Source organism: Nicotiana tabacum, chromosome 11 (genome assembly GCF_000715075.1).
Source record: "Nicotiana tabacum cultivar K326 chromosome 11, ASM71507v2, whole genome shotgun sequence".
Lineage (NCBI taxonomy): Eukaryota > Viridiplantae > Streptophyta > Magnoliopsida > Solanales > Solanaceae > Nicotiana > Nicotiana tabacum.
Window position 1 is genome coordinate 140,873,780 of NC_134090.1, and position 72,089 is coordinate 140,945,868.

Genomic DNA, 72,089 nt, shown 5'->3' on the forward strand with positions numbered 1-72,089 from the left:
AATTCAAATAAAATAATTTTTCCGTTGCTTGCAATTTTGTGGATTGTCGTGGTGTTTTTTGTTATTGTTTGCATTTTCTGTGCACGTTTATTTGTTAATTTAATGAAAATACAAAAAGTATGTCGCCTTTGCATCTAGGATTTAATTTTGAAATTAGGATTAGCCAAGTAAATATTTGTTTTACAAAAAAATGAAAAAAATCATAAAATAACGTACTTCGCATTTTGGTGTTTAATGTCAAAATTGTGTGATTTTCTTTTAATTTGGTATTTAGTTATTGGTGATAATAACTACTTAGAGTTAATTAATATTTATAGGATAATTTGTCCAAGGTTAAATTTAAGCTTGTATTTTATTTTAATTAGAAAGAAAATTGAAAAGAAAAAGAAATTAAGAAGAGGAAAATCTGGTTTGGTTCTCTGTTTGGTTCTCGTTGACGCCTAATCGTTCTGTTCTTTTCTTTGGGACCTGCATAACAGTGTGTAGAGGAGTGTAGAGTGTTTGAACTAAGTTTGGGATATCTATTTGTCTGAAAGAATTCAAATCACAACTGTGTTTGAAATTAATTAGGAAGCCTTTAAGATAGCCTAAGAATTGTTTAATGAAAAGGTGTATCTCACCTACTTAAGAAGTTGCTAGCACATGGTAGGATCAGTCTAGGGATTAAGTTAATAAAAAGGGGATCAGCAATGCAAAGGACACCCTGTTCAATACTTTTAAGAGTTGGAAAGAAAGACAACATGGGAGGAACATTTCAAAAGGGTGAAATAATATAATTGTAAAGGAAAAGAGGAGCTGGAAAGGGAGAGAGACTGGAAGTTTAAAAGGAAGAAGAAAAAAAGAAGGGGGGGGAGAGCGGTATACACTTGATATACACTCTGGATACACTAGATATACAGGGGCAGAATTCATTTTGGAGAGAGTAAAAAAGATAGAACCAAATTTTCCGAAATATTTAGAGCGGAAGAACACCAGAGAGAGTTCAAATCTAGAAAGAGAAAACAAAGAGAGATTTCCGAACTATTTTTCTTCTCTATTTTTACTGGTTTTCTCCGTGTTGCTGGAATTTCTGGATTGAGGTGTTGAAGCTACTGTGTTGGGCTTTCTGCTGCTGTATTTTGCTGTTTGTTGTTGCTGATTGCTTACCCCATTTTTCTGTTCTATATACCAGGTACATGTCCTGAAACTCGATGTATGTAAATATCCAGTTGAAAATGAATGAAGTGGAGGCCTATTGTTGTTGAAGTGGAGGCCTATTGTTGATTTACTGCTTTCATTATACTGTAATAACCGTACTGATGGACTGTTAATTATAAGTTTGTGCATTTGAACCGTTAAGTGGTTAGATATTTAGAAATGCATATGAGTTTAGTTGAGTATTCGTTGTAATAATTCCATGCTGGACTAACAGAATAGTTTCTATTAGTTTAGTTAATTTCCGGTTTTCCTAGATCTGTATAATGATATTTTCAAGCTGTGATTAATTAGGTTGTAGACTGTTAAAGTAGTGTGATACTTCTTCTGATCATAGGATCTTTATATTTAGTAGTGATGATGTGAGTTAATCTATAATTCTGAGTTTGAGTGGTTGTGTGTCGGTTCGAAATCAGAAAGTTAAAAGTAGATATGAGATATGTAATTCGTAAGGTTAATTTAGGCAATCCATTTTCGTCCAGCATCCTTAATTCTCGAGTTTCAATTCTCATATGTGGTCACGTTAGTGTTTAATCAAAGTTCATGAGTCAGCATTTTAATAAAAATAAGTCATAGTAGGGAATTTGAAATTTGAACTAGTATGCACCATGTTTGAAATTGTGATCATAGGCAGTTTATGTGGGTCATGAAATTTGAAATCAGTTGCTTTCCAACTCATGTTTAATATTGCATTGAATTTATTTTACTGGCTAGTTAATTTTAGTAGTAGATTTATCAGATTTGTGTTCTTAATTAAATTGAAATTCCATTTAGTGTAAAAGACAGGGCTTAACAGGCTAGTCCCTAAACGTTTGGGCCTCACGATAATTGATGCACGGCCCAGGCCAGTTTTGGCCCCTTTCTCATTTAGGCCTGGGCCAAGGTCTGTTTTGGTCTGTGCATTTATTTGCTTCGGATTTGCATGTTGACCGGATTTGGAATTAAAGGAGAGAATTTGGGAAAGAAATAGCAGTGTAGAGGGTTAAGAGAGTGAATCACATGTTTAAAGAAAAATCAGTGTCCAAATAGCGCTGAAACTCTACCGAATTTTTGAAGAAAAAAAAAGAAAAAAAGTGAAAACTAATTAAAAATGAGAAAGGAGTTTTGTTTTCGAAAATAGTTCGTTTTATTTAACAGAACTACGCACGGTCCGATTCATGCGGGGACATGATACGTAGGCAATCTCTATAGGATTCGACCACCACTAAAAAGAAAAGGGGGAAATGAAAAATAAATAAAGGAGGATAGAATAAAGGAAGCTTAAAATAAGGGGCACAATTATGAGAGGCCGGAATGACGCACGCAACCGAAGCAAATGCATGATAGAAAATGGTTAATTGCCTAGGTGCATTGCATCCCAACGTATAATTGCATATGTGTTAAACTCTAAAAACTAACAAGTTTGTTGTTTTCCAGAGAATTCAAGCAGTTAGTTTATTTTAGAGGATACTGGCACATTATCATTACCAAACCAGATCAAAGGGACCAATACCAGAAAACATGTATATCCCGGATGTCGACACTAGTGTTGAGGTAGAGGAGTTGGACGTCAATAAAATGAAAGAGGAGATGCTCAAGCTTAAGCAACAGATGGCCGAAATGTACCAGGCCTGGTCCAAAGGGCAATCACCGCCGTCTTACCCAGCCAACCCGGCTTTTACCCCACCATTAGCTCAGTCTCAGGATCATCCCGCCACCAATCCAGGTTTTCCCATTTATCAACACTACCATGGCACTACTTCTCATATGTCACAAGCTCCGCCACCAAAATCAATTCCATACCCTCCTCCGCCAGTCACCCCTGTCTTTGTGGCATCTCCATCAGCTGCACTCCATAGATCCCCGAGTGAACCTGTGTTCCAAACTCACCCATATGATCCACGTTCTGATCTCCCGAGAGAAGCTGAGAGACCAGCCAAAAATTCCGAACATGAGGAGATGTTCAGAAAAATGAAAAGCATAGAATAATCCTTCAGGGATATGAGAGGTCTAGGAGGTCAGGTAAGCGTGGCTTATAAAGACCTGTGTTTATTCCCAAATGTACAACTACCGGCAGGGTTCAAAATGCCCAAATTTGACTTGTACAATGGACACAGTGATCCGGTGGCTCATTTGAGAGGTTTTTGCAGTAAGATGAGGGGAGCCGGAGGAAAGGATGAATTACTAATGGCTTACTTCAGTCAGAGTTTGAGCGGAGCAGCATTGGAGTGGTACACCCGCCAAGATCACGGAAGATGGTACACATGGGATGATCTGGCACAAGCATTCGCTTGTCACGTTCAGTATAATCTTGAGATCATTCCAGACCGACTATCTTTGACCAAACTAGAGAAGAAGCACAGTGAAAGCTTTAGGGAATTTGGTTTCCGGTGGAGGGAGCAAGCAGCAAGGGTAGATCCCCCAATGAAAGAGAGCGAGATGGTTGATTACTTTTTGCAGGCTTTGGAGCCAACTTACTTTGGTCATTTGGTGTCCGCAATTGGCAAGTCTTTTAATGAGGTTGTAAAAATGGGAGACATGGTCGAGGAGGGGCTTAAGTCCAACAAAATCATGAGTTATTCAGCGATTAAGGCAACCACTCAGGCCATTCAAAGCGGCACTGGGGTGTACTTGGGAAGAAGAAGAAAGAAGATGTCACGACTGTTGAGTCCGGAGCCTGGTTCGGACCTATAGGCCCGTCACCCTACTATAGACAACCATGACCCTACCACCAAAATTACCCCCACACTCCATATATCCCTCCACAACATTACTACCCACCGCCAGATCCCCATTTTTCCGTCCATCATGCACAAACCTATACCCAAACTCCGGCACACGCACAATGGCGTGCGCCGGCTCCACAAAATCCATACTCAGCTCCACAAAATCCATACCCAGATACACAAAACACATATCCACCCCCAAGAGCCTACAGAAATCCCCCCGGAACGGGTTTCCGACCAAACCAAGCCTTCAAGAATGAGAGGTTACAGAAGCAAAAGACTTTCACTCCACTGGGGGAATCATATGCCAATCTTTTCCACAGATTGAGGCAGTTGGGCATGCTGAATCCAATTGAGCCTAAAATGCCAAATCCTCCTCCTCAAAATCTTGACCACTCGGTGAGTTGTGAGTACTGTTCAGGAGCCTCGGGGCATGATACAGAGAAGTGTTGGAAACTAAAAACAGTTGTGCAAGAGCTTATTGATACTAATCGGATCGAGGTTCAGGCCCCAGAAGCACCAAATATCAATCAGAATCCACTGCCAGCTCACCATGAGACCCATATGATTGAGTTGATACACAAAGGAGAGGATCCCAAGAAGCCCTCGCAGATGGTAATGATGGTCCGTTCCAGTGAAAACAGCTCAAAGGAAAAGGTAACTAGTGAGAAATCAATGGTCCAGTTGAAAGGGGTAGACAATAAGCCAGTTATGGTAACCGAGAAAGGGTCGTCAAGCATTGTTGCAATGAAACCCGAGAAAGCTAAAGTGGTAGTACCAGGGGTTGCAAGTAAACCTGTTGTGGTCGTAAAGGGGGCTCGCACAGAGCCTGTTATTGTAAAACCAGTAACTCAGCTTCCAGTGATCAACAACAAAGTTGTTCCTTGGAATTATGAACGGGTGACCGTGATTTACAAAGGGAAAGAAATCAAAGAAGTTTGTGAAGCACAAGGTTTGACTCGCTTAGGAAGGTGTTTTACTCCAGAGGAATTAAGGAAAGCTAAAGATGATCCAACGCCAATGAAGAAAGCTGTAACTAAAGAAGAGGCAGAGGAATTTTTGAGGAAAATGAAAGTGCATGACTATTCTGTTGTAGAGCAGTTGAGGAAAACGCCCGCTCAGATCTCATTGCTCTCATTGCTAATCCATTCAGATGAGCACCGCCGATCATTGATGAAAATCCTGAATGAGGCCCATGTTCCCGACAAGATCTCGGTAAACCATCTGGAAAAGATAGCCAGCAAGATTTTTGAAGTAAACAGAGTCACTTTTTCCAATGATGAATTGCCCATAGAGGGTACTGAGCACAACAAAGCCCTTTACCTGACAGTAAAATGTGAGGATTCTGTGGTTACCCAGGTATTGGTTGACAATGGTTCAAGTGCGAACATCTGTCCTCTCTCCATTCTAAGCAAGCTGAAAGTAGAAGATGAGAGGATCCATAAGAACAGTATCTGTGTGCGAGGATTTGATGGCGAAGGCAAAAACTCAGTCGGGGACATAATGTTGGAGATAACTATAGGTCTAGTAGAATTCACAATGGAATTCCAAGTGCTGGATATAGTTGTTTCCTACAATTTGCTATTAGGACGACCATGGATCTACGCCGCTAAAGCAGTACCATCAACACTCCATCAGATGGTTAAATTTGAATGGGACAGACAGGAAATAGTTGTGCACGACAAAGATAATTTGTGCGCTCATAACAACACCATTATGCCATTCATTGAAGTGGAAGATGACAAGGGACCATGGGTCTACCAAGTTTCCGACGCAATGTCAGTCGAGAAAGTTCCAGAAGGGAAGTGTATCCCAAATCCGAAGATAACCGCCGCACCAGTCATGGTAGCGTATGAAATGTTGAAGAATGGTTTTGTACCAGGAAAGGGTTTGGGATCAGCTCTGCAAGGCATCATACAGCCTGTGTCTCTCCCCGAAAACTTAGGAACATTTGGTCTAGGATTCAAGCCCACAGCCGCAGATATAAAAAGAGCCAGGAAATTGAAACAGAGGACATGGGTCCTTCCAAAGCCGGTCCCACGTCTTTCCAGATCATTTGTCAAGTCCGGTACAAGGAGTCTCCCAGTGACAGCAATTCCCAGTTCTGTGATTGATCCGGACAAGGAGTTAATTGAAAGATTTGAGAAGTCGTTCGATAGTGTGAACATGGTGGAAATTGGAGAAGGTTCTAGCAACGCGGAAGTGCAATTTGTCGAGCCAACAACAAAGCTTAATAATTGGAAGGCTACTCCTCTCCCTACTCGGAAGGAGTCTTGGTAGTTTGCTTTGATTTTCCTTTAAGTTTGTACAGATTATTCCAGGGTTGTAATCCGGATTTCATTTTTCAGTCTGTTTGAGTGTGCAAACCTTGTTATCTTTTATAATTCAATAAAATACAATTTCCTTTTCTTTATCATTCCTGATGGTTTTCCTTTTTGTTTTGTTTTCTATATAGTTCTTTTTACGCTGGTTCTAATGACATGGTATGCATAAGGAATCCTCAGCCCAGTCTTAAAAATAAATCTGATTCCGAAATATTAGTTCAAGAATTAGATTGTGATTACGAATAAGAATACGATGATGAGGATGAAGCTTTCGCAGAGATTAGTAAGGAGTTAATTCACTTCGAAGAAAAATCCAAACCCAACCTGAATGACATAGAAGCTGTCAATTTAGGGGACACAGACAATGTCCGAGAGAATAAAATAAGTGTCCACCTCGAGCCAAAAATCCGGGAGGAGTTAATCAAAGCACTCATCGAATACAAAGATGTTTTTGCATGGTTATATGACGACATGTCAGGTTTAAGCACTGATTTAGTGGTCCACAGATTGCCCACTAATCTGGCATTCCCTCCCGTCAAGCAAAAGTTGAGGAAATTCAAAACTGATATGAGTGTGAAGATTAAAGAAGAAGTTACCAAGCAGTTGGATGCAAAGGTTATTCAGGTCACTCGGTATCCTGTTTGGTTGGCTAATGTCGTGTCTGTGCCGAAGAAGGATGGCAAGATCAGAGTCTGCGTCGATTACCGCAATCTCAACAAAGCAAGTTCGAAGGATAACTTCCCATTACCCAATATCCACATTCTGATTGACAATTGTTCCAAGCGCGAGATTGGATCTTTTGTGGATTGCTATACCGGGTATCATTAGATTCTAATGGGCGAAGAAGATGCGGAAAAGACAGCCTTCATCACGCCATGTGGAACTTATTGCTATCGGGTAATGCCATTTGGGTTGAAGAATGTTGGGGCAACTTATATGAGAGCAATGACTACTATGTTTCATGATATGATACACAAGGAGATTGAGGTATATGTAGATGATGTGATCATAAAATCAAAACATCAGGCCGACCACGTCGGAGATTTGAGGAAATTCTTCCAGAGGCTTCGCAGGTACAACCTCAAGCTTAACCCCGCCAAGTGTGCATTCGGTGTTCCATCCGAAAAACTGTTGGGATTCATAGTCAGTCGGCGAGGCATCGAGTTGGACCCATCGAAGATCAAAGCCATACAATAATTGCCACCTCCGAGGAACAAGACTGAAGTGATGAGTCTGTTAGGAAGGTTGAACTACATCAGCAGGTTTATTGCTCAACTCACGACAACTTGTGAGCCTATTTTCAAGTTATTGAAGAAGGACGCTGCGATCAAGTGGATTGATGAGTGCCAAAAAGCATTCAACGAGATAAAGGGATACTTCTCTAACCCGCTTGTGCTGGTACCACCAGAACCAGGGAGACCGTTGATTCTTTACTTGTTGTCTTGGAAAATTCATTTGGCTGTGTACTGGGGCAGCATGATGTCACCGGCAGGAAAGAACAAGCCATCTACTATCTTAGCAAGAAGTTCACAGCTTATGAGGTTAAGTACACTCACCTGGAAAGGACATGTTGCGCCCTAACTTGGGTGGCACAGAAATTGAAACATTATTTGTCATCCTACACTACTTACCTCATTTCACGCTTGGATCCATTGAAGTATATCTTTCAAAAGCCTATGCCGACAGGAAGACTGGCGAAGTGGCAGATTTTGCTCATAGAGTTTGACATAATCTATGTGACTCGAACTGCAATGAAAGCCCAAGCATTGGCCGATCATTTGGCCGAAAACCCGATCGATGAAGAGTATGAGCCACTGAGGACTTATTTTCCTGATGAAGAGGTAATGCATATTGACAAGCTAGAACAGGCCGAAAAATCAGGTTGGAAACTTTTCTTCGATGAGGCTTCTAACATGAAAGGAGTGGGGATAGGAGTCGTGCTTATTTCTGAAACAGGGCATCACTATCCTGTTACAGCTCAACTTCGTTTCTATTGTACCAACAATATGGTTGAGTATGAAGCATGCATTTTGGGTTTAACGCTAGCTGCAGACATGGATGTCCAAGAAGTCTTGGTCTTGGGAGACTCGGATCTTCTGGTACACCAAATTCAAGGAGAATGGGAAACACGAGATTTGAAGCTCATACCATACCGACAATATTTGCATGATCTTTGTCAACGGTTTCGATCAGTGGAGTTTAGGCATATTCCCAGGGTCCATAATGAGGTCGCCGATGCATTGGCTACCCTAGCGTCAATGCTGCACCATCCGAACAAAGCCTATATCGATCCTTTGCATATTCAAGTACGAGATCAGCATGCTTACTGCAACATGATTGAAGAAGAACTTGATGGCGAACCATGGTTCCATGATATCTAGGAGTACATCAGAATGGGGATATATCCAGTGCAAGCCACGGGGGATCAGAAGAGAACAATTCGACGGTTGGCAAGTGGATTCTTCTTAAGTGGAGAAGTTTTGTATAAAAGAACACCAAGCCTTGGATTGTTAAGATGCATAGATGCTAGACAAGCTACGGCTATCATGTCTGAAGTACATTCAGGAGTTTGTGAACCACATATGAGCAGGTATGTGCTGGCAAAGAAAATTCTCCGAGCAGGTTATTATTGGCTCACCATGGAGCGAGATTGTATCAATTTTGTGTGCAAATGTCATCAATGCCAGATACACGGAGATTTGATTCATTCTCCACCATCGGAATTGCACACGATGTCGGCACCATGGCCCTTCGTTGCTTGGGGCATAGATATCATTGGACCAATTGAGCCAGCAGCATCCAACGGGCATAGATTCATTCTGGTAGCCATTGATTATTTCACCAAGTGGGTTGAGGCCAAAACTTTCAAATCGGTGACCAAGAAAGCAGTGGTCGATTTTGTTCACTCAAGTATCATCTGTCGATTCGGAATCCCAAAGGTGATCATCACGGATAATAGTGCTAATCTTAACAGTAAATTGATGGAAGAGGTATGCCAACAGTTTAAGATTACACATCGCAATTATACCCCATATCGTCCCAAGGCGAATGGAGCAGTTGAGGCAGCCAACAAAAACATAAAGAAGATACTTCAGAAAATGGTAGAAGGTTCCAAGCAATGGCATGAAAAATTACCATTTGCATTGCTGGGTTATCGCACTACTGTCCGTACTTCAGTAGGTACAACTCCTTATTTGTTGGTATATGGAACTGAAGCAGTGATACCTACGGAAGTTGAAACCCCGTCCCTTCGGATTGTCGCTGAAGCTGAAATTGATGATAATGAGTGGGTCAAGACCCGTTTGGAGCAGTTGAATTTGATTGATGAAAAAAGATTAGCAGCAGTGTGTCATGACCAGTTATATCAAAAGAGAATGGCAAGAGCATACAACAAAAAGGTACGTCCACGGAAGTTTGAAGTGGGCCAGCAGGTGCTGAAACGTATCCTTCCACACCAGGCTAAAGCGAAAGGCAAGTTCGCCCCAAATTGGCAAGGGCCATTCGTTGTGACCAGAGTATTGTCCAATGGAGCTTTATGTTTAATAGATATCGAAGGAAAATGCATAGACATGGCTATCAATTCTGATGCAGTAAAAAGATATTATGTATGATTTCTTTGTTATAACTGTTGATTGTTTGTATTTGGCATTATTTCGAAGATTGGAATGATGAAGGCAATTTGTTCTGCTGTCTAAACACTTCACCCTTTGTTCCCCCTTTTGAGCCTTATTTATTTCTTTCATACCCCTCTTTTGGAATCAATAACAAAAAAGAGAGAAAAAGAAAGAAAAGAAAAGAGAAAAGAAAAGAAGTAAAAAGTATAACAACAAGGAAATTCAAGGGTGAACTACGTTTGACTTGATTCATGTTAAGGATATGTAGGCAGCTTCCCGGCTCGGTCATAGTAAAATAAAATATCAAAAGATCCCCAAGCAAGAAACTGGGGCAGAAATTGTACTTGTAATAAGAAATGTGATTCCAAGAGTTGTAATTTTAAACTCGTGTCAAAATTGTTTTGAACCTTTGATACCCTTTCTTTCTAACCCCATCCAAAAGCCCACATTACGGTACAAAGAAAGACCTTCCGATCAGTCTTCGAGAGATGCCAAGTCGAGCAATGTAAATAGAATTCATATCAGGGGCAACACTCCAGTTCAAGTAAGAAAAAACAAATCAAAAAAAAAGAGTCTTATTGGTGAAAACCCTCATGGGCACCATGAGGCAACGAAAGCTGAAAGAAAATAAAAATGAGAGAGTCTTATTGGTGAAAACCTTCGTGGGCACCATGAGGCGACGAAAGCTGAGAGAAAAAAAAAATGAGAGAGGTTTGTCGGTGAAAACCCTTCAGGGCACTGCAAGTCGAATAAGGTCCGTAAGTTGGCGGAAAGTAAAATTGGGTTGTGGAAATCTTGGAGAACAAAGTAAAACAATTGGAAAGGAGATTAGTTAAATAGACTGGGCTGATTAATCCAAATACATACTATGATCATTGGTGCCGGTGATTCCGCTCAGATAAGTCCCTTTTTCCTATCTCTAACAGTCATCCAAATTTGGATTCTTTTCTTTATTCTTAAAATCCTCGCATTTCATTGCTGTTAATTTTACTTCTCTAAAGCTCTTCCAAGTTTAGCCTTGTAAGAAGGAATTTCAAAGCTTACTACCAGTTTCGGAATTGCACAAAGCAAAATGCAGCTAGAACATGCCAAAGACGAAAAATGGGACCTATGGTGTAAGCAAAAGTTAAAACTGTGGCATGGTTCAGTAATGTCGTGGGAGATGTATGGCTTCAGGCAGAAAGATCAGAAGGGGAGAATAGAAGTTGGCGATCTTGCAGTTAAGGATCAGTCAGAAGGTCAAAACAATCTTTTCGATCAGTTCAAGGCGGTTGGACGAAGCAAAGAATGGCAAAGAGAAAACCGCCTCCAGCAAGAATGCCACGATGAACCACCACGTTTTTAAACTGATGAAATTTTCTTTGATTTGAAACAGAGGCAAAAATGGCATTTTTCGGGAAATCATCCGTAGGGAGAGTAAGTACTGGGCAGATTTGATCGCGGAAATTCTCAGGACCCTCCTGGAAAATAGGACTTAGTTTAAAATTCAAAATAATCATGAGTAGCGGAATTTGGCATGAATGCACCCTAGAAGATTATAAGTGGAACTTTGAAGTTTGTATGTTTGAGATACACTTTGGACATTACCCCATGAGAACAAAGATTCTGACTTTTCTTCTTTCCCAAATTAATGATTATGATTTTCTGTTTCCTCAACGTTTTCCCTAAGCAGAAATGCCATCTTTTTCCACCTTTTCCCAATTTAGTCGGAAATTCTCAGGACCCTCCTGGAAAATGGGACCTAGTTAAAAAAAACAATCGTGAAAAAAAAGATCTAGCATAAGTGTACCCCAAAGGAACATAAGTTGATTTCAAAGTTTGCATGTTTTAGATAGGATTCAATTAGGAATTTTCAGGATCCTCCTGAACAATGGAACCTAGCTTTGAGAGTTTTCATTAAATAACGAGATTTAGCGGAAGTCACACCTTTAAAAGATATAGCTTAGATTTAAAATTGTCAAGAGTTGCCAGGACTCCCGGGATAACGGAACTTAGTTTTCAAATGCTTATTGATATTTCATAATGTGATCCATTTTACACTTACATATGTGCCCAGCTACCAAACTGGGGCAGAAAAATTTTCTTTGTTTTTGTCTATTTTGATGAAGTCAGGAGCCCGCCTGGAGAGCAGGGAGTACATTTCAAGTTTAGCAATCAGGAGCACGCCTGGAGAGCATGGGAATACATTTCAAGTTTAGCAATCAGGAGCCCTCCTGGAAAGCATGGGAACACATTCAAGTTTAGCAATCAGGAGCCCGTCTGGAAAGCATGGGAACACATTCAAGTTTAGCAATCAGGAGCCCGCCTGGAGAACATGGGAGTATAATGTAAGTTTTAGCTTTCAAATTCTTGGTTTGTCTATTTTGAAGTCAGGAGCCAGCCTGGAGAGCAGGGAATACTTTCAAGTGCAGCAGTCGGGAGCCCACCTGGAGAACAAGGGAATACCATTCAAATTTCAAGTAATCAGGAACCCGCCCGAAAAACGAAGGGAAGAAGTAATTCAAGTTCAAGCAATCAGGCATCCACCTGGAGAACAAGGAAAGGCAATGGAAGATTCAGCAATCAGGTGTCCACCTGGAGAACAAGGGAATACAATTCAAGTTCAGCAGTCAGGCACCCAAATGGAGAACGAAGGGAACAAGCAATTCAGGTTCGAGTAATCAGGAGCCCGCCTGTAGAATAGAGGATAGGCAGCAATAGTCAAAGAAAGACGTTTAAAGGTTCAGCAATCAGGTACCCGCCTGAAGGGGAGGGAAAGCATCTCAAGAGTACAATTCGAGTCAGCAACAAAGGAACAACTGAGGGAAATACAAATCAACAAGGCAACAACAGTCACAAGACCAAGTTTGAAAATAAATCATTGTAAAGCATAGATTATAGCTTAGTCTAGCTTCTTCATTTTTGTCATGGTGTAATAAGGAGGTCAGTAAGCAGTATCAGCAGCAGCAGCAGTAACAGTGAAACCACAGCTCATGGTAGTCCCAGCTACCGAAATTTCCCGAACTATATTGACTTGATTCCTTTATAGCCAAGGATATGTAGGAAACCTTTGAAGCAGAGGTTCGGTCAAATCTTTCAAAAAAATGCTTCCCACGGAGTGTTCAAACAGGCGAAAATTGCTCGTATCCGCTCACTTTATCTTTGCACAAAAACTCTTTGTGTTTTCGGGCAAAGAGGGGCAGCTGTGAGCACGTGATTTATGCCCTATGAGAATCACTCCCAAAAAATTCAAAATAAATAATTTTTCCGTTGCTTGCAATTTTGTGGATTGTCGTGGTGTTTTCTATTATTGTTTGCATTTTCTGTGCACGTTTATTTGTTAAACTAATGAAAATACAAAAAATATGTCGCCTTTGCATCTAGGATTTAATTTTGCAATTAGGATTAGCCAAGTAAATATTTGTTTTACAAAAAAAATGAAAAAAATCACAAAATAACGTACTTCGCATTTTGGTGTTTAATGTCAAAATTGTGTGATTTTCTTTTAATTTGGTATTTAGTTATTGGTGATAATAACTACTTAGAGTTAATTAATATTTATAGGATAATTTGGCCAAGGTTAAATTTAAGCTTGTATTTTATTTTAATTAGAAAGAAAATTGAAAAGAAAAAGAAATTAAGAAGAGGAAAATTTGGTTTGGTTCTCTGTTTGGTTATCGTTGACGCCTAATAGTTCTGTTCTTTTCTTTGGGACCTGCATAATAGTGTGTAGAGGAGTGTAGAGGGTTTGAACTAAGTTTGGGATATCTATTTGTCTGAAAGAATTCAAATCCCAACTGTGTTTGAAATTAATTATGAAGCCTTTAAGATAGCCTAAGAAATGTTTAATGAAAAGGTGTATCTCACCTACTTAAGAAGTTGCTAGCACATGGTAGGATCAGTCTAGGGATTAAGTTAATAAAAAGGGGATCAGCAATGCAAAGGACACCCTGTTCAATACTTTTAAGAGTTGGAAAGAAAGACAACATGGGAGCAACATTTCAAAAGGCTGAAATAATACAATTGTAAAGGAAAAGAGGAGCTGGAAAGGGAGAGAGGCTGGAAGTTTAAAAGGAAGAAGAAAAAAACAAGGGGGCGGAGAGAGCGGTATACACTCGATATACACTCTGGATACACTGGATATACAGGAGCAGAATTCATTTTGGAGAGAGTAAAAAAGATATAACCAAATTTCCCGAAATATTGAGAGCGGAAGAACACCAAAGAGAATTCAAAGCTAGAAAGAGAAAACAAAGAGAGATTTCCGAACTATTTTTCTTCTCCATTTTTACTGGTTTTCTCCGTGTTGCTGGAATTTCTGGATTGAGGTGTTGAAGCTACTGTGTTGGGCTTTCTGCTGCTGTATTTTGCTGTTTGTTGTTGCTGATTGCTTACCCCATTTTTCTGTTCTACATACCAGGTACATGTCCTGAAACTCGATGTATGTAAATATCCAGTTAAAAATGAAAGAAGTGGAGGCCTATTGTTGTTGAAGTGGAGGCCTATTGTTGATTTACTGCTTTCATTATACTGTAATAATCGTACTGATGGACTGTTAATTATAAGTTTGTGCATTTGAACCGTTAAGTGTGTGTTAGATATTTAGAAATGCATATGAGTTTAGTTGAGTATTTGTTGTAATAATTTCATGCTGGACTAACAGAATAGTTTCTATTAGTTTAGTTAAATTCCGGTTTTCCTAGATCTGTATAAATGGTATTTTCAAGCTGTGATTAATTAGGCTGTAGACTGTTAAAGTAGTGTGATACTTCTTCTGATCATGGGAGCTTTATATTTAGTAGTGATGATGTGAGTTAATCTATAATTCTGAGTTTGAGTGGTTGTGTGTGGGTTCGAAATCAAAAAGTTAAAAGTAGATATGAGATATGTAATTCGTAAGGTTAATTTAGGCAATCCATTTTCGTCCAGCATCCTTAATTCTCGAGTTTCAATTCTCATATGTGGTCACGTTAGTGTTTAATCAAAGTTCACGAGTCAGCATTTTAATAAAAATGAGTCATAGTAGGGAATTTGAAATTTGAACTAGTATGCACCATGTTTGAAATTGTGATCACAGGCAGTTTACGTGGGTCATGAAATCTGAAATCAGTTGCTTTCCAACTCATGTTTAATATTGCATTGAATTTATTTTACTGGCTAGTTAATTTTAGTAGTAGATTCATCAGATTTGTGTTCTTAATTAAATTGAAATTTCATTTAGTGTAAAAGACAGGGCTTAACAGGCTAGTCCCTAAACGTTTGGACCTCAGGATAATTGATGCACGGCCCAGGCCAGTTTTGGCCCCTTTCTCATTTAGGCATGGGCCAAGGTCTGTTTTGGCCGATTTTATGGTGTATATCTGGTTTTAAATTCCCTCTGTTGGGCTCACATCGGAGCCCAATTGTCGGATGTTGATGCAAAAATATTACTTAGTTTGCATCAGTCCAGTAACAAATTAATTAGGGTCTTTCTTTTATTTTAGAGACAAATTAAGTAGAAAACTATAGATTGCTCTAGGTTTGCACTTTAAAATAATAAAACGGGATGAGCCTTGCTAAACAAAACACATAAATTGCGGGGCTCTCGATAATTGTATATATTAAAATACTTAGATTTCGGGACGGGCCGTTTAGCGAATTTCACGGCCTTCCCCAAAATAATAACGCGTTAGTCTCTTTAGGCGCGTATTTTAATAACATTACCTGCCTAAACTCGGGTGCGCATTTATGTGACCCAAATCCAAATCCTAACGATGTTAAAGTATGTCCAAAAACCATGGGTGCATTTATGTGACGTGGTTCAAGACTTGTTTTAATGACGTTGCAGTTTTCTTTAAAAATGAATAAAAGCGGTTAAGGTTAAAATTTGCACATAGGTTCATAATTGTTAAAATCAGATAATTTAAGCCAAATATAACAGTTGAGCGACCGTGCTAGAACCACGGAACTCAGGAATGCCTAACACCTTCTCCCGGGTTAATAGAATTCCTTACTCAGATTTCTGGTTCGCGGACTGTAATACAGAGTCAATCTTTTCCTCGATTCGGGATTCAACCGGTGACTTGGGACACCATAAATCTCCCAAGTGGCGACTCTAAATCTTTAATAATAAATCCCGTTTCGATTGTCCTTTAATTGGGTAAACTCCCCTATGCCCTTGCGGGTGTAGGTAAAAAGGAGGTGTGACACTCACAGCTGCCCCTCTTTGACCGGAAACACGAAGAGTTTCGTGCAAAGATAAAGTAAGCAGATACGAGCGATTTTTTCTTGTTTGAACACTCCGTGGGAAGCATTTTTTGAAAGATTTGACCGAACCTCTGCTTCAAAGGTTTCCTACATATCCTTGGCTATAAAAGAATCAGGTCAATGTAGTTCGGGAAGTTTTGGTAGCTGGGACTATCATGAAGCTGTTGTTTTACTGTTACTGTTGTTGCTGCTGCTGATACTGCCTACTGACCTCCTTATTGCACCATGACAAAAATGAAGAAGCTAGACTAAGCTATAATCTATGCTTTACAAAGATTTATTTCCAAACTTGATCTTGTGACTGATATTGCCTCGTTGACTTGTATCTTCCTCATAAGTTCCTTTGTGGCTGACTTGAATGGTATTCTTTGAAATGCTTTCCCTTCTTCTCCAGGCGGGCACCTGATTGCTGACCCTTTAAATGTCTTCCTTTGACTATTGTTTCCTTTCCTCTGTTCTCCAGGCGGGCTCCTGGTTATTTAAAATTTGAATTGCTTCTTCCCTTCGTTCTCCAGGCGGGCTCCTGACTACTTGAAATTTGAATTGTATTCCCTTATTCTCCAGGTGGGCTCCTGATTGTTGCGACTCGAAATGTATTCTTTTGTTCTCCAGGTGGGCTCTTGATTGCTGAAACTTGAATTGTATTCCCTTGTTCTCCAGGTGGGCTCCTGATTGCTGAAACTTGAATTGTATTCCCTTGTTCTCCAGGTGGGCTCCTGATTGCTGAAACTTGAATTGTATTCCCTTGTTCTCCAGGTGGACTCCTGATTGTTGATACTTCAACTGTTGTTCCTTGTTCTCCAGGTGGACGCCTGATTTCAACAAAAATAGCCAAAACAAAAGAAAATTTTCTACCCCAGTTTGGTAGCTGGGCGCATTTGTAAGTATTAAACTGAAGCATATTACCAAATATTGATAAGAATTTGAAAGTTAGGTCCCATTATCCAGGGGGGTCCTGTCAACTCTTAACTAAACGACAATTTTAAATCTAAGCTATATCTTTTAAAGGCATGACTTCTGCTAAATTTTGTTATCTAAGCCAGTTTTAAACTATGTCACATTATCCAAGAGGGTCCTGACAACTCTTAATTAACGACAATTTAAAGGCTAAATTATATTATCCTATAACAGAACTTATGCTAAATCTTGTTATCTAATGAAAAGCTTAAAGCTAGGTCCCATTATTCAGGAGGGTCCAGAAAACTCTTAACTAAATGACAATTTTAAATCTAAGCTATATTTAAAGGCATGACTTCTGCTAAATCTTGTTATCTAAGCCAGTTTTAAACTATGTCCCGTTATTCAGGAGGGTCCTGACAACTCTTAATTAACGACAATTTAAAGGCTAAATTATATTACCCTATAACAGAACTTATGCTAAATCTTGTTATCTAATGAAAATGTTAAAGCTAGGTCCCATTATTCAGGAGGGTCCTGAAAACTCCTAATTGAATTTTATCTTAAACATGCAAACTTTGAAATCAACTTATATTCCTTGGGGTACATTTATGCTAGATTTTGCTACTTATGATTGTTTCGTTTTTAAACTGTGTCCCATTTTCCAGGAGGGTCCTGAAAATTTATACAATCAAACCTGCATGGTACTTGCTTCCCTCACAGGATGCTTCCTGAAATAAATGTCATCTTTGCCCCTGTTTCAAATCAAAGAAAATCTTTCCAGTTTAAAACGTGGTAGTTAGTTGTGGCATTCCTGCTGGGGAGAGTTTTCTCTTTGCCATGCTTTGCTTCAACAGACTGCCTTGAACTGGTCGAAAGGACTGCTTTGACCTCATGACTGATCCTTAACTGCAGGATCCCCAACTGTTGTTTTTCACTTCTGACCCTTTTATTTGAACTCGTATATATCCCATGACATTAATGAACCATTCCACTGATTCCACTTTTGCTTACACCCTATGTCTCATTTTTCATCATATTATCTCCAGCATGTCCTAGCCGTATTTTGCTTTGTGCAATTTTGAATCTTGGTAGTATTCTTTGATATTCCTTCTTATTTGTTGGAACAAGGCTAACCTTGGAAGAGCTTTAGGGGATTAAAAATTAACAGCAATGAAATGCGACGATTTTGAGAATTAAGAATAAAGAAGAAAATCCAGATTGGGATGACTGTTGGAGATAGGAAAAAGGAACTTATCTGAGTGGAGTCACTGGCACCAATGATCATGGTATGCATTTGGGATTAATCAGCCCAGTCTATTTAACCAATCTCCTTTCCAATTGTTTTACTTTGTTCTCCAAGATTTCCACAACCAATTTTACTTTCTGCCAACTTACGGACCTTGTTTGACTTGCAGTTCCCTGAAGGGTTTTTACCGACAAACCTCTCTCATTCGATTGTTCCTCAATTCCTTGTCGCCTTATGGTGCCCACGAAGGTTTTCACCGATAAGACTCTCTTATTTTTACTTTCTCTCAGCTTTCGTCGCCTCATGGTGCCTGTGAAGGTTTTCACCAATAAGACTCTCTCATTTTTACTTTCTCTCAGCTTTCGCCTCATGGTGCCCATGAGGGTTTTCACCAATAAGATTTTCTCATTTTCATTACTTTTCCTGCTTGGACCAGAGTGTTATCCTGATATGAATCACCTCTTTTTGCTCAACTTGGCATCTCTCGAAGACTGATCGGAAGGTCTTTCTTTGGACCGTAATGTGGACTTTTGGATGGGGTTAGAAAGAAAGGGCATCAAAGGCTCAAAACAATTTGACATGGGTTTAACATTACAACTCTTGGAATCACATTTCTTATTACAAGTACAACTTCTGCCCCAGTTTCTTGCTTGGGGATCTTTTGATATTTTATTTTACTATGACCAAGCCGTGAGGCTGCCTACCTATCCTTAACAGGAATCAGGTCAAACGTAGTTCACATGAATTTCCTTGTTGTTATACTTTCTCTTTTCACTTCTTTTCTTTTCTCTTTTCTCTTTTTTTTTCTTTTCCTTTTTTTTTTTTGTTATTGATTCCAAAAGAGGGGTATGAAAGAAATAAATGCAGCTCAAAAGGGGGAACAAAGGGTAGAGTGTTTAGATAGCAGAATAAATTGCCTTCGTCATTTCAATCTTCGAAACAATGCCAAATACAAACAATCAACCATTATACCAAAGAAAATCATGCATAATATCTCTTTACTGCATCAGAATTGATAGCCATGTCTATGCATTTTCCTTCAATATCTATTAAACATAAAGCACCATTGGACAATACTCTAGTCACAATGAACGGCCCTTGCCAATTCGGGGCGAACTTGCCTTTTGCTTTAACCTGATGTGGAAGGATACGTTTCAGCACTTGCTGACCCACTTCAAACTTTCGGGGACGCACCCTTTTGTTGTACGCTCTTGCCATTCTCTTTTGATATAACTGGCCATGACATACTGCTGTCAATCTTTTTTCATCAATCAAGTTCAACTGCTCCAAACGGGTTTTGACCCACTCATCATCATCAATCTTAGCCTCAGCGACAATCCGAAGGGAAGGGATTTCAACTTCTGCAGGTATTACTGCTTCAGTGCCATGTACCAACAAATAAGGAGTTGCACCTACCGAAGTGCAAACAGTAGTGCGATATCCCAACAACGCAAATGGTAATTTTTCGTGCCATTGCCTCGAACCTTCTACCATTTTCTGAAGTATCTTCTTTATGTTTTTGTTGGCTGCCTCGACTGCTCCATTCGCCTTGGGACGATATGGGGTAGAATTGTGATGTGTAATCTTAAACTGTTGACATACCTCTTCCATCAAGTTACTGTTAAGATTAGCACCATTATCTGTGATGATCACCTTTGGGATTCCGAATCGACAGATGATATTTGAGTGAACAAAATCGACCACTGCTTTCTTGGTTACCGATTTGAATGTTTTGGCCTCAACCCACTTGGTGAAATAATCAATGGCTACCAGAATGAACCTGTGCCCGTTGGATGCTGCTGGCTCAATTGGTCCAGTGACATCCATGCCCCAAGCAACGAAGGGCCATGGTGCCGACATCGTGTGTAATTCCGATGGTGGAGAATGAATCAAATCTCTGTGTATCTGGCACTGATAACATTTGCGCACAAAATTGATACAATCTCGCTCCATGGTAAGCCAATAGTAGCCTGCTCGGAGAATTTTCTTTGCCAACACATATCCGCTCATATGTGGTCCGCAGACTCTCGAATTTACTTCGGACATGATAACCGTAGCTTGTCTAGCATCTATGCATCTTAATAATCCAAGGTCTGGTGTTCTCTTATACAAAACTCCTCCACTTAAGAAGAATCCACTCGCCAACCATCGAATTGTTCTCTTCTGATCCCCCGTGGCTTGTACTGGATATATCCTCATTCTGATGTACTCCTTGATATCATGAAACCACGGTTCGCCATCAAGTTCTTCTTCAATCATGTTGTAGTAAACATGCTGATCTCGTACTTGAATGTGCAAATGATCGACATAGGCTTTGTCCGGATGGTGCAACATTGACTCTAGGGTAGCTAAAGCATCGGGACCTCATTATGGACCCTAGGAATATGCCTAAACTCCACTGATCGAAACCGTTGACAAAGATCATGCAAACATTGTCGGTATGGTATGAGCTTCAAATCTCGTCTTTCCCATTCTCCTTGAATTTGATGTACCAGAAAATCCGAGTCTCCCAAGACCAAAACTTCATGGACATCCATGTCTGCAGCTAGCCTCAAACCCAAAATACAGGCTTCATACTCAGCCATATTGTTAGTGCAATAAAACCAAAGCTGAGCCATAACAGGATAGTGATGCCCTGTTTCAGAAATAAGTACAGCTCCTATCCCGACTCCTTTCATGTTGGCAGCCCCATCAAAGAAAAGTTTCCAGCCTTGTTTTTCAATTTGCTCCAGTTCATCGATATGCATCACTTCTTCATCGGGAAAATAAGTTCTCAATGGCTCGTAATCTTCATCGACCGGGTTATCGGCCAAATGATCGGCCAATGCTTGGGCTTTTATTGCAGTCCGAGTCACATAGATGATGTCAAACTCTGTGAGCAATATCTGCCACTTCGCAAGTCTCCCTGTCGACATAGGCTTTTAAAATATATACTTCAACGGATCCAAGCGCGAAATAAGGTAAGTAGTGTAGGATGACAAATAATGTTTCAATACCCAAGTTAGGGCGCAACATGTCCTTTCTAGATGAGTGTACTTAACCTCATAAGTCGTGAACTTCTTGTTAAGATAATAGATGGCCTGTTCCTTTCTGCCGGTGATGTCATGCTGCCCCAGTACACAGCCAAATGAATTTTCCAAGACTGTCAATTAAAGAATCAAAGGTCTTCCTGGTTCTGGCGGAACCAGCACGGGTGGGTTTGACAAGTATCCTTTTATCTTATCAAACGCTTCTTGACATTCATCAGTCCACTTGACCGCAGCATCTTTCTTCAGCAATTTGAAAATAGGCTCAAAAGTTATCGTGAGCTGAGCAATAAACCTGCTGATGTAGTTCAACCTCCCTAACAGACTCATCACTTCAGTCTTGTTCCTCGGAGGTGGCAATTCTTGGATGGCTTTGATCTTTGATGGGTCCAACTCGATGCCTCACCGGCTGACTATGAATCCCAACAGCTTTCTGGATGCAACACCAAATGCGCACTTGGCAGGGTTAAGCTTGAGGTTGTACCTGCGAAGTCTCAGGAAGAATTTCCTCAAATCCCCAGTGTGTTCGGCATGATGCTTTGATTTTATGATCACATCGTCCACGTATACCTCAATCTCCTTATGTATCATGTCATAAAACACTATAGTCATTGCTCTCATATAAGTTGCCCCGGCGTTCTTCAAACCAAATGGCATTATCCGGTAGCAATAAGTTCCCCACGGCATGATGAATGCCGTCTTTTCTGCATCTTCTTCATCCATTAGAATCTGATGATACCCGGCATAGCAATCCACAAAAGATCCTATCTCTTGCTTGGCACAATTATCGATCAAAATATGGATATTGGGTAATGGGAAGTTATCCTTCGGACTTGATTTGTTGAGATTGCAGTAATCGACGCATACTCTGATCTTGTCGTCCTTCTTGGGCACAGGTACGACATTAGCCAACCAAACAGGATATCGAGTGACCCGAATGACCTTTGCATCCAATTGTTTGGTGATTTCTTCTTTAATTTTCACACTCATATCAGTTTTGAATTTCCTCAACTTTTGCTTGACGGGAGGAAACACTGGATCGGTGGGCAATTTGTGGACCACTAAATCAGTGCTCAAGCCCGGCATGTCGTCATATGACCATACAAAAACATCTTTGAATTCGATTAGTACTTTGATTAACTCTTCCCGGATCTTTGGCTCGAGGTGGACACTTATTTTAGTCTCTCGGATATTATCTGTGTCTCCTAAATTGACGGTTTCTGTATCATTCAGGTTGGGTTTGGGTTTTTCTTCGAAGTGAATTAACTCCTTACTAATCTCTTCGAAGGCCTCATCCTCATCGTATTCTGATTCGTAATCATAATCTACTTCTTGAACTATTATTTCGGAATCAGATTGATTTTTAAGACTAGGCTGAGGATTCCTTATGCATGCCATATCACTAGATCCAGCGTAAAAAGAACTGTACAGAAAAGAAAAGAAAAACTATCAGGAATGATAAAGAAGGGGAAACTGCATTTCATTGAATGAAACAAGGTTTGCACACTTCAAACAGACTGAAAGATAAAAATCCGGATTACAACCCTAGAATGATCCAGACAAACTGAAGGAAAATCAAAATAAACTACCAAGACTCCTTTCGAATGGGGAGAGGAGTGACTTTCCAATTATTAAGCTTTGTTTCTGGCCCAACAAATTGAATTTCTGCGTTGCTAGGACCTTCACCACTTTCCACCATGTTCACACTATCAAACAACTTTTCAAATCTTTCAATTAACTCCTCGTCAGGATTAATCATAGAACTGGGAATTGTTGTTACCGGGCGACTTTTGGTACTGGACTTGACAAATGATTTGGAAAGACGTGGGACTGGATTTGGAAGGACCCATGCCTTCTGTTTTAGCTTTCTGGCCTTTCTTATGTCTGCGGCAGTGGGTTTGAATACCAAACCAAATATTCCCAAGTTTTCGGGAAGAGACACCGACTGTATGATGCCTTGCAAAGATGAGCCCAAACCTTTACCTTGTACAAAACCTTCTTCAACATCTCATAGGCTACCATGACTGATGTGGCGGTTATCTTTGGATTTGGAATGTATTTCCCCTACGGAACTTTCTCTACCAATATCGTGTCAGAAACCTGGTAGACCCATGGTCCCTGGTCATCTTCCACCTCAATGACTGGTACAATGGCATTGCTGCGAGCACATAAACTGTCTTCCCCATGCACAACTATTTCTTGTTCCCATTCAAATTTGACTACCTGGTGTAGTGTTGATGGGACTGCTTTAGCGGCGTGGATCCATGGTCGACCCAACAGTAAATGATAGGAAACAGCTATATCCAGCACCTGAAACTCCATTGTGAACTCAACTAGCCCTATTGTCAGCTCCAGCACTATGTCCCCAACCAAATCTTTACCTCCGCCGTCAAATCCCCGCATGCAAATACTGTTCTTATGGATCCTCTCATCTTCTATTTTCAACTTGCTTAGAGTGGAGAGAGGACAGATGTTTGCGCTTGACCCGTTGTCAACCAATACCCAGGTCACCACAGAGTTTTCACATTTTAATGTGAGGTAAAGAGCTTTGTTGTGCTCAGTACCTTCTACAGGCAATTCATCATCAGAAAACGTGACTCTATTTGCTTCGAAGATTTTGTTGGCTATTTTTTCCAAGTGATTCACGGAGATCTTATCGGGAACGTGTGCCTCATTCAAGATCTTCATTAAAGCTTGACGGTGCTCGTCCGAATGGATCAATAATGACAATAGGGAAATTTGAGCGGGCATCTTTCTTAATTGTTCCACGATAGAGTAGTCCTGTAACTTCATCTTCCTCAAGAATTCTTCTGCTTCTTCTTCAGTTACGGCTTTCTTCATTAGTGCTGGATTATTTTTAGCTCTTCTTAACTTCTCGGGAGTAAAATACCTTCCCGAGCGAGTCAAACCCTGTACTTCACAGATTTCTTCTTTGACTTCCTTCCCTTTGTACATCACCGTTACCCGTTCGTAATTCCATGGAATAGCCTTGCTGTTGATTATTGGTAACTGGGTTACTGGCTTGATAATAACCCGATATGTGCGAGCTCCTTCCACGATTATGATGGGTTTGTTGGTCGTTCCCGGTACAATCACCTTCACCCCTTCCTATTTCATTTCAACTCTGCTTAAAGACCCCTTCTCTACTGCCATAAATGGCTCAACACTCTTTTTGCTCTGCTTGAGCACCAATCTTCTCATATGCTGATTGTTCATCTGTCTTGACTCCACTGGACCGAATCATCATGACGGTCTGTGATGGCTTCTTGGGCTCCCCCTCCGTATGCACTATTTCGATCATATTTGCCTCCTGATGGGATGGCATCGGATTCCTGTTGATATTGGGTGCTTCGGGAGCTTGAACTTCAATTCTATTGGTATCAATAAGCTCCTGTATCGCACTTTTCAAGTGCCAGCACTTTTCTGTATCATGACCCGGAGTACCAGAATAATACTCATAGCTGACAGTATAGTCAAGATTCTTTGGAGGAGGATTTGGCAGTTTGGACTGTATCGGCCTTAGCATGTCTAGCTGTTTTAGCCTGTGGAACAGACTGGTGTATGATTCTCCCAACGGAGTAAAGGTTTTCTTTTTCTGCAACCTTTCACCCTTGAGTGCTTGACTAGGCCTGAAACTTGGTCCGGGAGTATTTTGGTAGGCTCGTGGATGTGGATAAGTATTTGGTAGGACAGGAGCACGCCATTGAGCGTGGGCATAAGGTTAGTTGTATGCTTGTGCATGGTGGACGGAAAAATGAGGTTCTGGTGGGGGATAGTAGTGTTGGGGTGGATTGTGGTGATAAGTTTGTTGGTGGGGTCGAGGTTGATTGTAGTGGTAAGGTGAACCTCTGGATCCGGACCAAGTTCCTGAATCAACCATTGCTGCTTCCTCTCTTTTCTTCTTCCCAATCCCTCCTATGCCGCCCTGAATAGCCTGAGTAGTCGCTTTGATAGCCGAATAGCTCATGATTTTATTCGACTTGAGGCCCTCTTCTACCATGCCCCCCATCTTTACTACTTCGTTGAATGACTTTCCCACAGCTGAGACCAAATGGCCATAGTAAGTAGGTTCCAAAGCCTGTAGGAAGTAATCTACCATCTCACTTTCCTTCATTGGGGGATCTACTCTTGCTGCTTGCTCCCTCCATCTGAAACCATATTCTCTGAAGCTTTCACTGTGCTTCTTCTCAAGTTTAGTCAAGGACAGTCGATCTGGAATGATCTCAAGATTGTATTGGAAGTGACAGGCAAATGTTTGCACCAGATCATCCCATGTGTACCATCTCCCATGGTCTTGGCGAGTATACCATTCCAATGCTGATCCACTCAAACTCTGACTGAAGTAAGCCATTAACAATTCGTCTTTTCCTCCAGCTCCCCTCTTCTTGCTGCAAAAACCCCTCAAGTGGGCTACTGGATCGCCGTGCCCATTGTATAGATCGAACTTGGGCATCTTGAAACCTGCCGGTAATTGCACATTTGGGAACAGACATAGGTCTTTGTAGGCCACGCTGACTTGCCCTCCTAACCCCCGCATGTCTCTGAATGATTGTTCTAAGCTTTTAACTTTCCTGAACATCTCCTCCTGTTTGGTATTTTTGTCTGGTTTATCCGCTTCTATCGGGAGGTCAAAGTGAGGAGTATAAGAATGGGTTTCTGGAGCTTTGAAAGTGGGTTCTGAGGGGTAGTATTGGTTGTCCTGGGCCTGGAACATAGGCTCGCTAAGAGATTTGTGGAGTGTAGTTGGTGGAGGTGCTACGAAGACAGGAGTTACTAGTGGAGGAGGGTATGGAATTGGTTTAGGGGTGGAGATTGTGGTGTATGAGAAGTGGTGCCCCGGTAGTGCTGGTAAATGGGAAAGCTCAAGGATAGATCGGTGGCAGGATGATCTTGAGTTTGAGCCGGTGGTGGGGTGGAAGCAGGGTAAGCTGGGGGTGATTGTCCTTTAGACCAGCCCTGATACATCTCGGCCATTTGTTGCTTAAGTTTGAGCATCTCCTCTTTCATTTTATTGACGTCCAACTCCTTTACCTCAACCCTTGTGTCGACATCCGGGATAGACATGACTTCTGGTATTGGTCCTTTTGATCTGGTTTGGTAATGATAATGTGCCAGTATACTCTAGATAAACTAACTACTTGAATTCTCTGGAAAACAACAAACTTGTTAGTTTTTAGAGTTTAACATATATGTAATTGCACGTTGGGATGCAATGCACCTAGGCAATTAACCATTTTCTATCATGTATTTGCTCGGTTGCATGTGTCATCCCAGCTTTTCCTGACCTTTCCCTTTTATTGTCACTCACGCCTATCTTTTATTTCCCTCCCCTTTTCATTTTATTCTTTTCTTTTGGTTGTGGTCGAATCTTATGAAGATTGCCTACGTATCATGACCCTGCATGAATCAGAACGAGCGTAGTTCTGGTGGTCACAATTATTTATTATTTTTTAACAAGCGAAATAGTACAAAGACAGAAATGATATTACATTTGGACAACACTTTAAGAAAATGGTTTAAAAGACTCAACATGGACTTAAACTAAAACATGACTATTATATGAAAAGTGCTTCACTCCACAATCTTTTGCTTTTAATTACTGGAACATCTGCTCACGGTGGGGCTTGACCCGGCTGACCTCCTAATGTACGGTACATCCTCTCTAACTCCATTGCAAGATGACGGGCAAAAGTAGGTGCATGATCTAGAAACCTTTCATAATCCATTCCTTGGCAGATCACGTAACTTTGAGAAGTATAAACGGCCAAATCATGGATTTGTGCTCTGAAATCTTGGAGATTTTGGTCTTGGTTTTGCAATCGATGTTGGCGAGTGGTGGCTATATCTCTTATGTGATCTTCGCGATCTAAAGCTGACTCCAATTGAGCTCGAAGTCTAGCTTGATCGAGTCTTGCCTGTGCTTTCTCCCTATCAATATCTGCGTGCTGATATTCTCTATTGCACCTTCTCATTTCTTCTAACTGTGCATGAAGTTGAGCTTTTGAATGTATCCAATGGTCCTTCTCTCTCTTGAATTGAGCCATTTCTTCTTTGAATCTCATTACTTGGCGTTCCTTACTTGATTTGGCCTCCTCATTTAACTGTAAGATTTTTTCCTTAGCTTTGTCTAAGGCTTTTTCAGTCTATGTCAAAATGGAGTCATAATCTTGCATTTTTTCCATTAGATTGGCAATGATTTTCTGATCTTTCCAACTTCTTACTGGCGCTTCAGATGTTTTCTTCATCTGCTGAAACTGAGCACATAGAGTTTTATTCTCGCTAATCAGACTCTTCTTTTCACCTTCTGCTTCTTGTGCTTGTAAGTCTTTCTCCAAATTGAGGTTCCTCAGGCTTTCTTCTAAGGCATGAATAGTTGCTTTATACCTCCTTTCCTTTTCTCCCCAAGCCAACCGTTCTTGGATTTTGTCATCCAAGGCTTGAACATGTGGCCTTTTTATGGGCCTTCTAGGATCAGGTTCTGGTGCATCATCCACGCGGGATCTTTTCTCAAACCACCTAGCGTAACCCGGATTTATCTCGCCTTTTGCAGGATCTGGAATTTGGGTATCATCTTTCAAGTATCGACAACCATTCCAAATCTGCTGGATTAAAGCCTCAGGGAGAGTGGCTTCGGGGTGTAGTTCAATCACTTGCGTACTCAAATCTTCATCATCAGGCACTACTTGGTATCTCTCTAGCTGTCTTAGAACTCTCTGTGGTGCGTACGGTTGGACGTTTCTTAAACCCAACAGCAGCAAATAACTCTTCAAGGTTGACATGTGTATCACCTCTCTTACCGGGAGCCATCCCAAAGTCCACTCAATTTGACTCACCATTAAAGATTTTAAATGGGATACCCATGCTTCCACCCCTTCTGAAGATTTGTAGTCTTTTATTATTTCTTCATAACTCTCGATGAAATTGTCCTTGCTTGGACCATACTGCATGAACTTGGGGTGATGTCGAAGATGTTCAGTCAACCACATTTGCAACAAAATATTGCAACCTTCAAAGAATTTTGCCCCGGATTTACACAAAGTCAACGCCCGATAAATGTCTGAGAGAATGATCGGGGCAAGAGTGTGATGTTCTTTGGTAGTGAGGACTTGTACGACTCTGGCTATGCGAATATCAATCGTCCGCTCTTTGTTTGGGAAGACCATGATTCCTAGAAAAGCTACCATAAAAGCGAAGCGTCGGTGAATCTGCCAGGTGTCCTTGTTTTGTTTGTTAGTAAGGCCCTTTTCATGAATTTCAAATCCATCCGGCTTTCCGAACCTTGAATATAGAAAGTTGAAAGAACAACACCCTTCGACAATGTTGCTTTTTCTGATTTGATTACTGATATTCAGAAGACCAAAGAATCGGTGTACTGAGGGAGCCTTTGGGAATATAAGATTCTGGTTTCTCAAATCTCCGTCAAAACCGGAATATCCAGCTATTTCTTCTAATGTGGGAGTAAGCTCGAAATCAGAGAAGCGAAAGACATTGTGAACAGGGTCCCAAAAAGTCACTAGTGTCGTAATCAAATCATCGCGTGGTTTAACTTTCATAATATCTGTGAGAGCTCCCAAATACTTAATGACCCATTTCTGACCATCTTCTCCTAACTCATGCCACCACATCTAAAGCCGAAATAGAAACTCATCTACATCTGTGAACAGTGGGTTTTGGATGGTGCTCATTTTGTACCTGTGAGTGATTTTAATTTTTAAAAAAAACAAAATCAAGACTCATTTTGAAAAAAAATCATTAAAATAAAATTCATATATATAAAAAACAACACTTCGATGAAGAAGATTTAAAGGCTATGTTTACTAGCCGGCAAAGTTTTATTTTTTTTTGAAAGAAAAAAAATGATTTTAGGCGGCTGTTCTTGCAAAAACAACCTTTCGGCGCCCTTTTGGGGACATTCGGCATATTTTGGACAAGAATGGCATCACCTTACTTATGACAACACAATGACATTTATGTACCCATATTTTAATTATTTATTATCTATTTATTTTTATTATTTTTTTAAAAAAAAATAGTTGGGCCCGATGTGGGTTGCCTACGTATCTCACATCCGGCGAGAATCATACTTACGTAGTTCGTAATAATAAAACCATTTTTAAAAGAAACACGACATTTCCTTTTCTTTTCAAAATTTCAAAATATTTTGGAATTTTTTTTTTTTTCGAAAACAGCCAATTTTCTTTCTCGGTTCTCACATTGATTTTCCTTTTCTAACTTTTTCCTATAAGCTGGTCAACATGCAAATCCGAAACAAATGAATGCACAAGTAGCAAGTAAGATGCATCAGGATGGTCTTTTTATTTCAGGTACACCTGTCCTAGACAGACTCAACCCCTGTGTTGAGTCTCCGAAGTCAAATGCACATGATGCAAACAAACGTTCCTACTAGGGATCCGACATGAAGCTGAGTTATTCTAAGTGTAAAACCTGGGGTATACTGTTCTAGACCTGGCTTACCCAAGAAGACAGCTCGAGCCGAAGTGGGGGCAACGTACCGGGAGCACAAACGTCTACCTGGCCTAGTTACATGACCTAACTTCGTTCTATTTGGTATGACTTCTAACAAAAAGGTGGGCCACGCGCACGTGTGTACCATAAATTCAGAAGACTCAGAAAGAAGAAGGGTTTCGTAACAGTTTAATATACAGTTCAGATAATATCAAAGCGGTAAAAAGCAACATTTAGCACATTAGGCCCAAACATGTGAATAAACCAGATAATAAATAAAGCCAAATATAACAATTATTCTAAGCTCAAATTCTTGAACCCTGAATCAGAGATTCTGGGTTCGGATCCCTAGCAGAGTCGACAGAGCTGTCACACCTCCTTTTTTGCCTACACCCCGGAAAGGGTATAAATTCAAGGGAGTTTTTCCAATTAAAGGACAATCGAAACGGAATTATTTACATTAAATTCAGAGTCGCCACTTGGGATAATTTATGGTGTCCTAAGTCACCGGTTAGAATCCCGAATCGAGGAAAATATTGACTCTGTATTACAGTCCGCGAGCCAGAAATCCTGGTAAGGAATTCTGTTAACCCGGGAGAAGGTGTTAGGCACTCCCGAATTCCGTGGTTCTAGCACGGTCGCTTAACAATTTATACTTGGCTTAAATTATTTAATCTGTTTAGAAACTACGTGCATTTACCTTTACCGCTTTTAATTACGTGATTTGCTCGTATTTAAAGAATTATCGAGTTACGCATATGTATACTCGTGGGGTTTGGTGTGTCAAGAGTCATGTCACGCGTACGTGTACACAATTCACGGCGCTTAGTTTATTTAAAAAAAAATTAGTCAAAATTGCGCGGACGCGTACCTTAATTTATTTTTAAAAAAATCGTAATTATGTCACGCGAACATGTATACAATCACGATGATTGATTTATTAAGATCATACCTAAAAGCATACCATCGATTTGGTTTTGATGTAAATATGTGAATGCAAGATTTTCATAGATCAACAGTGAGCCTTCCTTATTCTCGCATTTTAGAATTAAAATTTTAAAAAATTAAATACTTGCATTTTTTAGAACTATGTTAACAGAAACAAAATATTACCACACAAAGAGACAAATTTTGCTAACATAGAAAACTGAGCAAAACAAAAAAATGAAACTATAGTCTTTTGATATTAAAACAAAACTTCAAACAAACTACCTAGAGCACTTTATGAATTATATATCTTAAGCACATAATCTTCCTCTAGCACATAATCTTTTTTTAAAAAATAAAATATTCCTACCAAATTAACACTTAGAAATTTCCAACTTTCATGGCTAGATAGTTAAAAATTATAAATGTTTACTCAGAGAAGAAAAAAAATTTCTTTATGTAATAGAACTTACTACAATCTTATAAAGAAAGTTTATTATAGTTTATGGTCTATTCACAAGAATGATTAGAAAAAGTTAACCTATATGTGACTTAAGGATACTATAGCACTATTTTTGTCCATAATTAACAACTCTTTATTTCTATTTTTAAAAGTTTGGCCGTAATTGCGCGAACACATACTCTGGTTTATTTTTAGAAATCTTAATTGTATTACGCGGACGTATACACAATCACAATTGTGTTTTTAAACGGCCCTAAAGGCTTTTCTACGAATATTAATTATTTTTATATCTAGGTTATGAAACAAATGCGGGGGCCACGCAATTTGTCATTTTTATTATCTATATAGTCCACCTCCATTATTTGAAAGAAGTTAGTTGTCTACCCATTAAGGGATTGAGCTTTACTCATGGTATACTGCTTGTTTAAGTAAAAGGAACAGTCCACGTTGGATTGCTGAAAGGCCCAAATAAATAAAGCTCCATTAACTAACATTGATGTGGACCTGGTATACGAGTCGTTGGGCTCCAAGTTAGCCCAATATCAAAATCTTAGAGATATCATGAACCATTCCCTATTTCGAGCTTGGCCTAGTGATTAAAGGCCCACAATACTGAAACTCAGATTCGACGTACAAGGCTTGGGCCAACAACGAGCCCAACTGCAAATTGATAACTCCTGAAGCTCAAACATACTAACTCTAATATTAACTTTAATTTCTACTAAATAATTTGAGAAAACTTACGAAATGAACCCAATTAATGTCTATTATATAGATGGCTAAACTAACATTTATACCCTAACACCAATTAACACCAGAATATTGATGATAAAGCTTTCAACATCTTAATTTAAGATAAAGAATTCAAAGGCTTCCTATTAAACTGACCAAAACTCCATATGAGCTAACCACATACACGAAATAGGATAGTAAATACTAACATATCCTCAACTCGAAACAATAAAGCGTCAATCCAAACCAGCAGAGTGATATTATGACTTAAACATAATAGAAACGAATACATGCTCCTCTCAACAGTAATGAATACAAAGGTTGCCTTACACATTGATCAACAAATGAACTAGCTATTCAGCCTTGTAAACACATATAACTTCCAGATCTTAACCAACATTTATCATGACCTTTCATACACATTTAGCAACCAGCATAATGAATTACAAATTATTATTAACACATCATTCCTTATTCAAAACAGAAACCGTAAGAGACATAGGAAAATTAAATTGAATCAGATGACTTTTAAAAATGCAGAAACATCAAACATACGATTATATTATTACAAACATCAACTTGAGTACACCAAACTTCATGTCCATCCCCTTTTCACACATTAGAAGGTGAGATGAATACCTGGAAATGAGAGTAAAGAGGGGTAAGGTGCAGCAGTAGCATCAACAGGACTCAGCAGTAAAAATAAACCAAAGAAAACCAGTTTTTTAGCCAAATTCAGCCCAGTAGAAGGATCAACTGATACTTAGTAATCAAAAACAATCAGAACTTGAACCAAACACTTGAAAACCAGCACATTCAAATTATTTCAACCTATGATCATTCAGGGATTGTTTCAAAATGAAAAGCCTGAAAATCTCGAAAATTTTAATGGAACAGTTAGTATGTATTTTTCAGTATTTCCGAATCTCTCTTCTCTCTCTCTCTTTGTATCTTTTTTTTCTATCTCCCTCTCTCTCAGAATCTTTCTCTCTGAATGTTCTCTGTTCTGATTTTCAGCTCTTTTAAATAGACAATTAGCTTAGTGCCTTATCCATTATCAATTCACCTTTTCATTTCTTAATTGTCCACTGATTCAGTGCTTTTAATTAATTCAGTAATGCAATTTCTATCCTACCACTATTAGAAGTTTCTCAATTAGTGAACACTTGCATAATCAGTCAATTATTATACATATTTAACCAAACTCAAGATAATCATTAATTTAACCGACTAAGTTATTATACGAGATATGATTTCCAGATTCTAAACAAACTGACTACACAAACAAATTCACCAACATTCTGAAAAACCAAACAACGAACAGAAAAATAGTTTATGCCAGAAGATTGGTCGAGTTTTCAATTGAAATCGACCAAAGAAAAGAAAAAGAGATGAGGAAAGACGAACATCAGAATAATACCAATTAAACTATAAATATAGAAAATATGACAGAAGAACTCACCGGTCAGTAGTAACTGAAGAGAACCTTCGGATCTTTAAAAAAATTTAAACCAGATCTTGATTTTAACTGTGTGTTCTTATCAAGAACACACAGATAAAGTCAAGATTAGCTTAAAGTAACAATGAATCTTGACTCTGTAGTCTTAGGTTTAAAACTTAGATTCACTATTCGACATGTTCTGGTTTAATTCGAGGGTAACGAGTCGTGGATTGAGGAAGAGGAGAGGGAGGGGCTTCAGGGTGTTAATTTGGGAAGGATTGGAGCCGGAGCCACCACCGGAAGGCTGTGGTGAATGGTGGCGGCCGCTAGGGTTCGTCCCTTTAAATCTAGATTCGAACAATTCTAGGGATGTTCGAGGGAACTGGAATAGGGATTTGGTATGATGGGCTTGTGATGTTCATGGGGTGTGGTTTTCAGGCGGATTGGAGTCGGCGCCGCCACCGGAAGGTGGTGGGGAATGGTGGCGGCTGGTCTCTAGGGTTTGGGGTGAGGGAGACGATAGACGAGATGGGGGGGTTCTGAGGGGGCGGGGTTTGTTTGGGTATATATATACTGGGGTAGAATTAGATCCAGACCGTTTGATCAAATGAGATCAACGGCTTGGATCAATCACTTAATAGGAATGACGTCGTTTAGAGACCGGATCGGTCTTAGATGAAACGGGTCAGATTCAGGTGAGGCAGGTAAGGGGTAAAATCTTAGCCGTTGAATGAAATCAAATCAACGGCTCAGATGAATGGGTGGTACAACGACGTCATTTGGATTGTAAAGGGGGCGGACCGGGTTGGGACGGGTCTGGGCTGGTTTTTGGCTGGGTTTGGCTAGGTTTTGGGCTGGATTGGGGTAAAACGACTTGGGCCTGGAATTTTTAATTAAATGTGGCCCCAAATGGATTTCTTATTCTCTTTTATTTAATTCTTTTCCTTTTCTTTTCTTCCTTTTTCTTTCAAAAATTTGGAATCAAAATCCTAATTAAATTATAAAAGACCTAAATTAGCTTAAAATATTAATTAACTTTAAATAATACCTATCACAAATAATTAAACACTTAAATTAAAAGAAAATCACACAATTTGACCAAAATACAAAAATATGTTATTTTTTGTGAATTTTTATTTTTTTAAAACACCTAATTATTAATTAATTCCAAGAACGTAAAAATCAACTCCTAAATGCAGATGCTGTATTTTTATTTTTATTATTATTATTATTTTATATTTTTAATGCATTAATAAAATTAAACATGCACACGAACATATGCAAACAATCAGAAAAATCACACAATAACTCCTAAAAATAACACATAATTAAAGAAAAGACCTAATTTTGGGAATTCTTTTGGAGTAATTCGTATGAGGCAAAAATCACGTGCTCACAAGTCACATAAGAAAATTTTAATCGTTACATAACTCAATACAACGCTTGGTTGCCTTATTAAGTTCCGCCATTGATAATACCTACATAAGTTATATCTAAGAACGTGCGTATTATTTTTGTGAAATACAAACAGGGGCGGAGCTAGAGTATTCTGAGCGGGTTCGGCCGAACCCGGTAGCTTTGATTCGAACCCTGTATTTGTCTTAAAAAATTTATTGAACATATATAAATTATTAATTTAGAACCCAGTAGTTTAATACGACTAAAATTCTGACCCCATAAACTTGAAATTCTGGCTCCGCCTCTGAATACAATATAAAATAAGAATACATGTATCCCCACATAAGCAAGAGTAATTAAAGATAAAAAAGTAATCTATCCCTACATGACAATTCCTACATTATAATTCAACACAAAACATTTCATATAGTGTTAATCAACCCTTAAACAATCTTCATAACTTCAAATTCATGGACTTAATATTCAACCTCAAAGGATCCTGATAGGATAAATAGAATTGTTCTTCCATTAACAAAGATCTCAGGTTGGACCTAGAAATGAGGTAGTTAAAACCCCGAAAAAGGAAAAGGAAAAGGAAAAAGAAGGGGAAGGAGGCTGCAGAGAAAAGAAAATATCAAAAATGGTGACATGATCATTATCCAATAAAAAAAGATATTGTTCTTCCTTTAAACAACAGGGGAATGTGATCATGCTATAAAGAAGCTTCTTATTGCCCTCTAAGCATCTGAATATTAAAGTTGATAAATAAAGCAAAGAGAAAGAATGTGTTTTTTTCTTGTATTAGTAGTGGCCTTCTCATTCACCACCAACTCATCTCCAAGTAGACTCTTTTTAGCTCCACTCACTCTTTTCATTCATTGACCCTTCTCTCAAAATTGTTCTATTCTTGCTTTTCTTGAAAATGCTTTGTGGGTCCCTCCTACACTAAACCCCCCTCAATTGCCCATTTGAATTGAATCTTTGCTATTCATGATGTCAATTACTATCTGCGACTACTACTCTTACTTGTATTTCTTCATCAATTTTTGCAGCCTTCAAAATCCATGGCTTTTCCTGGTCAGTTGTCTTCCTCACTTTTATATTTATTTATTATTTGCATATATACATTTTATATTATTTTCTTGATCTTTAGTGTATATTGAACTGGGGTTTGGCATAGTAGCTAGAGTTCATTTTGTCTTTGGCCTTTAAATGCAGCAGAAATGGTGTTTACGTCTCTTTTCGAGGCGGAGTCAAGATTTTCATTAAGCGGAGTCAAAATATAAAGAAGTAAACATATAATAACAACAACAATATATCTGTGTAGTCCCACAAGTGGGGTCTGGGAGGGTAGAGTGGACGTAAACCTTACTCCTACCTTTAATAAGAAGGCAGAGAGGCTATTTCTGCTAGACTCTCGGCTCAGGAAAACATACAAAGATGTCAAAGGGATTCAAGATATAGTATATATACGGGGAAAATTGACCAATTAACACAGTGTAATTTTCAGGAAAAGGGTGTTGACTTCCCTTGGACAAGGGTAGCTCCGCCCTCGGTATTCTGAAAGGCTCTTTACTGGACGCTTAACTGAAGTGACCTTTAGTTGTAAGCTTCTTGGCTGCAACTAATATGTCTGTCTAGAATTAACACGAGAGGTACATGAGCAGGTCCATAGTGATATATCATAAGGTGGTAAAGTTTGTTATTAGCTGTTATCTTAACTGGTGGAAATGCTTTAAAATCACCAAGCAGGTCCAGCAAAAACACAAATGCAAAATGGAAAAAAGAAAGAAAAAAAGAAGAAGAAGAAGTTGACTTAGCCCCACAATCTCATATCTTAGTTGCATAAGTAAATATACAATAATAACATACCAGGTGTAATCTCACAAATGGGGTCTGCGGAGGGTAGTGTGTATGATGTGTATGTCTTATCCCTATCTTGTGAAGCTAGAGAGGCTGTTTCCGATGCATAAGTAAATATCAAAATGGAAAAAGGCATAACGACTTATCCCCACGGGCTGATATCTTCCAATACTATTAGTTTCTTTCATAGAAGTATGCCTTTGTATGATTGCTGAAATCTTCTTGTCTAGGAACACTAGCCTTTCAGCAATAGTAATTAATTTTGGCTCTTCTATTCTTGCACAAATTGAGCATTAACTAAATTGGTGACACAAAAAAAAGAGGTTACTTTTAGAATCAATGGGTATCCTCATTATGCTGCAGCTACAATGCCGGTAAAGAATAGCAGAAGAAGAGTATTATTCGGAGACCTTCTGCTAGCCCAAGATCGTTAACCAAGATTGGAGGATTTAACTAAAGAAGAGGAAACTTGAAAAGAGAAGAGAGATTTTAGATAAGAGAACTTATTTAGGAAAGAAGCCTTTCTTGATTTTGGCTTGCTTACAAATGCCTAAGACCACCCCTATTTATACTTCTCTAAGGATGATTCTAGATAATATTCTAGAACATGTACAAGAAAAATCTAGTGAACCTTATCTTTCTATAATACTCTAGAATATCTAGACGTCTCTAATAGATAATCTTATCATCCCACAACATTCTAGAATATCTAGATTCCCCCAAGACTGAAGGTTCTTTAATTGGTCCTGCAAAGAAACATGAATACATACTGACAAAATTTTCATCTCTAAAGCGAGCTGGTTTGATAATAATTCTTTTTGGCCTTCCCGAACCACTTGAATCATCTTCTTGTTGAGTTTCATGTTGTTTAGGTCCAGGATTCCCCCTTTCTCTTAACTCCTCGGCAGTTGTATTATCTAGAGAAGCACCTGCAATGGACAAGCTTGAATCTCCATTATTTAAGGTTTTTGAACTCGCTCCATCCAATGCAGCTCCATAATACAAAGACACTTCGTCGAATATGACATCCCTTGAGACAACAAAGAGATGAGTTTTAGGATCCATGCACTTCCATCCCTTTTTCCTTTCATCATATCCGACAAAGATGCATTTCCTTGCCTTGGCATCTAACTTGCTCCTTTGAGAATCCGGAATGCGAACATAACAAATAGAGCCAAAAACCCTGAGGTGTTTCACGCTAGGCTTTTCTCCAAACATTAATTCATAGGGAGACTTCATATTATTTGGAGAAAGCGGCATCCTGTTAATCACGTACACTGCACATTTCATACCTTCAGCCCACAAGGCTCTTGGTAAATTCTTGGCATGAAGCCAACTCTTACATGTCTCAGTTAAGTGTCGGATCTTCCTTTCAGCCACTCCATTTTGTTGTGGCGTATCACCGCATGTCAGCTCTCTTTTAATGCCATGCGGACGACAAAAGAACAGAAACTCATATGATGTAAACTCACCGCCATTATCAGTTCGTAGCCGCCTTATTCTAGAATCGAGTTCACCTTCAACAGTTTCTTTGAACTCCACAAACTTACTGAAAACTTCTGACTTGTGCTTCACAAAATAAATCCAAGTGAATCTAGTAAAATCATCAATGAAAATTAGCATATAAGAGTAGCCTGAAAATGAAGGAGTTCTCGTTGGCCCTATCAAGTCACTGTGAATAAGTTCTAGTGGGGCATTGCACCTTGACAAGGATCTGTCAAATGGAAGACGATGTGCCTTTCCATACTGACATCCTTCACAAACCTCTCCTCCATCAAAATTTCTTAAGTTAGGCAAACCTTTTACTAGATTCAACTTTACCATGACTTTTAATTTATCCATGCTTAGATGTCCAAGTCTAGCATGCCAAAGATGTGTATTATCATTGCTACTCATCTTCTCAATATATGAATTAGAGGCAGATAAGACATATAAATCATTAATTCTCTTACCTGAGTGAACGATATCTGCCTTGAGTACCTTGATATTTCGGAGGAACTTCACATCACGTGGGCCAAATAGCAAATAGTTTCCAGCATCTACAGCATTTGCAACTGAAAATAGATTTTTCTTCATACCTGGAACGTGAAAGACACTGTTGAGGGTGATAGTGTCTTTTTGCTTCTCGTTGATCACAACAGTGCCTTCCTTCTCCACATTATGGACTGTATTATCTGCTGTAACAATGACATCATGTCCGTTGTATTCGCGAAAGGTGGAGAATTTGGATTGATCTCCGGTGAGATGGTGCCCACATCCCGAATCCACGATCCGGTCTCTTTCAAAATTTATAGAAGCCATGGCATTTATTGCTCGAGTCTCCGCTATGAAGCACTTTCCCCAGTCTTCTTCTTTTTCTTCTTCTTCAACAACTTCCTCGATTTGAGCTATATTGCTCTCTTTGGCTCGACAATATCTTTTTATGTGCCCGACTTTGCCACAACGGTAACATTTTAAAGGCTTTATACCGTTGCTGGAAGACTCCCCCTTCTTTCCTGGCGAGCTCGAACCACTTGAGGATTGAAAGTGCATGCTATCTCTTGATTTCCTTTAAAGTTCCTCTTATCGGCGACAAAAGCATTTCCTTCCCCTTCTTTGATAGATACACCATCCATCTGTTTGGCTAATAACTCTTGTGACGATAGCAAATTCTCAAATTCTTCCAAAGATGGTTGTTGAACCCATCCTTAAATCAATGTAACAAAGGGAATATATTCTGGCTTTAAGCCATGAATAATAATTCTTCTTATTCGTGCTTCAGAGATAGCCTCGTCCGGATTCAATAGAGAAATTTCAGAACACAGATTTTTAACCTTCAAAAATACTCAGCGATCGAGAGATTACCTTGAGTGGTGTTAGCTAACTCATTCTCCAAAATCTGTAGCCGAGCTTCATCCTTCTTGATGAACAGCCGATCGAAGGTCCTCCATATTTCATGAGCTGATTTACACCTTATAATATGATCAAATAAATTACGAGAGATGGATCTCTTTAGGATAAACTCCGCCTTAGCATTAATCTGCTTCCACTTCTTACGTGCATTGCTATTTTCCGATGTGTCGAGGACTTTTGTTACTCCCATTGACAATTTACCACAAATCCTCACCAACAAGGTATGACTCCATACAAGTCTTCCATACCTTGTAGTTGGGCTGGTTCAATAACTCAATCCCCAGTCCATTAGCACGACCACCCAAATCCATTTAGAGAAACCAGTTGAATCAACCACTAACCCGACCTTGAAATCCAAAAGCCGACTTATGGCTCTGATACCATGTAAAGAATAGCAGAAGAAGAGTATTATTCGGAGACCTTCTGCTAGCCCAAGATCGTTAACCAAGATTGGAGGATTCGACTAAAGAAGAGGAAGCTTGAAAAGAGAAGAGAGATTTTAGATAGGAGAACTTATTTAGGAAAGAAGCCTTTCTTGATTTTGGCTTGCTTACAAATGCCTAATACCACCCCTATTTATACTTCTCTAAGGATGGTTCTAGATAATATTCTAGAACATGTACAAGAAAAATCTAGTGAACCTTATCTTTCCATAATACTCTAGAATATCTAGATGTCTCTAATAGATAACCTTATCATCCCACAACATTCTAGAACATCTAGATATGTCTCCTAAATATCAAGGATACTTGACTAGGACATTCTAGAGAATTCTATATTTTTCCAAAAAATCACTTTACTTTATTTTTCTCACATACCATGGAAGAAGTTTTACATGTCACCTTTTCTCTAATACAAATTGCAAGTCATGTTGATGTTTCTTTGTTATTCTTGTTAGGTGTTTGTCCTGATTTTCTTACCATATTTGGTTTTCCTATCTCTTAAAATAAAGGACAACATATTTACCATAATTGAGTTTTCCTTTTTTTTGGAAGGAAATTATAAATCTCTCATATTTGGCTAGTCCCTCTTCTTGGATGAAAAAGTTTGGACTTCTATAAATTGAGGATCCTTCCTTCTTATTCATTAGTAGCATCCACAATGTAGCCATATGGGTTTGAGAGTTTTGTTTAGGGGGAGAACTTTCCGGGACAAGTGTTAGTGTGTCACTTGTGTTTGCCTCTTCATGAGGTTGTTCTCTCGATATTTTGTACTCTCTTTTATATAGTGGATTGCTCATCTCCGCCGGTGGATATAGGTCAAATTGACCGAACCACGTTAAATGTTTGTGTCTCTTTTGGTATATTTCTTTTTTTTTGCCTGAGAGATTTGTTTTACTAGCTTCCGCATGACACCTGATTATTTCGATCATAACACTTGTGCGCATCCTCCATGGATGCAATATGGAAAAAGTTCATAAATCTCCTCATTGTTGGATATTTTGTTTTGTGTAGAATATCATAAACAAGGAAAACAATCAGGTGGAAGCTCTCCTATGGTTGATAGAGAAAATTCAATGTCCAGGGCCTTTTCTTTCCGGCATTTTCACTTGAACTTGTTGATACTCCTACTTTTCTGCAGCAATGGTCTCTCCGCAAATGATGATGATGTTGAAGGTATGGGTTATAGGTTTTGGTTACTGAATCTGTGAAAAAATTTCGTGAATGGAATTTATTATTTGGGGAAGAGACCTATCAATTCACTTTGTTGAATATTGTGGTTGCTGGTCCCTATTCTTGTCATTCATAAAATCCAATTGCTTTCATCAGGAATAAAAAGAGAGTATAGTTTCCTAAGCAAGTGTATGTTCTCCTTAAACTATTTTAGCTAAATCAGAAAACGTTAGATAGACTATTGAATATCAGTTGCAAATTCATGTTAAATGGGCCTCAAAATATACATATCAACATTCAGTTTGTACTGACTTCATCCTCAATGTTCTGGTACAATTGAAATGATTTTAAAGTGATGGTTGCTTATATGGGCATTCATAGCTCGACTTGTAACGTAATTCAAGAACTAGTATAGGCAGTACATAGCACCCGAAAGGAAATTAAAAACAAATAAGAAACAAAAATATTAATAATTTGATCTTCAATGGAGAAGTGAGGATTCATATAGCCGACCCTAACCTGTTTGGGACTGAGGCGCAGTAGTTGTTGTTGTTTTTATTGAATCGCTTCTGTTATTAATATTTTTGTCATCATTTCAGGTCATGCTTTGATTGATTTGCTGAGGGCTCTGAATGATTCCAACAATAGAATCACAGATTGGAACATTCATTTAGTATCTCCCTGTTTCAGTTGGTCTCATGTTACATGCAGAAATGGGAATGTCATATCCTTGTAAGTTCTTTTCTTTCTGTTTTAAGTAAATGAATATTGCAGGAACTTACATTTTATTTCCTTAGTACGAGCCGAAAATAATGACACAAATCGCGTATTGATCTAGACAGTTTTGTATATTCACTTTTTAAATATTTTTATCATACAGGAGCCTAGCTTCTAACGGATTCTCAGGAACTCTGTCACCGTCGATAACCAAATTGAAATTTTTGGTTAGCTTGTAAGTTTGCTGCATTTTGTATTAAATTACTAAGTTTTATTTCCTTCTCTTATTTCCTTATCCTGCATATCTTTCACCTGCTTGAGATTATGCTACTTTGATGAGTCTTAAGTTTCTTTTGGTATATTCGTTTTGTATAAAGAATCTTCTGCGAGAATCATCAAGATGTATCAGAGACAATTGTATATGAATTTGTTATTGGAGATTTTTGAATTCTCAATGTATACAAGTTGTATAGTCCAACCCAGGAAAAGTAAAAGTAATCAGGTACATGTGATGTGTCCAATCACGTAACTATATTATTTAGTATTTGATGGAAGTCATCACCCTTGTGGGAATTTCGAACAACACATTTAGCAGTAGTTCAGAACTTGCTTTGTTTTATTTTTCCCTCCTTTAGTTCATCAGGAGAAAGTGGTATCAAATTTTGGACATATTTGCCACATTAGGACAGTGGTGGATCTAAGTGGAGTCAAGGGGGTTCCTTTGTCGGGAAATTACACTATCCAAATAGTGTAAAAATGATTTGTTTTGGTTATATGTAAGCAGTTGAATCTCCTTGACATGAAGAAAACTTCAAGTATCATAGTAAAGGGGGTTCAAAAGTTGCTTTAGATAATAGGATTAAATCCCAACAGTGACATCCTAGAATTTTCTTGAATCCCCTTGTATAAATTTGGGAGCCACAGTTAGGGAAGAAGCGAATTCAAGTCCATGACAGGTTTTGAACAGGCAATGAAGCATGATGATCGCTAAGCCAAAATATGAAGTGTTAATTATCTTTAACTTGCTGGTTGGAAAATTATTTAGTCAATTTTGACACTAATCTTCAGTGTCTTGTCAGGTCAAGGAAAGGCGTGAAGTGTCTAAAATGCTTTTGGTCTATGCAGGAATTTACAGGATAATGATCTATCTGGTGTCTTACCTGATTACCTTAGCAGCATGTCAAGTCTACAAAACTTGAATCTGGCAAACAATAGGTTTTATGGCTCTATTCCAGCAGCTTGGGGTCAGCTCCACAATCTTAAGCATTTGTAAGTGATTGTTTTTCTTTGTTTCTCTCCTTTTTGCCTAAAGTACCAGTCCGCTTCTCTAAGTAAGACCTCAACACTGTTATCGTTAAACGGTTTGGAATTCACACATCTTCAGTATAGAGCATTCTTGCAACAAAGTCTTGCTGTGATATCCTTTTGTCCTGCATCAGGGTCATGAGAGGAAATCATGTAACTGGAACTGTGCCAAATTCACTTGTAAATATCACAGGCTTGAAGGAACTGTAAGAACTATGTTAATCTTTTAGCTGTACCGCGCTCTTCTTTTGATGTTTGATGTTTTCATTTACTTATGGAACTTTCTCCTGCTGTGCTGCTTACCTGTTTTATCTCTCACAGGGACCTGTCCTCCAATGATCTGACCGGAGGTATCCCACCGCAGTTGTTTTCAATACCAACATACAAGTAATGTCATCATTTTATTCTGTTTCTTTCTACTTGTTAAACCTTTAAATAGTTGTTCTGCTTGCGATGTTGAGCTCTAATCCTCCCTTGCACACAGATATATATTGTCTTTGCACACTCTTATCTGGATACCTTTTTCGGTTTAATGGAACTTGGAACCTTTAGCTCCATTGGAAGTAAACTTCCTTCCTTTTATCATGAATAACTATGGTAACTGTATTATGTTTTTTACCATAAAAAATAAAATAATAATTGTGATAAAGAATACTCAAAATTGTTCCTTTTTTAGAATAATATCTTACAGGGATCTTCTATATATTGCTTTAATGTTCACATTGGTCAGAACTCTTGCTTTTCATTCTAACAACCATGACGGAATGTTCAAAAGGAGCGATGTTCTGCTTAACGTACTTGAAACACACAAGACTATTATCAAACTTATTGTTGCAATGCACAACGATGCTGGAGCGGACAAAGTCATGTTAATGCATTTTATAGTTGGCTGTACAATTTGTCATGTTAGCTGCAGTGACCAAAGGAAAAAAAAAAAACAATATCATTTAAGTGATGCAGTTACTAACCCATTCTTCCTCTTCTCTCCTTCCCCAATCAAAAGAAGAAATAAAAGGAAAAGAACACCTCTGGTTACTTAAGTTGTTCCTAAATGTTCCTCTTCGACAATGTATCATGAGTTCTTGATAGTTCTAATATAAAAGAATATAATATATTTGAAAATCTTTAGTAAAGTCATGTTAAAACTTGTGCATTGCATTGGGTTACATTTGGTTAATAATTTATGCTCATTCATGTGAAGCAATGCCAGATGCAGTAATAAACCTTTGGTGTTGGAATGTAATAACTTACTTCCCCTTTTGATCATTAAGCTACTCTTCAAATGTAATAGTACAACCTAGATGTATCCTGGATGTGTTAAAGGTCCTACTATGGTTGGAAATTAGATTATATAAAATCGGAAAGGAGAGAAATGTAACAGTACATCCTAGACTGCATCATTCAAGTTGGAGCTGTTAAATATTGACTTTGGTTGCTTAACATCATTCATCATCATATCAGTTTTTCAGGAACTCATCTTGCTTGTGGCAATGGCATTCAGCAACCTTGTATTTCTAGTTCCTCCATCCCAGGTTAATAGTCTTGTCACAAGTGCATCCTCAAGTTCTAGCCAACAAATGGTATTCTAGAAACAGTTGTTAAGTTATAATTGTTTCAGCAGTTTCGACAAGAAGACCAAAACTCCAGGTTGTTATTACTGGTGCAAGCTGTGGTGCGTTCCTTCTTCTCTTAGTTGGGGCTATCGTCACATACCGATGCAATCATAGGCATAAACATGATCAATTTTTCGATGTGGAAGGTATGCTTTACTCCTACTTCTTTCAACAGAAAGAGTAGCTTTTCCTTTTGAGTGCAGTTTCAGATTTCAATAATGTCTCAACTGGAAATTGATAAAGATATCCAGACTAGGTTTAACTGTCATACGGTACTTTTGTACATGCCCTGAAAGCTACTAATACCCTTTTTTTTCAGTTCCCAATAAATCTAGATTTTTCTGGTGAATTATTTGCTTTTTTTAAGTATTAGCTAACACTAAAAGACATCATAAAAATTTCATTATTTGAGCAGTGTTTGCCAGTTAATAATTATGCTCAAAGTTCAAGCTGACTTTATTTGGAAAAGATAAAGTTACTCTAGAAAAGATTACATATATTTGCATTGACACTAGAAAAGATTTCTTACTCTATTTTATATCTTTTGATTTGTGGTCAACATAAACATTTGAAGCATTATCTAACCAGATATAACAAGTGGTAATTATAGTACTCGTAAGGCAAATCATCCGTAGCTGCAAATGCACATAAGTAGAGGAAGTATGTCAGAGCCAATGATAGTATAACACTATTTGTAATATTACATTAATTCATATTCCTTTCATTGTTACCTATAAGCTAAACCTCTTGCATTTATTGCAACCCGTCTGGAAAAAGTATAACATGACACATAAGGCAAAAAAGCATATGGTTGTGCTGTAATTGAACAAATTTCCTTAATTGATTGCAGTCCATATCTTAGATCTCCTTGATTTTGTCACTGCACCTTTTAGAAAGTAACTGCTAATGCCATATACTTTTTCGGCATTTTAGGTGAAGTGGAGCGCAACATTTCCTTAGGCCAACTCAGAAGGTTCTCATGGCGCGAGATACAGATTGCAACCGACAATTTCAGTGAAAGCAATATTATCGGACATGGAGGATTTGGTAAAGTGTACAAGGGCTATCTTACAGACAGCACAAAAGTGGCCGTGAAAAGACTCACGGATTACCACAATCCTGGTGGGGAAGCTGCATTTTTGAGGGAAGTGCAGTTGATAAGTGTTGCAGTTCATCGGAACCTTCTACGTTTGATTGGGTTCTGTACAACCTCTTCTGAGCGGATTCTTGTTTATCCATTTATGCAGAATCTTAGTCTGGCATATCGGTTAAGAGGTATGCCTTATTACTCAAACTTTTCTTGTTGTTGTTGATATTGTTCAGTATTTCTTAGTTAGAAAGTCTAGTCATATTAGAATACGAAAGTTGATTAGCAAGTGATGAAAAAGTGGATCTCTGATTAAAAATATGAACGCATTGTGTCCCTTCCCATATTTTCCGAATGAATTTAGCTTGCTTTTCCGGTCAATCTTTGAACCTTTGCTTTGGCCATTGCCGGTTGCTTCATAAGTAGACAAAATCGGCATAGCAATCAAGTCTCATATAATACAAGAATATATCCAGGTTGCGTAGTATCCTGAAATGCTACATCCAACAGATTCTTGTTTTGAGGCTATGGGATAACTGGTCAAAAAGAAATTTGAAAGGAAGACATAAAATTTGGCTTATAGAAATCTTTCTTCTCATAAATTGCAATTTGGTGAAAGATACATCATAATTATCGATTTTTGCCCCTTCAGGTTCCTAATCAAATAGACTCCATTACGGAGGAATCACACTTTTATTTTAACTCAATGTCACCAAGTTGCTGGCACTGTCAAAGAACCGAAAAGTGTTTAGTTGTTTTTCAAATGGTTCTTTGTAGGCAATTGTGACAATAGTACAAAGTATAGTTTCTTGCATGATTTTCCTGAACACTAGGATATTGCCTCTGATTCTATACATGTGTTTTTTTCTCTTTTACTTTTTTCAGATTTAAAACCGGGAGAAAAAGCCCTGGATTGGCCAACGAGGAGACGCATAGCTTTTGGAGCAGCCCATGGTCTAGAGTACCTACACGAGCATTGTGATCCTAAGATCATTCATCGAGATCTAAAGGCAGCAAACATACTCCTAGATGATAACTTTGAACCTGTTCTTGGAGATTTTGGACTAGCAAAATTAGTTGATACAAAGCTGACTCATATTACAACTCAAGTTCGTGGAACAATGGGCCACATTGCCCCAGAATACTTATCTACTGGAAAATCATCTGAGAAAACAGATGTGTTTGGATATGGCATTACCCTTTTAGAAGTTGTAACGGGGCAACGTGCAATTGACTTTTCACGGCTTGAAGAAGAGGAAGATGTCTTACTACTGGATCATGTAAGTCCTACTTCCACTTTTCTCAGAATTAATACCAAATATTTTGACTTCAATTCTTTTGCTATAAGTTGCATATGCGAATTTGGTATACCCACGGGTCTCTTCTTTTAGGTGCTGACCAGGTTAGAGTGGTATACTGTATTCATGTTTTTTTTGTGTGGCTGAATCAGTAAAAGCAACCCATAGGAATAACAGGAATATAGTATAAAAAATATAGAGAGAGGAGGACAAATTTTACTTCGTAGAGAGAAGGTTATGCAATATAATTCCAACTACCAATGATCTTTCATTAGATATAGGCTCTATTTTCCAGCAGAATAATATTAAAGATGAAAATGTAATACATACGCAATTAAATAGTCTGGTTGAACTGGAGTGTTACAGGAATATTATGCGATAAGAGGATACCTACTAAAGTGAAAGGCAAGTTCTATAAAACAACTGTAACACCCATTGTTATACAGAAGTCAATGTTAGACCTCTAACGTTCAACATATCCACAAGATATGTGTTGCAGATTGTGGATGTCAAAATGGATGTATGGTCATTAAAAAAAATAAAACTGTTGTGGAAGCCAAATGTATATAGTGTGAATGAGTCACAACTACTATACCAAAAATTATGACAGTCACCAAATAATAAATAAGACAATAAAGCAACAATAAAAGGAACACCAGAATTTACGAGGTTCGGCCAATTTTGCCTACTTCCTCGAACACAACCAATATTTTATTCCACTCCAAAAATACAAGTGAAATAATACTAAAGAGAGAAGATACAAATGCCTTAAGAAGATAAGAAGGCAAATGAGAGGTGTATTTAAATCCTAAACATTAGGCCTCCTTTTATAGGGAAAAAATCCCAACCAAATATGTCACCCACCGATGTGGGACTTTTGACATTTTCAACAAATCTCCACCTTGGCAAAATTCCACATCTTCAATTTTCTCTCAATAACAAATTTTCGTTGTGTCTTCATCTTCAAGTTTCAGTGTTCAACAATGTTGATCAAATCCAAACAATGTTGAAACTTGACCGCAGTCACCACCTTTGTCAGCATATCAACATGATTCTCCGTAGTATGAATTTTCTTTACCGTGACTCCACCTTCTTCTATGATTTCTCGTACAAAATGATACCGAACATCAATGTGCTTCGTCCTTGCATGATAAACTTGGTTCTTCGCTAATTGAATAGCACTTTGGCTATCACAAAAAATTGTGATACTTTTGTGTCCAATACCAAGCTCTTTTAGCAACCCCTGAAGCCAAATTGCCTCTTTCACAGCCTCTGTAATAGTCATGTACTCTGCCTCTGTTGTAGACAAAGCAACTGTTGACTGCAAAATAGACTTCCAACTAACTGGTGCCTTTGCAAAAGTAAACACATAACCAGTAGTTGATCTTCGTTTGTCCAGATCACCCGCAAAATTTGAGTCACGATATCCAAATACGGACTAATTGCCTTCCTGCTCAAAAACTAACCCAACATCTACAGTATTATGAATATACCGTAGAATCCACTTCACAGCTTGCCAATGCTCATTTCCTGGATTATGCATATATTTGTTAATAACTCCAACAACTTGTGAAATGTCAGGTCTCATACAGAACATTGCATACATCAAGCTACCAACAACATTTGTGTATGGTACCCTTGACATATACTCCTGTTCAGCTTCATCTTTTGGCGACATAGTAGTACTTAGCTTAAAATGGGGAGCAAGTGGAGTACTAACTGGCTTAATCTTCTCATCTATGCCAAAACGTTGTAGTACTCTCTTCAAATATTCCTTTTGAGATAAACAGAGTTTCTTTGAACGTCTATCTCTTATTATCTCCATGCCAAGAATTTTCTTTGCCTCTCCCAAATCCTTCATCTCGAACTCCTTCTTCAATTGAATCTTCAACTTATCAATTTCTTCCGAATTCTTGGAAGCTATCACCATATCATCAACATATAGGAGAAGATATATAAAGGAATCATCTTTAAGCTTGCGCAAATACAAACAATGATCGTACTTGCTTCTCTTGTACCCTTGCCGCAACATAAACTTGTCAAATCGTTTGTATCATTGTCTAGAAGATTGTTTCAATCCGTACAACGATTTTTTAAGTTTGCACACCATATTTTCCTTTCCAGCAACTTTAAATCCTTGTGGCCGTGTCATGTAGATTTCCTCCTCCAAGTTTCCATGTAAAAACTGTTTTTACATCCATCTGAACTAGTTCCAAATCCAACTGTGCTACCAAAGCCAACATAATTCTAATGGAGGAATGTTTACAACTGGAGAAAACACTTCATTGTAATCAATTCCCTCCTTTTGAGCATATCCTTTGGTCACCAATCTTGCTTTGTAGCAAACATCTTCTTGGTTAGAAAATCCTTCTTTCTTTGAAAATGCTCATTTGCACCCAATTGCTTTCTTTCCCTTCGGGAGATTGGCCAATCTCCATTTATGATTCTGATGAAGGGATTGTATTTTATCATTCATGACAATCCTCCACTTATCTTCTTCTGAACTTTGGACTGCGTCTTTATAAGTGGTAGGAACATCATCAGCTACAATTGAGGCGGCACAAGCAACCCTCTCTATGAGACGAACAGGTTTTGTTATTGTCCTTTTTGGCCTGCTGGTTGCTATTGATTCAAGTTGTTGTTGAGGTTCCTGAGTTGGAATCTCCCTCTCTACTGGCTCTTTTTCCAGAGGATAATCTTCATTTGTTTCCTCCTCTGCTTCTTGTGTAGGAAAAATAAATTTTCCCTCAAACTCCACCTGCTTAGAAGCACCCTCATTTTGTTTGGTATCTTCTGTTACCTTATTTACCATAGCAGATTCATCAAAGGTAACATCCCTGCTGAATATTACTTTCTTTGTCATAGGACACCATAAGCGGTATCCTTTGACTCCAGAAGTAATTCCCATAAAAATAGTCTTCTTTGCCCTTGGATCCAATTTTGACTCTATCACATGATAATATGCAGTTGAGCCAAACACGTGCAAAGAGTCATAATCTACAGCAGGCTTTCCATACCATTTTTCAAATGGTGTCTTGCCATCAATAGCAGCAGATGGTAGACGATTAATGAGGTGGCATGCATATGTAATTGCCTCAGCCCAAAATTCTTTGCCCAAGCCAGCATTGGACAACATACACCGTACCTTCTCCAGCAAGGTCCGGTTCATACGCTCTGCCACTCCATTCTGTTGTGGTGTATGTCTGACAGTGAAGTGTCGGACGATGCCATCATTTTCACAGACCTTATTGAAATGATCATTTTTGTATTCACCTTCATTGTCTGTGCGAATACACTTGATCTTCCTGCCTGTTTGATTCTCCACCATCGTCTTCCATTTGAGAAAAATTCCCAACACTTCATCTTTGCTTTTCATTGTATACGCCCACACTCTTCGGGAAAAATCATCAACAAAGGTTACAAAATAGTGCTTCCCACCCAATGAAGGTGTTTTGGAAGGACCCCAAACATGAGTGTACATAATCCAAAATGCCTTTAGTATTATGGATCGCTATACCAAATTTAACCCTTGTATGTTTCCCTTTGACACAATGCTCGCAAAATTCCAAGTTGCAAGCCTTTACTCCTTTTAACAATCCTTGATCTGATACAGTTTTCAAGGATTTTCCTCCAGCATGTCCCAAGCGCATGTGTCATAGCCTGGTTGCTTCTGCCTCTTTTTCGTCACTGGGTGTTACTGTCACTGCCCCAATAACTGTACTACCGCGATAACGGTACATGTTATTGTTCTTCCGATTGGCCTTCATTACCACTAGTGCACCGGAGCATACTCTCATCACTCCATTTTCTGCAATGATTTTGAACCCTTTTGATTCTAGGGCTCCCATAGAGATGAGATTCTTCTTCAAATCTGGTACATATCGAACATCTGTTAATGTTCTGATCATTCAATCATGGTTCCTTAATTGTATTGAACCAATTCCATATGAGGTAAGAGAGCTGTTGTCCGCTGTGTGGATGACTCCATATTCTCCTTCTTGAAAATCCACGAACCAGTCCTTGTTGGGACACATATGATAGCTACAAGCCGAGTCCATCAACCATATGTCTGATGATGTTGATGACTATGTTGTAACTAATGAGAAGTTTGAATCATCACAATCAGGTACATTTGAATCCATAATGGTCTTTCCATTGTTATGCTTAGCCTTATTCTTCAACTTCGGGTCTTTCTTCCAGTGCCCCTTTTCTCGACAAAAGGCACATTCATCTTTGTTGGGTCTAGATCTTGACTTGGATTTTCCCTTCTTTGTCCTCATCTGATTTTGAGAACAACCCCTCACAACCAGTGCTTCTCCTTCTCCGCCCTTCTGTTTTTCTCTCTTTCTTTGTTCATAGCTGTACAAAGCCGAACAAACTTCTCTGAGAGAAATTTCGTCATTTCCATGGAGTAGAGTAGTTTCAAGGTGCTCGTACTCATCAGAAAGTGACCCTAACAACATCAAGGCCAAGTCACCATCGTCAAAAGTTGCATCCATATTTTGCAAATCTGTGACCAACTTATTGAAACTGGTGATATGTTCATTCATCGTGGTACCAGGAACATAGGTGAAGCGAAACAGTCTCTTCTTCATGTACAATTTATTTTGACTATTTTTCTTCAAAAATTTATCCTCCAGTGCTTTCCATAATTTACTTGCAAAAATTTCCTTTGTGTATGGATATTTCTGTTCTCTAGCAAGATAGGATCGAATGGTACCGCAAGCAACACGGTTGATAATTCTCCAATTTTCTTCTCCAATAACATCTGGTCTATTTTCTTCAATAGCAAGATCTAGCCCTTGTTGAAAAAGGGCATCTAGAACCTCGCCTTGACACATCCCAAAATGTCATGCCCCGTCAAAAATTTCTACCGCAAATTTTGCATTTGACACAATTCTTGTCATAAGCGAAGATGTCAATGATGACGTATTGTTGACACTTGATGTAGATTCTTCTTGTTTATTGTCTGTCATCTTTGACACAAATATTATTTAATAGCTGACGACACAAATCAGATTATTTCATTTCTGGTGTGGAAGATCAGACTAAGCTGCAACCATAAAGCATACTCAGACAAAACCTTGACTCAGTTACCAAGATAAATCTTTTCTGATGTGGAAGATCAGACTATGCCGCAACCACAGAGCATACTTAGACAGTACCTTGGCTCTGATACCAATTGTTGCGGGAGCCAAATGTATATAGTGTGAATGAGTCACAACTACTATACCAAAAATTATGACAGTCATCAAATAATAAATAAGACAATAAAGCAACAATAAAAGGAACACCAAAATTTACGAGGTTCGGCCAATTTTGCCTACTTCCTCGGACACAACCAATATTTTATTCCACTCCAAAAATACAAGTGAAATAATACTAAAGAGAGAAGATACAAATGCCTTAAGAAGATAAGAAGGCAAATGAGAGGTGTATTTAAATCCTAAATATTATACCTCCTTTTATAAGGAAAAAATCTCAACCAAATATGTCACCCACCGATGTGGGACTTTTGACATTTTCAACAACAAACCTATTAGTTTCCCACAAGTGGGGTCTGAGGAGGCTAAGATGTACGCAGCCTTACTCTTACCCCTGGAAGGGCAGAGAGGATGTTTCCTATAGACCCTCGGCCAGACATTAAAAAAAATAGATAGAATAAAAAATATCACATCCGACAAAATATACAAGTAGCTTTCACTCTAGAGAATGTCCAACATCCTGTCGACTATGTAACCGTTTGTCTTTTTGTCTAAATATGCTGTTTTATTTGGATTGAAGTTTCCTTTTTGCTTCTATTTTGACTACACATTTTATTGAAAAATTACAGATCAAGAAATTATTAAGAGAAAAAAGGATTGGTGACATTGTGGACGGAAACATGAAAACCTATGATCCCAAAGAAGTTGAGATAATCCTTCAAGTTGCCTTGCTTTGCACCCAAAGTTCACCCGAGGAGCGTCCTAAAATGGCAGAAGTAATCACTATGCTTCAGGGTGTGGGTTTAGCTGAAAGATGGGCAGAGTGGGAACAGCTTGAGGAAGTAAGAAATCAACAATTCTCCCTTATGTCGCGCCAGTTTATGTGGGCTGAAGACTCAACACATGATCAAGAAGCTATACAATTGTCTCAAGCAAGATAGAAAACGTAGCTGTGTAACTTTTCCAATAATTTGCCTGCTTACTTTGAAGCTCAAGTATAGTTTTAGCTTTTGCTGTAGCCTAGGTATGTGTCATCTAAGAGTAGTTTTATCATATGCTCATACTAAGTCGAATTCCTTTTTATACGAGGTATATATATAGATCTATTGAGCACTTTTTGATGATATAATACATTGTAAAGTGTCCAAGAAAATTTGTATCGAAATACCTGCATTACCTCTACCTGAAAGGAAAACGAAGGTTGGAATGTCAACAAAGTGTCTATTATTGAATTCACCCGACTCTGACTCGTTTTACTAGTTCCAGCTATATCTAGTGCACTTATCTTTTATTAATGTGGCAAGTAAAATTTTGAAATATCTGCACTTTGAAAGTCTGAATAATCTGAGAAATGTCTATATTTGTACTGTGCCAATAAAAGCACTAATTTTAGTTCAATTTTCCAACAGTACTCCTCTTTCCAATTCCATATTCCACAATTGCCTAATTCAAATTTAACGAGTTTTTAATTCCAGTTGACCAATTAAAAGGAAAAAAGGAGTTCGTAAGTCAAATCAGTATTTCATACTCACAAAAGGGTATCTTCGATCTCTTTTTCTTTTTGACCCGTTTGTTCGTAGGATTTTTTTACTTTTTTTCAGGAAAAAACATTTTCATTATCAAGTGTGTATTTTGTACAATTTGGGGGGCCTTTGCTCATGTTAAAAAAACTGAAATAACATGCTTGAAGCAACATCATTAAGCTAAATAAATAATTACTACTCTCCCTATTTCAATTTGCATGGCATTCTTTTCTTTTGGTACACTCAGAAATGGATGACGCCATTATTATACTTCTATGCAGAGTCCGAAACCTAAATGCTAATATTTTGGACTCAAAATACGTTTCTATAGTATAAAAAAAAAAGTTACTTTTCTATATAAAACGCGGTATTATACAGCATTTTACTTTAACGGAATTTTAGCCGTTAAAGTAAAGCGCGGTATAATACCGCGTTTTACTTATTTTTGGGCCCACCAATTAACAATAATTCAAATATATAAAGCACGGTATTAGGCAGCATTTTATATAGAAAAGCGCAGTATAATACCGCGTTTTACTTCTTTTTGGGCCCACCAATAAGTGTCATGCGATTAACTGACATACCGCGTTTTACATCAAAAAATTCTGCCCCTGAGCTAGCACTTGCCTTATTTAAAGGCGTTACGATTTTATGAAAATCCATTCAAAACTTACCTTCAAACTTCCGTTCAAACTTTTCTTCTTGTTATCAATCATTTTTTATATTGTCTGAAGAGCCAAAAATAAGGGTTTCATTATTGGGGGGTGGGGGGAGTGTGAGGTTGTAATGGAGAATAACTCTGTGAGATATAGTTCATCTCCACAGCAAATTGCCGCTTACAATGGAGTACGATAAATTGGTATCGTTGTTACGTAAAAAAATGAGTATGAGGAAAGGTTCAGTGAACCTTAAAGTAACCGGTAGATTTCCGTATTTTGTGACTCCGCTGAGGTTTGCTTATTATTCTGAGTTTAACATCGAAGATGATGAAACTCTTAGAGATTTTTTGCGAATTCCGGATGAATACAGGGAATTTATTGTAATAAAATTATTGGAAATGTACGTCAAGGCTGAAGATGCTGGCAATAATGAGATTGCACAAAGTAGAGATAACCCCCAGTCATCGGGTGGTTATTCTGGAGCAGTTTTTACCGGACAGATTCCTGATGAAAGAGTTTGCCTTGATTTAAACTTATCACCACCGGCGAATGAGCAGCGAGGAAATAATTTTTCGACTTTACATAATCCACAAGACGACTGGTAAACTTTAATTTTTCTACGCTTTAGCGATGTTTATTTTATGTTGAATTGGATTTGTATTAACACTCATATTTTCCATAGGGGATACCGTCCGAATATGAATTTTACAAGTTATGACCTCGCTCCTAGTTGGAATATGCATAGTTCTTGCGTGTTGGATTACGGTGGTCCATCCGGGAGTCATCACCAATAAGAAAATATCCATCATGGAATGTCAACACATTACGACTTGTAAGTGAAGTGATATAGCTATATGTAAAGTATTTATTAATTTGAGTAGCTTATCATTTTGTTCTTTTTGTGTAGTGAAAACGAGCAACTTGATGTTCCTGACCTCACACAGTTGCCCGTAGACGACGTATTGACTCGTGATTTGGCAGATGCGCAGATTCAGGAAGATGATAGTGATTATGACAATAATGTCGATGAGTATGGAGATGACACGCCCTTCCCTGATGAGGGTGATGATGAGGAGGAAGTGAATGTCGAACCTGAGCTGACGAGGGTGCATGCTCCTCCACCTCCCCTTAGACCAAGCATGTACGAGTCCCACGTGTCGTTTCATGAGCGGAATATTCCTTACCTTGATAATTTGCTAAGTATGCCGGATGTGGATGCCCTCATAAGGGATGCTGACGAATTTCGGTCAGCAATGTGGGATGAGTCTAGACCAGCGGTGCTAGCAAAGGGCATGTATTTTCCCGATAAAGCTCGTCTAATCAGGGCTGTAAAAATCTACAGCATAAGAGAGTGCCGTGAGATGACGATAAGGGAGTCAACTCCGGAGGTATACAAGGATGTATGTCGTAGAGACTTTATAGGTTGTCATTGGATGTTGCGTGCGAGCAAGAAGAAATCAGGGTTGTGGAAAATAGGTAAATATATTGGCACCCACAGATGTAAAATGGACACATTCAATGAGAATCACTTCAACTTGGACGTAGACTTGATTTCTCTTGTCTTGATTCCATACTTGGAAGTGTCCATTAGGTTCAAGATTAAAGAGTGTATTACAGCCGTCCACCAGGAATATGGGTGTACTATAACAAAAAAAAAGGCATATCTCGGGCACAAACGAGCTTTTGAAATTATTTATGGTGACTGGGATAAGTCATTTTCATCTCTACTCAAGTACATGGTCGCACTGAAACACTTTAATCCCGAGACTGATGTTGAATGGAGGCATGAGCGGAGTCCGGGAATACTGGAATATATTTTCAACTAAGTGTTCTGGTCATTTAAACCAGCAATTGATGGTTTTGTGCATTGTCGTCCGGTAATTTCCATAGACGGTACTCATGTCTATGGAAAGTATGATATTAAGCTTTTGATCGCAGTTGCAGTAGATGCCAATGGACAAATATTTCCACTAGCTTTTACCATTTGCGCCAATGAAAGCGAAGAGACATGGATGCTTTTTTTGAACCACTTGAAGCAGCACGTTGTCAAACATCGTTCAGGTATTTGTCTAATATATGATAGGCATGGTGGTATTTTAAGTTTTGTACAACATTTGTCTGAATGGCAGGAACCCTATGCATACCACCGTTACTGTGTAAGGCATTTGAAGGCCAATTTTCAGAAGAAATATCCTGACAAGGCCTTGCATAATTTAATGTGGATAGCTGCAACTGAGCATCAACAATGCAAATTCACGAGGCGCATGGAAGCGATCCGGTAGTTAAACGAAAGAGCCTACAATTGGCTGATGGGACATGAGCTTCACAAGTGGACATTGCATGATGATGGTGGCAGACGATGGGGAGCCCTGACTACAAACGTGTCGAAGCCATTCAACGGCTTATTGAAGTCTGCACGTGGATTGCCTGTCACTGCCATGGTCCGGATGTTGTCTTGTTGGTCTGAAAAGCTAAACCGACTGCGCAAAAGCTGTTTCGTTTCAGAAAAATTGAATATGTATAGCGCGGTATAATGCTACGTTTTGTGTGTTGTCTTGCCTATAAATAACGGGCGCATTCTAGTTATTTTCTATGCATAACAATAACCAATAGCAAATATTTACATAAAAGCAAGGTTTTTCTTTACGCTTTAACAAATGTCTGAACCCCTTTATGTCCCAAGGTGCGAGTGCGGAAAAAAATGCATGATGCACGACTGTTGGAAAGAAGCTGGACGCCGCTACTGGGCGTGTATGAACAAATTTTATAGGGTTCCCGACGAACTTGTTTGCAATTTTGAGGTATGGATTAATGAACCCTGTCAGCAGGAATACTACAAAGAAAAGTTGCAACATCTTCATTGTTTGTGTTTGAAGCAGTGGGAATATGAACGACAATACAAACGAGAAGTTGCGGAGTTGAAGGAGAAACTCAATGAGGTGGAAGAAGAAACAAAATAAGCTGGAAGACAAATTTAAGTGGTTGGAGCAGAGAATACTAGGCGATCGTAACTAAACAATGACATGTACGTGTTAAGCGTAGTAGTGTATCTTTATGTTTCCCGTGTCATATGTTTTCATTAGTTGTACTGAATTTAAGTTATATTAGGTTTGCTATGTTTGTGTTTGTGTTGTAGTGTTAAAATAAAATTGTTGTTCAAATTATGCTAAAATAAAATTGTTGTTAAAGTAACATTCTTGTTATTATTTACATAATGTATTATTTATATAAAATACAAAAAAAAATCAATGTGTCCCACAATCTGTGTGTTTCAATGCAGCCGCTGGCCTGAGGCGCATCCCTGTCACCCGGGTACACTATCAAGATCATCCTCATCACGTCACGTCTTTATATAAGGATGCGGTGCAGCATGATCATCAGTAGTGCTGGCAGGATCGGTAGAAGGGATCGTCGGTCCGTCAGCAACCTACAAAACAATTACTAAGCTTAGTATATGAAAATGTATATTAGTAATGTACGTGTTAAGTCAAAAACATTTTCTTACCATGGTCTCGTCGGGCTCCTGAATATAAGCATTCGTGGTGTCCTCATTATCGCATAAAGTGGCCTCTGTGACGGGCTGGGATGAAGCATTAATAAGAAAATAAAAAATTAATTTATGGCAAATCATTGTGAAAAAAAAAACTAAAATTTAATAGTAATACAAACATACATGCGCCTGTGATAGATCCGCCGCACCCGACGACGATGAGCCAAAACTCAACCTGCGCCCACCATCCACGTCTCGGGTCGGCCCATCCTTAGCTGCGGTCGATGGGCCTGAAAAGAACTGCTCTATATCTACGGTGAAGCTCATGCATGTGATCAACAATGGATCTGACGGGGTCACCTATGATGCTGGCAGCTCCAACTGAAGGCTGTACGATGGTATGTTGCTGGAAGGCTCATCTTGCTGAGGGATGTAACCCAGCTGATCATCTCCAAGATCCTCATCAGGTACCTCAACTCCCCCTTGTTGGGGACCACCTCCTCGCCGTCCCCCACGACTCCGTGGGGCACCCCTGCCTCGTGGGGCAGCCCTGGCTCATGCCCTTCCCCTCGGGCGTGCGATAGGCCTACCCCGATGGTGGTGCTCTGGAGGCACATAATCAGCAGCGTGATCTAACCTCTCACCATCTCTAGCTCGCTGCAGCGTTCGGATAGCCAGCTCTGTCACCTGCCGGCCATACTCAGCGACCGTAGGATCGCCGGCATGCTGCTGCATCTGCAGTCTCAACTGGTAGAATAAATGATGACCAATAGCATGCACAACATTTAAAAATTTAAGTACATAACACTATATCACAGTTATAAGTATGGGTTCCAAAAAAAACATACCAGTGCCTCGTGCCTCCCGGCGTATGGTCTGAACTGACCGCCAGCTTGATGAACGGGGTTCCCGATCATCAGTTGGATAACACGGCGGTACTAGGACGTATACATATGAATAGTTGCTACCTGGATCTCTGAAGGTAGGGGCGGAATCAGGCCCTTTCGATGGTCCCAAATATGGACCTGCGCCTCTAGCCATGCTACAAATGCGTCGTCCACCCTCGAACGAACATCCCACTGATAATGTAAAGCCTCCCATGTAGGTCTCCTCGGTATAGTCTGCGGACGGCCAAACTGGTGAAGTACCCGCTCTGTAGCATGATGCTCCACAACATCGAGGCACATCAGCGGGACGGAAGTGCTCCAAATCAGTCGGTCGGTCGAGCAATAATCTGGCAGGCCACCTATTAAGTCGTCGTTGTATGGCGTCCAGATGAACTATCAAATAATAACATAAAAGTGAGTATGCGCAACACAAGTAAATTTATAACGAGTAAGTTTAGGTACATATTTACCTGTGCGGCCTCCAGCACATCCAACACATTCCTGACAAGGGGGAGATTATGATGAGCATCATTGGCTCAGTAATTTCCACGCCGAAGAACCCACCTCCTAGCTAGAGGGAGAAATGGAGGTGCTACATCCGTAGGTAATGGTGGTAGAGATCGCGGCAACGGCAAGAACCGCTCTCAGGCCCAAACCTAACATACAAGGTTTACGTAAAGTTTAAGAGTCATTTTGACTATATAGAATTGGAAGTAATGAATAGAGTATTTGAATATATTGTCACATGTAGAAGCGGCAGAAAACCACATACGTCGCTCTAGGTGCCCATGCTAGCCCGGCACATACTCCTGTACAGGTAAGTGAGAACAGCAACACCCCAACTGTACTAGGGTAACTCATCTAGTTGCTGAAGATGATGTAGAAATCGCATACTCATTAGATTTCCCGAAGTGTTCGGGAACAAGACACCCCCAAAAAGAAGGAGCAACGCCAACCTTGTGTACTAGTGAATATGTAAATCATCTGTCTCGCCGTTGATGTTGGGGTGCAATACCTGCAAATGTTGTCTAATAGCTGTCACAGAAATGCGACTGTCCCCTGAAGCTGCAGCCTCACCCTGTGGCCTGAAACCAGTAAACTGCTGCAACAAGTCCAAATACTAGGCACGCGTCATAGATCACATATACTGAGCCAGTGCAACAGCCAGTCCATCAGCAGGCAGTCCATATAAAACCTGAACATCTTAAAGCGTGATGGTGGCCTCGCCAATGGGCAGGTGGAAAGTGTGTGTCTCCGGTCGCCGCCGCTTTATCAAGGTCGTGATCTGAGACCAGTCGAGTTGCAGCCGCCCAATCAGAAAAATCATATGGAAGCCCGTATCACGCAGGCGCTGGACTACACGGGGATGAAAATCTCTGCCCCTCATAAAGTCCCACACGTCGTCCACTCTCCTGGCGCGGATAGTCTGCTCCACTAGCTCTCTCTCCCATACGTAGGCGGACCTATGATCGCCCTGTAACACTAATATCTCACCCAAGAAAGGTCCAGGATGCACAGGCGGCACGTCCATGTCATCTGCTGTAAATTAAACAATATTAATTATGTATTTGTGTTATAATAATTAATATTTAAAATTTAATTGGACGGCGCATATATCTATGGGTTCCAGGCTCAATATTTGAGGCCTAGTAGCACCAAGCTATCCTGAATTCTTATGTATGTCAATTTCAATATTTTTCATAATTGTGTGTGTGTTATAATAATTAATATGTAATTATTTAATTGGACGGTGTATATATTTTTGGGTTCCGGACTGGATATTTGAGGCCGAGTAGCACCAAGCTATCCTAAATTCTTATGTGTGTCAATTTCAATATTTTTAGAATTTTATTTGTTTTATATATTAAATAATTAATTTTTAATGGGACATAGTATATATCTATGGGTTCTAGGCTCGATATTTGAGGCCCAGTAGAACCAAGCTATCCTAAATTCTTATGTGTGTCAATTTCAATTTTTTAGAATTTTGTTAGTTTTATAAATTAAATAATTAATTTTTAATTGGACAATATATATATCTATGAGTTCCACGCTCGATATTTGAGGCCGAGTAGCCCCAAGCTTTCTTTAATTCTTATGTGTGTCAATTTCAATATTTTCATGATTTTGTGTATTTGTTTTGAAAATTAAATAATTGATTTTTAATTGGATAGACTATATACCTGAATTCTTATGTGTGTCAATTTCAATATTTTTTATGATTATGTGTGTTTGTTTTATAAATTAAATAATTAATTTTTGTAAATTTTAATTGGACAGAGTTTGTAGTTAGTAGATTCTACGCTATAAGGCTCTATATTTTACTACGCTATAAGGGCACTAGTCTTTGACCAAATAAATAATCTTAACTAAATAAAAACAACAAACATATTTTAATAACATAACATCCACGAAATTACATATAAAACAGTAAAAGAAATTTATGAACAATTTTATTAATAAGAAAAATTATTTCTCAAACTTTTAACTATTTTTTTTAAACACTAATAATTTAATCCAGATAACAATAACATACTAATTTAATCGCAAACAAAACACAAAACAATATGGAAATACATTCAAGATAACTAATATGCATTATTATACGAGTTTTGACATAAACTAATCTACGCTAAAAGGCTCAATTTTACTACGCTAAAAGGTTCTATATTTTACTACGCTATAAGGCTCTATATTTTACTACGCTATAAGGGCACTAGTCTTTGACCAAATAAATAATCTTAACTAAATAAAAAGAACAAACATATTTTAATAACATAACATTCACGAAATTACATATAAAACAGTAAAAGAAATTTATGAACAATTTTATTAATAAGAAAAATTATTTCTCAAACTTTTAACTATTTTTTTTAAACACTAATAATTTAATCCAGATAACAATAACATACTAATTTAATCGCAAGCAAAACACAAAACAATATGGAAATACATTCAAGATAACTAATATGCATTATTATACGAGTTTCGACATAAACTAAATTGGAATATCTCGATTTATGTTTTTAGAAAACTTAAAAAATTAAAAATTTGAGCCCGAAATGAAGAAACCACAACAATAAAAGGCTTGGGTTGTATGCGGGACCTATAATCTTAAATTTTTGTGTGACGGGTGGGGTCCACTCCAATTATTTTTGGAGAAAAAGAGGGGGGCGCTGATTTTTTTCTTTTTAAAATGGTGGGGGTTGTTTCTGTTTCTGTCGTGGAGAAGAAGATGGGCGTTTTATTTTAATAGGTAAAACACGGTATTATATCGTACTTTTCTATATAAAATGAGGTATTATACCGCGCTTTACTTTAATGGCTAAAACTCTCTTAAAGTAAAATGTGGTATAATACCGCATTTTATATAGAAAAGTAACAACAACGAACAACAACGACCCAGTATAATCCCACAAGTGGTGTCTGGGGAGGGTAATATGTACGCAGACTTTACCCCTACCCCGAAGGGTAGAGAGGCTGTTTCCAGGAGACCCTCGGCTCAAAAAAGCAACATAAGCCGATATATTAATACCATAAAAATGCATAATAAAATAACAGCAATATAAGAGATATGAAATACAGAATACGAAATACGAAATAGATGGCTGGTATAGTAAAACTAGCAGGTAAAGCCATGCATCAATAGACGACCAATGACATTCTTAGTCTAACTCCTAACTGGCTAGTCTCACTCTATTGTGCTGTAGAAATATTCACAACTTTCCCCTAACCTACAACCTTAATGCTCGACCTCCATAATTCCCTGTCAAGGGCCATGTCCTCAGTAATCCTAAGTCGCGTCATGTCCTGTCTGATCACCTTTCCCCAATACTTCTTAGGTCGCCCTCTACCTCTCCGCGTGCCCACCATAGCCAGTCGCTCACACCTCCTCACCGGTGCATCAGTGCTCCTCCTCTGAATGTGCCCGAACCATCTGAGTCTTACTTCCCGCATCTTGTCCTCCATGGGAGCCAAACCCACCTTCTCTCGAATATCTTCATTCCTAATCTTATCCATCCTTATATGCCCGCACATCCACCTCAACATCCTCATCTCTGCTACTTTTATCTTCTAGATGTGTGAGTTCTTTACCGGCCAACATTCAGTTCCATATAATATGGCAGGCCTAACCACTGCTCTATAAAACTTACCTTTTGGTAACAGTGGTACTTTCTTGTCACACAAGACTCCCGATGCTAACCTCCAGTTCATCTACCCCACCCATATACGGTGTGTGACATCCTCGTCAATCTCCCCGGTCCCCTGGATAACCGATCCAAGGTACTTGAAACTACCCCTCTTGGAAATGACTTGAGAGTCAAGCCGCACTTCAACCCCCGCTTCCGTCGGCTCAACTCCAAATTTGCACTCGAGGTATTCTGTCTTCGTCCTGCTCAACTTGAAACCTTTAGAATCAAGAGCATGTCTCCAAATCTCTAGCCTCTCGTTGACGTCGCCTCGTGTCTCGTCAATTAGAATAATGTCATCAGCAAATAGCATGCACCATGGCACCTCTCCTTGAATATGATGAGTCAGTGCATCCATCACCAGGGCAAATAGGAATGGGCTGAGCGCAGACCCTTGGTGCAACCCCGTAATAACTGGAAAGTGTTCAGAGTCGCCTCCTACTGTCCTAACCCGAGTCTTAGCTCCAGCATACATGTCTTTAATCACCCTAATATAGTCAACCGGGACCCCTTTATCCTCTAAGCAGCTCCATAAGACCTCCCTAGGAACCCTATCGTACGCTTTCTCTAGATCAATAAACACCATGTGGAGATCCTTCTTCCTATCCCTGTACTGTTCCACCATCCTCCTAATAAGGTGGATAGCTTCTGTGGTAGATCGCCCCGACATGAACCCGAACTGGTTGTCTGAAATAGACACCGTCCTTCGCACTCTCATTTCTACCACTCTCTCCCAAACTTTCATGGTATGACTTAGTAATTTGATGCCCCTATAGTTGTTACAGCTCTGGACATCACCTTTGTTCTTATACAACGGGACCATTGTACTCCACCTCCACTCTTCAGGCATCCTATTAGTCTTGAATATAACACTAAACAATGCAGTAAGCCATTCCAAGCCTGCTCTACCCACACACCTCCACAGTTCAACCGGAATTTCGTCTGGCCCGGTAGCTCTGCCCCCTCTCATCTTACGCATTGCCTCCATGACTTTGTCGATCTCAATGTCCCTACAATTACTTAATTCATGGTGACTGTTGGCATTCCTCAATTCCCCAAGTATAATATCCTGATCCCCTTCTTCGCTTAGAAGTTTATGAAAGTAGGTCTGCCACCTCCTCTTAATCTGGTCATCTCCCATCAAAACTTTGCCGTCATCATCTTTTATGCACCTCACTTGGTCCAGATCCCGAGTTGTCCTCTCTCTCGCCTTAGCGAGTTGAAATAACTTCTTCTCCCCACCTTTGTTCCTTAGTTCCTCATACAGATGAGCAAAAGTTGTCGTCTTAGCCTCTGTCACTGCCATCTTCGCCTCCTTCCTAGCTACCTTATACCTTTGACTGTTCTCTCTCTTCTCCTCCTCGTCAGTGCTCCCTACTAACCGCAGGTAAGCCGCCTTCTTTGCTTCCACTTTATCTTGGACAACTGCATTCCACCACCAATCTCCTTTGTGGCCACCATTGCGGCCCATAGATATCCCTAACACCTCTCTCGCCGCCTTTCTTATACAGTCCGTCGTCGTCGACCACATTGTGTTTGCGTCCCCACTACTTCTCCAAGCTCCCATTGCCGATAACCTTCCTTCCAACTCCTTAGCTTTATCCTTAGTTAAGCGCCCCACCTAATCCTGGGGTGTCCTTGTACTGACCTCTTCTGTCCATCACCAAAAGCCTATGCTGCGTTGAGAGGGTCTCACCTGGGATAACCTTGCAGTCCTCGCACAACCTTCTGTCGTATCTCCTGAGGAGGAGATAGTTAATCTGAGTCTTCGCCACCGAACTTTGGTAAGTAACCAAATGTTCATCCCGCTTCGTAAAACTCGAATTCGCAATGACTAGATCGAAAGCCTTGGCAAAGTCCAACAGCGAAATGTCCCCTCCGTTCCGCTCCCCGAAACCAAAGCCGTCATGCACCTCAGTGTACCCACCTGCAGATGACCCAATATGACCATTGAAATCTCCGCCTATGAATAACCTCTCAGAAGGTGGTATACTACGAACAATCTCATCCAACCCCTCCCAAAAGCGCCTCTTAATATCCTCATCCAAGCCTGCTTGCGGTGCGTACGCGCTAACGACATTTAAAGTACCCTCACCCACCACCAACTTAATAGTCATTAGTCTATCATTCACCCGCCTGACCTCTACCACAGACTCTCTAAGATGGCTATCTACCAGGATACCCACTCCATTCTTACCCCTCAGGACACCAGAGTACCACAACTTATACCCATCCATGTTTTTCGCCCTCGATCCAACCCACCTAGTCTCCTGGACACACGCTATATTAATCCTCCTCTTCTGCAGGATTTTCGCCAACTCTATGGATTTACTCGTTAGTGAACCTACGTTCCATGACCCGATTCTCAACCTATAGGCTCCCTTGCCCCCTCTACCTCCACTGCTACCCGACCCACCCCCTGACCCCAGCCCCACACTCTGCCCCACCCGAGGACATGCCCTTATTCTATCATCCCAGACTGCAGCCACTACACTTACAACAATCTAGAGAAGACTCGCTAGTGCACAACGGACAACAAATCAAACCAGAAGGAAACCAGTGGTAACTAGTATCCTAGATGAAAGGTTTAACTATTGCGAAGTAAAGTAACAGTAATTTAGCTAACACCAAAAGGGAAACAGTAAAACAGGAGGTACCAACTCCTGATAACAAAACTTGTGGCTGATTTGCTGTACTCGATGTAGTTGTACGCTCGCGCACCACTTTCTACCGCTCTTTGCTGACACTCGCCCAGGTTGCTTTCTTTTGCCAGTGCTCGTGCGCCCAACTTGTCTCCAATACTCTGAGAATTCCTGAAAACACAGAAAATAACACGACCCAAAGTTATATAGAAAAGTAACTACTTCTTTTTTATAGTGTAACATGTTTTTGAGTCCAAAAAGTTTGACATTTAAGTTTCGGACTCGTTCTATGCAACTAACACAACTTTCAAAAAATTAGAATCATTAAACTGCCAAATTTTGACATTGACGTAATATTTTCAATCACAGCTTTAATTCCATGTCCAATCGAATACTATCACATAGGATGAAACGGTGAGTGTTATTAATTTCAAAACGTTTAAACTTATTTCAAGCCATCATAATTTATCCTTCATTTTATATTATATATTCCTATACTCTTCATAAATTTCTCTTTCCATTTTATCCTCTCTCTTTTTTTAATGTAATCAACCATGTACTTCATCTTTCTACTTTTTCTGAGAGATGTTAGAAACTTACTATTTCAGCATAATGACATTGTTTGTTCAAGTGTTTACATTTTGCGTTTGTGGAGAGAAATTGGTAATAAAGCTGGTTATCCCAAAGGAAATTTTTTAGCACAACGTTTAGACAATTGAAAGTAGATGCTTTTCAAAAATAAATTAAGGGCAATCATTTTCTTGTAAACCTATTAATTCTACATCTATAATATAACAATTTCCTTCAACGAAAAATATGCATTACATTATCACAACAGTACCAAAATAGTAGAAACGCACAGCAGTTTTACTTAATTTGAGAGTTATTTATTTCTAAAAGACCAACATAAAATTGGATAGATAATAGACTTTGATTTTAAGGAAGAAATTAAGTGGACGTTCCCGTAAAAAAAGTGAGATTTAAAAAAAAAAGTAGTTCTTGATATTAAGATGAAAAAAAATATTAAAATTAACTTGTGTTTGAACATACATTTTGCTAAAAACAATTGCAAGTTTGTGAGTAGAAGATACAGTTTACTTTTTTATAAACATTGTTTAGGAGTCAAATAGTTTTGTGGGCCTTTACAAGCTTGTTTTTTAGTTTTATGATCCTATTTCTTTTTTTAGGGTAAAATTTAAAAATAGCCAGATTTACAACTGATCGTTCAAAAATAGCTCAATTTCAAAAGTAATCGAAATTTAGCCACTTTTCATGTAAAGATAAATCTGAGCAAAAACACTATTTAAAACCGGAAAATACGCTAGTATATTATGCTGGAGTTCCAGCATAAGTATACTTGAACTCCAGCATATTATACTGGAGTTCCAAGATAAGTATGCTGGAACTTCAGCATAATATGATGGAGTTCCATCATAAGTACACTAGAACTCCAGCATAATATACTGGAATTCCAGCAAGTATACCGGTCCAGCATAATATATTGAAGTTTGGAGCACCGGTGCTCCAGTCTTCAGTATATTATACTGGAGCCAGCAAAGTATACCGGTCCAGCATATTTATGCTAGAGTTCATACACAAGTGCACCGAACTTAAGTATATTTTGTTGGACCGGTCTGTACTGCAGCAAAGCTATTTTTTATTGACTTGGTAAACGCATGCTATTTTTAAATGATCAGTCCAAAAACTGGCTATACCGTACTATTTTTACCTTTTTTTTAGATATGTAAGATTTACTTTTACTCACCAGACATCTATCTTTTAGACATAAAAAAGATCAAAAATGACTCTTAATTTCAACATTGCACAGGACCATCAAATGTACAACTATGGCTTTAATACCAATAAATAATTTCTTACTTCTTAGTCTAAAGGTTGTTTGCTCTTCGTCCACACAAACTTATGAAAAATTAAGAGCCCGTTTGGCCATGAATTTTTTTATTTTTTACGAAATTAATACTTAACCATAAAATTTTCAAATTTCAGTTGAAAATAAATTTTAAAATTATTCAAAAAGTTATTTTTTCAAAACTATCATTCAAATCACCTACAAAAATAACCTAAAATTATATTCCTATCCAAACACAACTCTAATATTCAAATACCATTTTCACTTCAAATTTTTTTCACTATTTTCTAGAATTTTGCAATTCTTATGTCCAAACGATCACTAAACCCCTCATTTTCACTTTCCAGTGGTGCTAAACAAAGAAATAGAGATGAAACGTGTTTAGAGATTGAGGTGCTAAACAAAGAAATAGACATGAAGTTTTTTGAGGGTCACCTCACATTCATACTCGAAGCCATGACAAAGAGTATTCTACTACTACTTAGGGCTATTACAACATTGGAGTCGAGAGTCACTAAACTAAGAAACAAGACTCTTAAAACATACAACACACTAACAAAGAACCTAAGATTCTAAGACATTAAGACATGATCCGATGTTTCCATTTCACCCCAGATCAAAAACTCGAGCACCAGGGAGAAAATGAAAACACTGGCCAACCCATATTTCATCACTACTTACATACTAAAACCCTAATAATCTTTAGGAAGACGGACTGGGAGAAACTGAAGAACCAGCTAGTTTGCCGATAGCCACTGGATTTGTCAAGCTAGTTGAACCATTCCTTGGGGGAGAGAAAACAACTGGAAGATATTCATCTGTGTCGCAGATAAATTTCGATGTTGAGAAATGCTTCACCAATTCTTCTTTCCCCTGAAATTAAAACAAGTACCATTACAGCACAGAAAGCAATCACCATCATACATAAATAATGTTCCTATATATAAAGTAAAGCTTGTATGAATCGCATTGCTATTTCTTGCTTAAAATGCTCAATGTGAAATTCCACAAATTTATCAGTTGTCCTAGTCACTGTTCCTGAGCAAAGGGTCTACCGGAAACAACCTTCTACCTTCTTAAGATAAAGGTAAGGTATGCGTACACATTACACTACTCAGACTCCACTAATGAAATCCCACTAGGTTTTTTGTTGTTGTTGATTTCGAATTTTATGGTGAGAATCCCATAATCTCTCATTAATCTCAAACGGAAGAAAATGGATAAGCAATAGATGTTATATTATAATAGTAGTATAGAACACAATTTAACCGGAAACTAAAAAACTTGTTTCCAAATGATTTGACCAAATCCTAAACAGTTAGGTTTAGGACTGTTGGTCTAATACCTACCAAATTGATGAAAATCTTTTCAAGTTACAACAAAGGTGATAATGTAGCCTTTTCTTTTTCTTTCTTTTATTCTTTGAAGAAGGATTTGTAGTGGTGTTTTGGACACTTGATCCAACTTAACAAGTCAAATTTACAATTTATTTACAAACATACATGAAGAAACACTGCATAAATATTAGCACAAGATCAAGAGAACCAGAAATCAGCTCAAGTATTCATAGAACCTTTTACCAAACATAATGCAGTTTGTGTTAAAAGAGAGCAAGAAATGTAATTAAGTTCTCATTATTACCTGAATCCGAGCCCAAGTAACTTCACAGATTTTTTTCGAGGCAAAAATTCCCATGGGAGTCTTAATACCATCCCACTTGAAGTTCTTGAGTACTTCCCCAATTCCAGAAGCAGCAAACCTTGTTGTAAAATTGACAAAAGCATAGCCCAAATTGTTCTCGGTCCTGCATTATTAATATAAAAACAAAGAATAGAGACCTAAAGAGTGAGAGATCATAAACAAAGAAAACAATGAATCTTTTAAGGAGTTAACTTAATAGTATGTGCTGACATTATATTTTAACTCCTCATGGTAACTTAATAGTACTCTAAATTAATCTTTTTATCACAAGTGTATGGCAACTAAAAATATAACATCAAAGACATTAATAAATAGTATTAGTAGCTAGTATTACCCGAAATCTATTGGCAGATAGAGGAAATCATACTCCCAATGATTCTCACGGCAGAAATGATCAATAAAACGCATGAATGGCTCTCGGCTATTTAAATCCATAACAAAAAAGTATATACTGTCAGAAACAGGCAGATTCATAAATGCATATAACCAAAAAAACTCCATTAATATTGGAATGAGGCATTAATGGACAATAAAAATGCATTTAATAGCTGATCATGAATAATAAGTGCATGCAAGACCACAGTAACTGTACATCGGAATAGGAATAGACAGTAAAATTAAAGCCTGAATTAAAAGCCTAACTTTTTTATCGCCTTTTCAGTGACTGAACACTAAAGGGTCAGATAAACTAATACTCCTACCTAAAATGGGACTGAAACTCAACATACCAAAATCACCTTGTTCATTAATATTAGAGCAAGATTATTCATTAACAAGTAAATATGCAAAATGTATACTAATACAAGGGGAAAAACAAAAGTGACCCCATCATAGTATTCTGCAACAAAACCTCATTTTCCACATGCAAAAAGTGATATGATATGAAAATGTTAGTAAACAAAAAAGGAGAATGATAAGATGAAAAACAAGAAGATAAAATAGACAGACCTAAACTGGTTAGGGATGTTACGGATCATAACGGTGGTTTTGTCACAGGAAAAAGAAGGATTTTCCTTAGGAGCTGGAGATTTGTAAACCCCGTCAGTATTATTACGGCGTTTTTTCATCCCAAAACGCCCTCTTTCAGTTTCAGCAGCCCTCAGCCTTGGCGGCAAAAAGGGTTGTTTTTGGCCTCTTTTGTGATCAGCTCGTGGCCTAAAAAACGAAGCCCTAGTCCCATTTTTCATGCCAACAGCAGTAAACATTTCTTTGGCCAAACAAGAATCTTCCGGTGGCTGAAAATCAACATGACATGTATAAAACCAATAAAAGGGAGCTTTGATAAGAGGAGAAGGAACATGTTGTTGGTAGAAGAAGAAGTGAGGAGAAGATGGTTGTGGCTGAGAGGTTGCTGGATTATACACAACTAGCTCATTTTTACCTTGTGGTGGTGGTGGATGGTAAATCTCATGAGGAGGGTAACAAAGCACTAGGTTTTTCTCTGGTTTCCACTCATTAGCTTTTGGGTTGAGTTTTGTTTTCGTACAGCTAACTGCCATTGAAGGATCAGAGAGCTTTTTCTTTAAGGGTTAAAAGATAGATACACCTCCCAACTTCTGAGTACTAGACTATATATTTAGTTGAAGTTAATTAGTGAACTAACAAAATGACACGTTATGTTATACACACATGATTTGGGGGTGAGATAGAGAGACGATCTATCATCTAAAAAAGGGTTATCCTCGTTCGGTTGACGCGGTAAAAATACAAATCTTCCGATAAACTATTAAATTATAGTACTATTTAATTACAACGACAACAACCACTAAGTGGAATCTCGAGACTATATCCCTATCCTGAGAAGGTAATAATGCGTTTTCGAAAGATTTTCGGCTCACGAGAAATAATAAAAATAAATAAATATCAATAAAAAACTAGAAAAATAAAACCAATAACATATAAATCGGCCGAAAAAAGATGGAAGAAAGCAATAATAATAGCAATAGTAATAGGCAAGCAGAAACAATGACAAGGTACTAAAAAATCGAAGCACAAGATATTACAGTAATAAAAACCACCCTAATACTAGCAATCTAAGAAACAACGACAAAGTATTAGCAGGCTAGCCCTAATAAACCCGAAACGGTTCAGAAAACATGTCATGACATATTAATCTTTCACCCTAATCTTCGACCTCCAAATTCTCCTATCAAGAACAATGTCATCGGTAAGTTCAAGTCACATCATATCCTGTCTGATCACATTTTCCAGTACTTCTTAGGTCTTCCTCTACCTCTCCTCCTACTTGCGAGTGCCAATAGTTCACACCTTATCATTGGGGCATTAATGCTTCTCCGCTTTACATGCCTGAACCATAAGTGTTAGTTTCGTGCATCTTATCCTCCGTGAGGTTACGCCCATTATATTTAATTAAAACTATATTTAATTATGGGTATTAATTGATGGTGAGATAATTTTATATTTAAAATAATGATATTAATTATTTTATATACAAAATAGAATAATTAGTTTCGTAGAATAACTCAGCCCAAAGGTAATGATAACATTAGCTATCCTATATGAAATGTAGGATGCAGATCCTCGAGTAATAGACCCCTTAGACGATTATACAAGTTGAAGGAATAACAAGAAAATGCCACATACGTTTAACTATATGTACAGAGAGAGTGTAACTTGGGGATAGGAGATACAGAGAGAAGATCTAGTCATGCTTTTTGCTAAAAGTTATGAGTACTAGCTAGTTCATATATAGGGTGATGGAAACCGGATACCTATGGTGGTTTGAATCAAAATCTGGACAAATTTAAGATTATAATTTTAGGATAATTGTCCGAAATATAACATAGTTCTTCGATCTTTGTTACTTGGTTATTATTTCGTTCCCTTAATTTAATTTCTCTTATAAAATAAAGACCG

The 72,089-nt window shown here is 38.7% G+C and overlaps 2 protein-coding genes across 2 annotated transcripts; one reads left to right on the plus strand and one right to left on the minus strand.

Moving 5' to 3' along the window:
• The first annotated feature begins 35,494 nt into the window (after nucleotides 1–35,494).
• On the plus strand, nucleotides 35,495–53,492 carry LOC107803623 (putative LRR receptor-like serine/threonine-protein kinase At5g63710). The gene is made up of 12 exons (XM_075225505.1): nucleotides 35,495–35,738; nucleotides 40,871–41,032; nucleotides 41,629–41,761; nucleotides 41,910–41,981; nucleotides 42,872–43,015; nucleotides 43,186–43,257; nucleotides 43,373–43,438; nucleotides 44,513–44,583; nucleotides 44,673–44,810; nucleotides 45,598–45,939; nucleotides 46,637–47,031; nucleotides 52,883–53,492. The coding sequence occupies exons 1-12, from the start codon at nucleotides 35,726–35,728 to the stop codon at nucleotides 53,192–53,194; spliced, it is 1,920 nt and encodes a 639-aa protein (XP_075081606.1). The 5' UTR covers nucleotides 35,495–35,725; the 3' UTR covers nucleotides 53,195–53,492.
• Nucleotides 53,493–68,034: 14,542 nt separating this feature from the next.
• Nucleotides 68,035–70,837, minus strand: LOC107807855 (uncharacterized). The gene is made up of 4 exons (XM_075225938.1): nucleotides 70,161–70,837; nucleotides 69,547–69,633; nucleotides 69,153–69,315; nucleotides 68,035–68,384 (listed from the first exon to the last, which is right to left on the minus strand). The coding sequence occupies exons 1-4, from the start codon at nucleotides 70,709–70,711 to the stop codon at nucleotides 68,214–68,216; spliced, it is 972 nt and encodes a 323-aa protein (XP_075082039.1). The 5' UTR covers nucleotides 70,712–70,837; the 3' UTR covers nucleotides 68,035–68,213.
• Nucleotides 70,838–72,089: the final 1,252 nt, after the last annotated feature.

What these genes read in the sequence shown, in the direction of transcription:
- LOC107803623 (XM_075225505.1), top strand. An exon ending in TTGAAATTTTTGGTTAGCTT is followed by an intron (nt 41,982 to 42,871) that starts GTAAGTTTGCTG and finishes TGGTCTATGCAG; the next exon opens with GAATTTACAGGATAATGATC. An exon ending in ATGTCTTACTACTGGATCAT is followed by an intron (nt 47,032 to 52,882) that starts GTAAGTCCTACT and finishes GAAAAATTACAG; the next exon opens with ATCAAGAAATTATTAAGAGA.
- LOC107807855 (XM_075225938.1), bottom strand. Translation starts at nt 70,711, where the DNA reads ATGGCAGTTAGCTGTACGAAAACAAAACTCAACCCAAAAGCTAATGAG. An exon ending in AACATCCCTAACCAGTTTAG is followed by an intron (nt 69,634 to 70,160) that starts GTCTGTCTATTT and finishes GGATTTAAATAG; the next exon opens with CCGAGAGCCATTCATGCGTT. An exon ending in TTACTTGGGCTCGGATTCAG is followed by an intron (nt 68,385 to 69,152) that starts GTAATAATGAGA and finishes TTTTAATTTCAG; the next exon opens with GGGAAAGAAGAATTGGTGAA.